The following is a 58577-nucleotide window of genomic DNA, read 5'->3' on the forward strand; positions in this document are numbered from 1 at the left end:
TTTGACTCCAAAGGAGCAACTCAAAGAGGTGCTTTTCAAAAGGACTTTTCAAAGGGCAGCCCTGCCTCACCTGCCACTCCTCCCACATTCCTGCCTTGGACAGGGGAGGGAACCCTTAATCTCTATAACCACATCACTCCCCACCTGTCTCTCTCCAAGCTTCAACCACAGGCAGAATGTTTCAAAGAGCCCCCCACTTTCTCTCCCTTCACCAGTCCAGACCTGGACTGAATTCTACTCCCACTCCAGTGCTTGTTTTGTATTGGCAACCTTCAGTCTCGAAAGACTATGGTATCGCGCTCTGAATGGTGGTTCTGGCACAGCGTCTAGTGTGGCTGAAAAGGCCAATCCGGGAGTGACAATCCCTTCCACACCGGGAGCAAGTGCAGTCTGTCCCTGGTCTGTCTCCCTGGCTATGGGCCTTCCTTCTTTGCCTCTTAGCCTCAGACTGTTGGCAAAGTGTCTCTTCAAACTGGGAAAGGCCATGCTGCACAGCCTGCCTCCAAGCGGGCCGCTCAGAGGCCAGAGTTTCCCACTTGTTGAGGTCCATCCCTAAGGCCTTCAGATCCCTCTTGCAGATGTCCTTGTATCGCAGCTGTGGTCTGCCTGTAGGGCGCTTTCCTTGCACGAGTTCTCCATAGAGGAGATCCTTTGGGATCCGGCCATCATCCATTCTCACGACATGACCAAGCCAACGCAGGCGTCTCTGTTTCAGCAGTGAATACATGCTAGGGATTCCCGCACGTTCCAGGACTGTGTTGTTTGGAACTTTGTCCTGCCAGGTGATGCCGAGGATGCGTCGGAGGCAGCGCATGTGGAAAGCGCTCAGTTTCCTCTCCTGTTGTGAGTGAAGAGTCCATGACTCGCTGCAGTACAGAAGTGTACTCAGGACGCAAGCTCTGTAGACCTGGATCTTGGTATGTTCCGTCAGCTTCTTGTTGGACCAGACTCTCTTTGTGAGTCTGGAAAACGTGGTAGCTGCTTTACCGATGCGCTTGTTTAGCTCGGTATCGAGAGAATGAGTGTCGGAGATCGTTGAGCCAAGGTACACAAAGTCATGGACAACCTCCAGTTCATGCTCAGAGATTGTAATGCAGGGAGGTGAGTCCACATCCTGAACCATGACCTGTGTTTTCTTCAGGCTGATTGTCAGTCCAAAATCTTGGCAGGCCTTGCTAAAACGATCCATGAGCTGCTGGAGATCTTTGGCAGAGTGGGTAGTGACAGCTGCATCGTCGGCAAAGAGGAAGTCACGCAGACATTTCAGCTGGACTTTGGATTTTGCTCTCAGTCTGGAGAGGTTGAAGAGCTTTCCGTCTGATCTGGTCCGGAGATAGATGCCTTCTGTTGCAGTTCCAAAGGCCTGCTTCAGCAGGACAGCAAAGAAAATCCCAAACAAGGTTGGTGCAAGAACACAGCCCTGCTTCACTCCGCTTCGGATGTCAAAAGGGTCTGATGTGGAGCCATCGAAGACAACAGTGCCCTTCATGTCCTTGTGGAAAGATCTGATGATGCTGAGGAGCCTGGGTGGACATCCAATCTTGGGGAGAATCTTGAAGAGGCCGTCTCTGCTGACCAGGTCGAAAGCCTTTGTGAGATCTATGAAGGCTATAAATAGTGCTTCATAGTGCTTGTTTATCTGCAAGTAAATCCAACGTTTTTCATAAGAACCAGTATTTAAAATAAGACATACTGCAATCCTCAGTGTGTTTGCTCAGAAGTAAAGTCCAGTCATTGGCTGCTCACAGAGGCAGCGCACAGAGGACAGCAGCCTGTGGCTGCAATTCTGTCCACACTTACCTGGGAACAAACCCCAGTGACTATAATGGGACTTGGGGCCCAATCCTATTCAACTTTTCAGCACCGATGTAGCTGTGCCAAAGAGGTGTGCACTGCAGCTTGCAGTGGGGGGGCCACTCATGGAGGCCTCCTCGGATTAAAGGAACATTTGCTCTGTTACCTCAGGGCTGTATTGAGGCTGCATCAGAGCTAGAAACTTGGATAGGATTGGGCCCTTACTCTTGAGTACACATGCATAGGATTGGGTTCAAAGGGCCCAATCCAATCCAATTTTCCAGTGCCAGTGCAGCTGTGCCAATGGGACACGCACTGCATCCTGTGGTGGGGAGGCAGTCACACGTTTGTTCTCTTACCCTGGGGCTGCATTGTGGCTGCACCGGTGCTGGAAAGCGGGATAGGATTGGGTCCTTCATCGTTTATGGTGGCTGTCGGTGAGTATAGCCTGGATTGCATGAGAGAGGTTCTCCAGGACCTCTGCTCACACAAGCCAGGCACAGATGACTGACCACAAAGTCCTGCCAACAGACCCCTCTTTTGGGCACCCACTGATGCAGTTCCCCTCTGGGCAGCTCCCTTCCCCAGCGCCAGCATTTTTCTGCACGTCTCCCTGAAGAAGTTTCCAAGGTTTTTTCCTCTGTGCTTTGGCTGCCTTCTCTGAGCCCCCACGGAGGCAGCTGCTGCGGCAGAGTTGGAGGAAGCTGACTCAAGCCTGCAGCACCCGCTGCCGCCTCACATGGGGGGTGTGTGTGTGGCAGAGACACCTGCATTCTGCCAGCCGCAGAGGGAGAGCTGCCAGGAGCAGCCATGCCTGCCTCCTGCCCTCCCTCCTTCACCAGCTGAAGGGCAAGAAAGGCGGCTGTGGACTCACCTCCTGTCCTGCTTGGAGGAAAGTGCAGCACACTGAGAATAGAAATGTCCCAGGGCTGAGATGGGGCTGAGTTTTCAAGACCTCTCAACAGGAGGGGCACCACAAGCTGGCCCCTTGCGGCACACACCACTCGCCTCCTCCCACTCCTTGGAAAGGGAAGAGTGGGGTGGGCTAGACCGAGTGCCAGGAGCAGTCCGGTCCAGCAGGTGCCTGCAGGCGGAGTCTGGCAGTGAGGGGTCCACGTAAGGGATTTTTCTCTGCTCACCTTCTGCCTGCAGAGCGGGGAGGGGGAGGGGGCGCCGAGGCACCAGTGGAGCGCCAGCCCCCTTCCTGGCCCGCAGCACCCCAGGCTCCCAAGTGTCGTCCCTGGGCAAACGCCTGGAGCCTGGACGGGGGCACCTCTCAAGCCCAGGCTGGGCACACCGTCCAGCTCGGCTCCTGGCCAGCTGCACCTGGTGCAGGGCGACGAGGGGCTCGCCTGGGGGGCTCTGCGCGGCTTCCCTGGCGGTGGCGCAGCTGGAGGGCCCCGAAGGGAGGCTCCCTGCGAGCCTCGGCGCCGCGCCCCTCTGGCCAGGTGGGCGTGGCGAGGCGCCCAGCTTTGCAGGGAGGCTGCCCGCGAGCCCCGGTGCTTCGGCGCCCGTGCCCGAGCAGGGCTCTCCGGGGTGCGCGCGGCGGGCCGGACGGGGCGGCGGCTGCTGCGGGCAGGGGGCGGCGCCTGCCCGCCCGCCTGGATAAGAGCGTGCCCGGGCGGGCGCAGCGGCGCACAGCGGCCGGGAGGAGGCGGAGGCGGAGGCGCCGTGGCGGCGGTGCCAGCGCGCCCATGTCCGGCGGCGGCGCGGCGGCCCCTGGCGGGGAGGCGCCGGGGCGGCGCGCGGGGGCGGCGGCTGGCCGGGAGGTGACGGTGGCGGCGGCGCGGCCGGGGCCGGCGGCGGAGCTGGCGGAGGCGCGGCGGCGCCTGCTGGAGGCGGAGGGGCGGCGGCGCCTGGTGTGGGAGCTGGAGCGGCGCGTGGAGCAGCTGCACCGCGTCTTCCTGGAGGCCGAGCTGCGCCTGGCCGCGCGCGCCGAGAGCCTGGGCCGCCTGGGCGCCGGCGCCGCGCAGGCCGAGCTGCGCCTGGCCGCGCACGGGCAGCGCCTCCGCAAGGGCCTCCGGCGGCCGGCCAGGGCGCTGCGCGCGCCCGCCCTGCTCGCCTCCGCCCTGCGCCTGGGCGGCTGCGTGCCCTGCGCGCCCCGCCGCGCGCGCCCGCAGCCCTAGAGCCGCCCCGGGGTCCCCCTCTGCACGGGGGTCGGGGTGCTCCGGCCCCGCTCCGCCCCAGCCGCGCGCAGGACACGTCCCCGGGCTCGGTGCGCGCTCCTCCGCAGCCAAGGAAAGGGCCGCCCGCCTCGGAAGCTCCGCTCCGCCCCGCCGCCCGGCTCCGGTGGCCTGCGCTCAGCCCCCTGCAGAAGAAGGCCTGCTTCCTCCTCCCGCCACCGCATCCGAACGCTCTGCAGGCCTGCTGTTGGCGGGAGGCAGAGCCTGGCCGGCTGCAGCCCCGAATGGCTCCTCCTCGCCTGGAGCATCTGCTCGGACCGGGAGGGGGCTGGGCATGGACACGATCGCTTGGGGTTGCCTTCTGCCCCGGGCACGTGGGGGGGGGGGGGGCTGGAAGGGCTCTTCGACCCCCCTCTGGATGCAGCAGGTGACTCTCCTGGACTTGGAAGTGGAGCATCAGCTATGGGAACCGCTGCCGGGCCCTCCCCACTGCTGTGCATGGGGCTTGTGCCAGAGCGCTGTTGTGGGGCTTGGGTGGAGAACTTGGGGGTTGGCCAACAGCCTCTGTACATTTGCTGTCCTTGGTTGCGAAGCCAGGAGCATTGCAACCCTGAAGCACACCTTTTTCTGTTCAGCTGGGCTGACATTCCCATTAGTTACATAACAGGAATACAGTCTCTAAGCAATATTGATTAAACCTGATTTTGAGTGGCAAAACCCATAGAAATTTCTTCTAGAATTTTTGAATGCCTTTGGAGGAGCCTGAGTGGTGGAGAGAGAGAGAAGCGTGCCCAAGAGCCCAATCCTAAGCATGTTTGCTTAGGATAATTGATGGATCCTACCCCCAGGAAAGTGTGGCTCGGACTGCAGCCTTAAGAGGCACTGTGGGATGCCATGGCAGAGGCATAGCTAGAGGGGGTGCAAAGCACTGAGTTTTGCTGGGAGCCTCACTGCAGCATGCAAGTGCCCCCCCCCTTCAGAGCCAGGTGAATGCCTCAGTTTTGCTCCACCCTCGGAGGGGAGGGACTGCTGGCAGACCACAGTGAGGCTCCTTGCAAAACTCAGTGCTTTGCATCTCCTCTAGCTATGCCAATGGCGTTGTGTAATGGAGAACAACAGATGGGATTGCCCAAAGACTGCATCCAACCCAGAAGCCTTTTGTATTTCAGTACTGTATTAATGTTTCAAAGTATTTAGGAGAAACCATGAGGGCTAGAAACTTTCCTGAAGTGAGAGAGCTGAGGCTTTTCAGGGCTGGAGTAATGCCACTAGACTTCCTGCTTCTTCTTCTTCATCATCATCATCATCATCATTAGTGAGGCTAGAAGGAAGTTGCCTGAATCTGTGATACACCCACTGAGATTGGGAGGGGAGAGAATTTTCAGAGGCTTTGCAAATGCATTTCTCAAGGTCTTGACACCTGAATTATGAAACTGATGTGCATAACCAAGCAAGTTAATTCTGATTTTTTCGTCTTTGCCATTACTTAAGCCATTTCTGCCCAACATTGCATGTATGCAGCAGGGATCAAATGTGTACACCTGAGGGCCAGGCAGAAATGGGTTAAATGGGGCTAGTAAGATTTTGAATTTCAGCCCTCCTCTTTTTAAAAAAAGAACACACTGTGACCTTAAGCACTGCATGTTCCACAGATTATATTTGTTCAGCATTCGGAAGCCATGTTCTTGGTGTCTTTATTGGTGACTTGGTATTTATTTGCTAGGTATCAGGTAGCCCAATCCTAAGCCCTAGTGATACCCAGAGGAGCAGTAGCGCTGAAATGGCTGCCACTGTGTTGTATGGGGCCAGGGCAGCCACCAGAGTCTCCTCAGGGGAAGGGAACATTTGTTTCCTTACCCGTGTAGAACACAGCTGGCAGCAATGGGTCTCCTCAGAGCTGTGCCAGCTGTTTAGCTGGCACAGAACCAAGGAGACATGTGTCAGACTTTCTGACTGGCGGGCATCAGATTTGGCAGCAGAGTCTGCCATCATCCCTGCCTCCCTCCTGGGCCCAATCCTCTGGCCCACCCTCCCCTGCCCAGTTCTGCCCCCTTCCCACCTTCCCCCCACCCTGAAAAGCCTCACTGCCCCAGCCAGCAGGAGAACTTACCACTGGAGCCCCTCCAGCATCGTCTTCTTGGTGCTGAGCCTCAGTGCTGGCCCAGTGGGCTTACCGCCAGCACAGGAGTGCCCTACGCACTTTTTAACCTGCGCTGCCCCAGTAAAGGATTGGTCCTTTAGAGCCCAATCCTGTCCCTCACCATACTGTCAACAGGGTGTGCACTTCATGCCATGGGCTGCTGTGGGGGATCGGACAGCCCAGGAGAAATATGTACAAAAACTTTACTTCCCTCTCTGTAGGCCAAGGGGTCTGCTTGGACATATGCCAGCTCTTCTGCTGGCAGAAGTCTGGGGAGACTCCTAAGATCTTGGCAGGCACGGCTGCTGCTAAGATTCTCCCTGTTGAGGTCCACTCCCTGCCCCAATCCTCCTCTGAAACAGCCCTGCCGCCAACCTCCCTTTTCCAGCAGAGGTCTGCTGGCAGCTAGGGGGTTACTGGCTCCTGCAAGGTAAGTAGTGAGCTGCAGAACAATGGAGTGACTGTGGAGTCAGCGGTCCTGGCTGTATGTGCACAGGATTGGGCAGTCAAATAGAGTAAGGTGGAGATTAATTTTCAAGGAAGTGGTATTGGAGCTGTTCCTATGTCTGAATTTGCACAGGACACCATGCCCACTGACTTCCCCCTCTGCTCCTACACACACAGGATGCCGCCTTTATTCCTGGCCCTGCTGTTGTGCATGTGAGTCAGAACACCAGTGCACAGCAGTGCAGCATCTGAAGCTGTCCTCCATCATTTTCCTCCTTGCCATGGAAAGTGCTACATTTCTCTCTCAGTCTTGTTTGAATGCACAGGAGCAGAGCCAGTTAAAAATCAAGTGGCAAACCCCGTGCAAATTTTGTTCTGTGCCCAAAGATGGACAGGGCTGGAGTGTGTTACGCAAGGTTAGGTTCACTGTGGGGAGTGATAGTGGTGGTTCTCTGGGAACCTGGAGAAAGGGTTCTGAACTGGCTGTCCAGCAAGGCTTCCCTACTTCCAGGGCAAACGAAAGTGGCCAAGGCAGGAGAGTTCACAGTGTGTTGATTTCCCTTTCCCAGCTCCTTTTGCAGTAGGGCCGACGTCTCTCTATTATCACTGTGCATCTGTCCATCTTTCTGACTTGTATATGCTTTTAATACTGTGCTGAAATTTCCATTTCATGCAAAGTGCTGGGACCCCCTTCCTGTGGGTGAGAGAGGCAGCTGGCCTGTTACGTAACTCTTGCCTTCCGTATGTTTCTGACTGATCCCTCTTGCTGCTGTGACACTAGAGTTCTATGGAAATGAAACTGTCTAGACTTGGCCGCAGGCACTTGCTGGAGGGTCTGCATGTCAATAAAGCCTTTTTTTCACTGCAGGTGGTATCTTGTCTTAACTGGGATGGAAGGGGGAGTCTGCCAACCTGGCCTCTACAGCCCAGCCATGGCTTACCAAGGAGCAATGGAAGGAATAAACAGAGGCTGTGCCTTCAAGTATGACCAGTGCCCTGAATAATGTCATTCAACTCCATAGTACTTCTCAAGGAGAAGTCTCAAGCTCATAACCAAAAAGGCCCCATAGCAGAGGCTGGCTATAGCTGGTGGCCCAGGACGCTTAAGAATAAGCGTAATTTTGGGCAAACTGGCAACCTGCTGTGGCTTGTTCTCCCTTTTGACTCTGACTGGCTTCAGAATCCAGCGCATACTCGTGGGGAGGGGAGGCAAAGCAGGCTGCTCCCCTCTCACTGCTGCCGTCATCTCATCCAGGGCCTCTTGGCCAAAAGCAGCCCGGAAAGGATGATTTTAATAGCAGCTTAAGGGAGCAGCAGAGGAGAGGACATACATGATCCTCCCGAGGGGTCCAATTAATGGTATGAGATGCACAGATTGGTCTTCAATCCTCCCATTGCCCTCCCCGCTGATAAGGAGCGATTATTTGCAAATCAGCTTTTGACCCTATTAAAGCAGAACCTACTTAACTGAACTGAAAGCATTTGCTGGGGGGAAATGCACTCTCACAATTAAAAGCACATGAAAGGATGCCCTTTCTCCCACATTTCCTTGTGCAAGGAAGACCCCTTCCTGAAACCTCCCTTCTCACAGTGTGCTTAGGGTTCTTGCGTGCTGTGAGGCACTGCCAGGCTCCAAGGAGATCACCAGTGCCTTGTGAACGTGCACCAATTGGTGCTCCTGGTCTCGTGATTTGTGTCAATGCTCTGCTCTCACCTCAGTGCTTCCTCTCAGGCGTGTTGCTGCTGACTCAGTGTCACCGTTGGCCCATTCGGCTCCAATGCCGAGCGCACTCAGAGTTACAAAAGCGGGGAAGTTGGAGGAATGTGGTCCCAGAGTCGGACTCCCATTGTCCCATGACCTGTCCCCACAAATGCCAGTTTAACAGCACCTTCGTGCCCTTTCACTTCTGTTCTCACCAAGAGAGGAAGCAAAGCGGGGGAGCGGCAGCACGGCCTCCTCTGTACCCAAGGAATGTTGGGGGACAGTCACAGCGCTGGTCTTTTAAGATTGGAAAATGCGGGAAGGACAAGCAGATTTGAAGACTGGGGGTTTTTATTTCCCTATTTCTTTTGCTAGCTGCTCTGTAGCTTTTTGTTGTTAATCATGGTTGAAAAGCAGAGTACAGTCAGTTCTCTTCTTCCAGGGTCAGGTTCCTGAAAACCCCCGTAGATACCAAATCCACAAATGGCGAACCATTGCTTCCCACGACCATTTTAAAGGGCTCCTCACTGGTTCATGGGTGTCATTTTGAAGCGCTCTGCTACTTTTTAAAGGTCTCTGCTGCATTCAGGAAACTAGCAGAGACCACAGGTAGCTGAGAACACCTCACGAATTGCTGCCTGTGGATCAGAGGATCCGTGGATAGTGGGAACTGACTATAGAAAGATTCCAAAGAAGATCAACTATCAGGCAGGCCTCCAGGCTTACACCCAGCCTGGCTGATGGCAAAGTGCTGGAAGAGGGGACTGCCTTTGAGGAGTTGGCCCAGAATACAGCAGCTAGATCGGATGTGGAAGCAGCAGGGAGCATGGCCTGGCTGTGGACTGGCTGAGAGATGGAACCCACAGGAACTCAGAAGTTGCTGTCCCTGCCCCAGTCCATACTTGTGCACAGAGAGCACAATGCGTGCGAATGGAGCTTGTGTGTTTTGAGGGTGGCTTAAAATGGTGCTAGGAAAGGGAGTTGCTGGAGCTGCCACTCATATGAGCCACTCCTTTCTGAGGACCCAAGAAGTTGAATCCCTCTGAGGCTGCAATCCTGTCTTCACTTACCTGGGTGTAAGCCCTATTGACTATAATGGGACTGACATCTAAGTAGACATGCGTAGGATTGGGCTCTGAGTGAGCAATGGACACCGCTTGTTCCGTGACGAGCACATGAGCACTACAGCCTTGCTTTCAGGGTCCAGACATCTTCCCAAGCTTCAGCAGCTCCCTTGGACAATTTGGGACTAGGTCAAGCCAGGAAGGACTCCCGGAGGAAAGCACTTACCCTTCCTCCCAGAACTGGCCCATTTTATGCCTTATTACTCCAAAATAATGTTTTTAGCTTACCATTTCCCCAAAGCCTTTTATTCTCTTGCCTCCCCCCTCCCATTTTTCTGCCCACCACACTGTTTCCTGGGCTGAACCTTCAATCTCTCTGCCTTGCGGCAGAACTCCTTTGGGCAACCCATTTTCCAGCACAAAAATCTACGCGACATGCAACGCAACACACCACAGAGGGGGAATGGGTGCGTTCCTAGGCAGTCCTTTGTAGACCTTTGCGCAGATCCTGACCCTGAAGAGTGCAGGCCGGGTGTCTCCTGAAAGAGGACTCCACAGGAAAGAATGCAGCCATGCAAATGAGGTGGGTTTATGACATGTGCCAGCCCAGCTCTGGCTGTGGCGCTTGCCAGGAAGAGCTGCCGGGAGAGGAGGGGCCATTTCGTAGGTGTCAATCTCCGTGAACCTGGTCCAATGAAGGGTCTGGGCGGGTGGCTGAGCAGAAGGAGTTGGGCTTTTGGATCCTCAGTGTGGGTGCTGCTGAAGGCACTTCTGCTGCTGCGGCTGCTGCCCTCCCCACTGTCGGCAGAGAAAGTCCCTAACGAGACGGTCATCATAGGCATGAGGCTGGAGCACACCACCAAGCGGGTGAATGCCAACTTGAAAAAGGGCGTCATCCAAGTGGTGGAGGGGAGCGACATCCAGCTCCGGATCTTCGGGCAGGGCTTCCGCTCACGCACCTGGGAGATCATCTACTTTGCAATGGTGCCTGCCTCCGGCACCAGGGACATGGAGGCCACCTGCCTCGAAGAGACCAATGATTTGACGGTGGGACATTCCATTGAGGTCTTCCAGGAGACGTCTGCACTGCTGAATGTGAAGGTCGAGACCTTGAGGAAGAAAACCCACCTCAAGGACTATGTGATGTGTCTTAAGGATGACTTGGGTCAGCCGCGGCAGCAGCAGTTCAGGGAAAATGACCTGCTCATTGAAGTGATTGGGGAGTCGTTTTCCCTGCCTCTGTGGCTGATGATCACCTCCATTTTCGCCCTCTTGGCACTCTCAGGCATGTTCAGTGGCCTCACCCTGGGCCTGATGGCTCTGGACCTGACGGAGCTGCGCATTGTGCAGCACTGTGGCACAGCGAAGGAGAGGAAGTACGCCACCAAGATCGAGCCCCTCCGCAGGAAGGGCAACTACTTGCTGTGCTCTTTGCTGATAGGCAACGTCTTGGTCAATGCCTCCCTCACCACCCTAGTGGATAGACTATTTGGTGAAAACTACATGGCCATCGTGGCATCCACCGTCAGCATTGTCCTCTTTGGGGAGATCCTCCCGCAGGCTTTGTGCTCTCGTCACGGTCTGGCAGTGGGTGCCAACACCATCTTCATCACCAGGATAGTGATGCTGCTGACTTTCCCGCTCGCTTACCCCGTTAGCAAGTTCCTGGATTGCCTGCTTGGGCAGGAAATGCGCACCATCTACAACCGGGAGAAGCTGGTGGAGATGCTCAAGCTAACAGATCATGACCTGATGAAGGAAGAACTGAATATTATCCAGGGCGCCCTGGAGCTGAGGACAAAGACAGTGGAGTGCGTCATGACCCCGTTGCCTGACTGTTTCCTGATCAACAGCAAAGCTATCCTGGACTTTGACACCATGACGGAGATCATGGACAGTGGCTACACCCGCATCCCCATCTATGAGAAGGAGAGGGCCAACATTGTTGATATGCTGTACGTCAAGGACCTGGCCTTCGTAGACCCCGACGACTGCACCCCACTCAAGACCATAGCAAAGTTCTACAATCACCCTGTCCACTTTGTCTCCCACAACACCACGCTAGACGCTGTGCTCGAAGAATTCAAGAAAGGTAAGAAGCCAAAGGCAGGCCCCAGGCATTTTCTTCTGCTCCCTTTGCAAACTTGCTTGGGAAAAGACGCAGGCACCCACCCCCCACGATTGCTAGAAGAGGGGGGAAGGGCCCATCATACCCAGAGCAAGTGGGAATGAAGACAGAGAGCATGTGTGAGGGACGGCAGGTAGCCTGTGCTGTTGCTCCCCTGTTTGACAATGCACCTGTTTTCCAAGCTGGGAGGAGCTTTGCCCAAGAACAAGAAAAGCTTCTGTAGATCTTTGGAGGGGCCAGGCGGAACCGGGGGCAGGTTCCAGCATTCAAATGGCCGAGGGTGTTGAATAGTGGACCTTCCTCCTGTCCCAAGAATGTTGCCCCCCCCAACAAGGTCTCCCGTGTTTGTCATCTATGATCACTGAGGACGAACTTACAGGAGGTGATCCTAGGCCAGGCGTGTCAAACATAAAGCCTGCAGGCCAAATGCAGCCCCCAGAAGCAATTTGTCCAGCCCCCATTACAGCTGGGCTCTCCCAGTATGTTACATGTTGAAATTACGAACAAGTTTTGCACATTTTCTCTTTTGCAGCTAATGAGTTTCTAAGTGAGAAGAAAGTGCTTCTTTCTGGCCACCATCTGCTTAATGATGTCACTTCCTATTTAATGATGCCACTTCTGACCCTCAGCAGGTGCCATGAATGCTATCAGCCCACTATATGAAATGTTTGACACCCCTGTCCTACGCAGCTGTCTAGCACAGCACAATGGAAGGGATGATAGGGTGACCAGCACCATCAGTCATTCTCTCGGTGCCTCACCTACCTCACAGGGTTGTTGTGAGGCCCAAGGAACCATGTACACCACCCTGAGCTCCTTGGATGAAGGGAGGGATAAAAATGTGAAAAATAAATGTAAATATAGTAGATGGCGGAACAACATTTTTGCTGAGTGCTGGTGGGGAATATGCATTTGTTGCTTCGGCTGGGGGCAGGGTGGGGGGGAGGAGGAAGCATGGTTAGATGCAAGGCTTGGGCAGACTTTATGAAGCGTGGGGGCCCAGGGGACTGTGAGACAGGCTTGCTCTGATGGATACTGGTGTTGCAGCGATCTCAGAAGAACCTCCAGCCGTCAGGCTGGTGATGTAGCGGTGACTCTGGTGTGCACTGTCACCCGTGGCTTCCTCTGGCCTGAGAAGAGAGTGGCCACAGACCACTCGTCAGTCCAAAGAAAACACAGGGTAGCAAGGCTGTAGGGCTGCTCTTTGTCTTGCCTTTTGCAGCTCAGACCAGCCTGCTGTGATGACGACTGAGCTGTCTTTAAGGATGTGATGCAAATCGTCATTGTATACATTTGAAAGTGGCTGTTGTAATTTTAGCTTAATGTAGGCTAAAAATAATCAAAATCAAATCAAATCAAATGTGTCATAAGGGAGAGTTGTTTTTTTTAAAAGAGATCTACCCACAATAGAACTTAGCTCATTTTATTTTTCCTGCTGAGTGTACAGGATTGGGAGCCAGTGGAGGAAATCTGGGCTGGGAGTTGTACCCATGTTCAAAATGGCAGCAAGGACTTTGTCCACGTGGCATCAGATAATCTATTATTGGATGATATTGTAGTAGTTGGCAACCTTCAGTCTCGAAAGACTCTGGTATCGCGCTCTGAAAGGTGGTTCTGGAACAGCGTCTAGTGTGGCTGAAAAGGCCGATTTGGGAGTGACAATCCCTTCCACATCGGGAGCAAGTGCAGTCTGTCCCTGGTCTGTCTCCCTGGCTATGGGCCTTCTTTCTTTGCCTCTTAGCCTCAGACTGTTGGCCAAGTGTCTCTTCAAACTGGGAAAGGCCATGCTGCACAGCCTGCCTCCAAGCGGGCCGCTCAGAGGCCAGGGTTTCCCACTTGTTGAGGTCCACTCCTAAGGCCTTCAGATCCCTCTTGCAGATGTCCTTGTATCGCAGCTGTGGTCTACCTGTAGGGCGCTTTCCTTGCACGAGTTCTCCATAGAGGAGATCCTTTGGGATCCGGCCATCATCCATTCTCACGACATGACCGAGCCAACGCAGGCGTCTCTGTTTCAGTAGTGCATACATGCTAGGGATTCCAGCACGTTCCAGGACTGTGTTGTTTGGAACTTTGTCCTGCCAGGTGATGCCGAGAATGCGTCGGAGGCAGCGCATGTGGAAAGCGTTCAGTTTCCTCTCCTGTTGTGAGCGAAGAGTCCATGACTCGCTGCAGTACAGAAGTGTACTCAGGACGCAAGCTCTGTAGACCTGGATCTTGGTATGTTCCATCAGCTTCTTGTTGGACCAGACTCTCTTTGTGAGTCTGGAAAACGTGGTAGCTGCTTTACCAATGCGTTTGTTTAGTTCGGTATCGAGAGAAAGAGTGTCGGAGATCGTTGAGCCAAGGTACACAAAGTCATGGACAACCTCCAGTTCATGTGCAGAGATTGTAATGCAGGGAGGTGAGTCCATGTCCTGAACCATGACCTGTGTTTTCTTCAGGCTGATCGTCAGTCCAAAATCTTGGCAGGCCTTGCTAAAACGATCCATGAGCTGCTGGAGATCTTTGGCAGAGTGGGTAGTGATAGCTGCATCGTCGACAAAGAGGAAGTCACGCAGACATTTCAGCTGGACTTTGGACTTTGCTCTCAGTCTAGAGAGGTTGAAGAGCTTTCCATCTGATCTGGTCCGGAGATAGATGCCTTCTGTTGCAGTTCCAAAGGCATGCTTTGGATGATATTATAACAAGACAAAACATCCCCCTACTGAAACCATGGAAATATGTTCAGCACTGGAAATAACCCTTTAGGTTTTATGAAAATAGCATTTAACAACTTTTTTCCCCACTTCTGGTATGTCCCTTGCCAAAGTAATATGACCCAAATCTCTCCCACAGGTAAATCTCACCTGGCCATTGTCCAAAAGGAGAAGGAGGGTGAACAGGAGCCCATCAATGAGGTTGTGGGTGTGGTGACCCTGGAGGATGTCATTGAAGAGATCATCAACTCAGAGATCCTGGATGAATCAGATATCTACAGTTAGGTTCCTTCCCTGGTCTTCCTCTTCTTAGAAAATAGCACTATATGTGGGTCCCTTCCAACTTTACATTTTCAGGTGCCGCAAGACAAGAGTTTATACCAGTGATTTTCAATATTTTTCACTTCACGGGCACATTGAGAAGGCGCTAACAGGACCAAGGCATACCATCAGTTTCTTGACAATTGACTGCATTGCCAGAGGGGGGCTCACATACCCCAATGGCCCTACTAATAAATGACCCTCCCCCAAATCCCCACAGCACACCTGCAGACCTTTCACAGCAGACCAATGAACCACAGCACACTGGTTGAAAATGCACTGTGCCAAACCAGGTCAGCTATAGTACAGCCCATGCCTGTATCCCAAAGCCACCCTGGGAATACCTATTGTAGGGTGTTGTAGGGTGGAGCATAAATCTGTGCAAAAAAGAAAGAAAGTTCAGCCTTGGCAGAAGCAGCTCTCCCAGCCAGGCTTAGATGAGATCTGAGGAGGGGGTCAAAACAGAGAGCCTCCCGTCATTTTTAAACAGTGGCATCTCTAAAAAGTTTGAGAGCTAAGAACAACCATTTTGTTTTAATTGTTAACAACTGTTAATTGTTAATTATTAACAATTAAAAAGCAAAATTGTTGTTATTCTTTACTATATAACAAAACGGTTATATTATTATGTTGTCGTTTAATTGTTTTTTTTCGTGAGTCCCATACCCTGTCTTTTGGTTCCCCTTCCCCCAAGGGGTCTGGCTTTGCCTGCAGAACAATCCCTGCTCTAGACTTTGAATGCATTTTTCTGGCTAAGGGTAGTTCATTCCAGTTGCAGTACTTGGAGCACTGAAGAATTTGAAAATTAGGATTCTTGTCAAAGTTCAGAGAACGATGGGGAATAGGGAGGAAAGTGGGGGAGCAGCTTTGCAGATAGGACAGTGATGTATGGAAACAAGCGCCACCTTCTGGCCGCCAGAAGCATTGCACCAGAAGCACCAGAAGCCTGGGTTTCTAAACCATCAGTAGAACCACCACAGATTTTCAAACTTGCCTCAAGTGTTATGAAGGCAGATATTCACCTGTGATTCTTTCTGCTTCAGACAACGCACCCCACAGGGCCCAGCCAGCCCTTCCTAGTTGCAGCCAGGTCTGGGGGATCTGCATTTATGTGCATTGTAGCCTTCGCTCAATGCCTGCAGCAGTGGCAGAGAAGGGCTGCTGGCTTGCTCCCTCAAGACCTGGGGCAGAGTGCAGAGCCCTGGTAGAGCGGATCAGGTTCCCTGACCTGTGACGCCTGTGCCACAGTGGAAGCTGCTCCTCCATTTTCAACCACCGTGCCATGGCACATTGGTGTGCTGCAAACGGTCCACAGGTGTGCCGTGGGAATTTGGGGGGAGCGTCACTTATTAGTAGGGCCATTGGGGGGTGTGAGCCCTCCACTAGCAGTGTGGTGTGCCTTGTCACTATCACGAATATCACCTGCACTCAATCAGAGCAGCGAGTGACAGGCCCCAGATCTCTCTGCAGCTGGGTGTGAGCAGGGCAGGATTGGAACCCATGGCCAGCCATCCTGGTGGTGCTGGAGCTGCCACCCTGAGAGGCAGATGCAGAATCTGCAGGGCCTGCTGTGGAGCAGAGCATTTTCTGGGGACCCTGCAAGGCCTGCCCCCTCCATTTCCCTAATGCAGTCCCTGCTTGCTTCCTTTGCAGCCGACAACCGCACCAAGAGAAGAGTCAACAGCCCGCGGAAGTGGGACTTCTCTGTTTTCAAGGACAAGGACAGTGACGTCAGAGCCAAGATCACCCCACAGCTCCTCCTGGCTGCCCACCGCTTTCTCTCCACAGGTCTGAGCTCTGGGCAATTATCTCTATTATTGGGGAGGGCATCCAAAGCCAGCCCCTCCATGAGGCCAGCTACAATAGTCCCCACACTGCTGGGGGCACTCAGTGCTTGCCTCCACCCACCCACCATACTGCTCCTTCTTCAGCTCCTGAATTTGAAAAAGAAGAGGAGAATGGAACAGGGTGGAGGAGAGGAGAGCAGGTAGCTACCGCCTCCAGTGGAAGAGGGAACATGGAGAGAAGAGTGCTGGGCTCACACTTCCTCTTCTGCTCAATTCCCCTTTCCTTTTCAAATCCAGAGAGCACATGGAAGCATCAGTTGCCATGGCGTGGGTAAGGGGAGAGTGAGTAGGTTGCATGGCAAAGTGCTTGAGAAGTCCTGCTGCCACGGCTGTGTGCACTGGGTCCTGCAGAGCTGTCATGGGCTGGTGGGAAGGATCCCAACACCTGCACTTCTCCCTGCACTTCTAGTCTTGTTCCTCTTCTAGTTTAGCCTCTTAATATCATTTATCTGTCATATCATATCCTGTATAATGTATATCATGTATACAATATATTCATCTAAATGCCCTATCTCATACATCTACAACTTCATTTTCAACCAAGCATAAAATAGTCTCCATTGCGCTATCTGTGTCGGTTTGCGCTATTGATCCAAAATCTCTGTAAGCCTATCCATTTCCGCCACATTCATTATTTTCTCTATTAATGCATTGGAATTTTAATATCTTTCCAGTATCTAACATATAAAATCCTTGCAGCAGTTAATATCATAATAACTAAATACACATAATTTTCTTTATCTATAATATCTAAGGTAATATTAAGCAAAATTAACTCTGGTTTCAGCGATATCGTAAATCCAACAATCTCTTGTATTGGATCCCTTACCATTTTCCAATATACTTGCATTTTTTTTGCATGTCCACCACATATGATAAGATGTCCCTTCTACACATTTACACTTCCAACAATTTTTTGATATGTTCTGATTCATTTTTACCAGTTTTACTGGTGTCATGTACCATCTATAAAACATTTTATATACATTTTCTTTAAAATTTGTTGTTCTAGTAAATCTTATATTATATTTCCAAATCTATTCCCATTGTTCTAATACAGTGGTGCCTCGCAAGACGAATGCCTCGCACACCGAAAAACTCACAAGACGAAAGCGTTTTTGCGATTTTTTCTGGTGACTCGCAAGACAAATTTTTCTATGCCGTGCTTCGCAAGACGAATTTTTTCTATGGCTGTGCTTCGCAAGATGAATTTTTAAAATTAAAAAGTTGAAGTTTTGTGCTTGAAATTTTTGAAATCCTCTGTACAGTATGTATGCCTTTAAAGAGCACTTAATAAACACTTTGTAAACCAAATTTGACTTTGTTCTGACTTTTTTTGCCCATAGGAACGCATTAATTAAATTTCAATGCATTCCTATGGGAAACCGCGCTTCGCAAGACGAAATTTTCGCAAGACGAAACGACTTGCGGAACGAATTAATTTTGTGTCTTGCGAGGCACCACTGTATTATGACCTATCCATATTTAACTTTTACAATTGAAGGAAGACTTTCTTTCATTTTTGAGGTGAATTTAAGCCATTTATGTTGACAGAGTAAATACTCCATCCCCCCTTTACCATCATGTTTCTTTATACTATTCACCTTCTCTTTTTGTCTTCTTCTTGTTGCTGTCAGTGAATGCCTCCTGGCCCCTCTAGTTTCTTCCTTTTCTGATTCCTCAGTTATCTCTGAATGATCTGATTTCTTTTCTTCCAGCTCCATTTCTACACTTTCTAGTTCTTCTCAGTTCCTCTTCCTCAGTTTCTTCATTTCTCATCTCACCTTTCATCACTGTACTCAAAAAATTTTCTGCTTTCACTGTTGAATTTATATTATATCTCTGTGACAGGAATTGAAAAAACATACCTTCCGGGAGAAAGCCATCTATATGGTATTTGCTTTCCTCTTAAGAATTTTGCTAGCTCTTCATATTTTTTTCTCTTTTTTCTCACTCTTCATGGGATATGTCTCAGAATTTTCACTTTGCTATCCTCCACCATCCATTCCTTTTCCTGTGAGTTCTTCAATATTTTAGCTCTGTAAAAGGTTCTGATGAGTTTCACATGGATTTCTCTTGGTAGTTCATGTTTTCTTAGATAAAAAGTGCTCACTCTTCTCGCTGAATCCAGATCCATGAGTATCTCCTTGGTTGGCGTGTCGATCCACTCTGATATTAAATCACCAATCAGACGTCGTGTATCTTCCCCTTTCTGTTCTGGTACATTTTGTATTCTCACCACTTGAGCTGCACTCTTCATCTGAATTTCCATTAAAGTTGCCTCTCCATCATATTAGTTCTGTTCTATCTCCAGTATTCTAGATTGATCTTTTGTTGTCTTTTCTTCTAATTTCCTAATCTTTTGTGTATTCTCATCTGCTTGGCCTTTAATAGCTTTCAGTTGCACACTAAGATCATTTAGTTGTGTAGTTAAAACATCCAGACTAGCTTGAACCTGCAGAAATTGATTTGTGTGCTGCTGTCCCATCGCCACTAATTTTTCTATATTGTCTTGTATTGTCTGCTTCCAATCTTTCCCTTTTGGTTCCTCTTGTGTTAGTTTTCCCAAGCTTGACTCCAGGGCAGGAGAGCCCCTAACTTTCGCTCCTTTTCCTGTCATCCTTTTTCTTCCTTCTTATGTCTTCTTTCCTGTAAAACTCAAATATCTGTTATCACATGTATCACTATCAGTTACCCATATATCACATCACATCATCAAGAAATCAACTGTTCACCCATAAAAACCAACACAAGGAAATTTTAAGTCAAATAAACCTTTGCCTTGCAATATTTTTAATGCCACTAGGTGTCCTCAGCATATCGTCCTCCTTACTTCACTTGTCAAGTCCTGTTCTTGTCCTTGCAATGTCTTTTTAACTCCACTAGATGTCCCTGATGTTCTATTCTTCTTATTCTGTTGTTTTGTTTCTATTGCTTACATTTGTTGCTATATCAACCACATTTAGTTCCAGGAGATAGTGAGAGGAATTCAAAACAATAAACCACTATTGCAAAACAAAGAAATATAAACAAAATATAAATATAAACATTTTGGAATATAAACTCTGCTTTGGAACGCTTACTTTTGTTTTCCCATGGAGATCTTGGAGTGCCTGTGGAGAGGGCTGGAGAAGAAGGAAATCTCTGGCAAGCAATATGGTAACACTGAGCTGTCCATGGGGCAACATGGAACTGTCTCATGGAGCAACCAAGTAGGGGGAGCAGCAGACAAAACCTTGGCCACCGGTCTGCCGCTTCCTCCAGACTGCCACCCTGGCTGGTGGGCTGAACCTCTGCCAGCTTGCGGAGAACAAGTTGGAAGAGGACTGTGGCAATGGCACCCCCCTCCCACTTCCAGTGTGCTGGAAGGAGCTGTCATGGCTTCAGATTGCCTCTCCTGTCCACCTGGTGCTTACCAAGCTCCAAGTGGGCAGGAACCAGCAATCCCACCCCTTCCCTGGAGCTCAGTGTGCAGCTTCCCTTCTCCCTCCTTGAATTGGAGTGGAGTACGCACCAACCTTCATTCTGCACCAACTTTGTCCACCTGTAGCCACAAGCCCTTCTCTAAACACATGGAAATGACAACAGAATGTTGTCTGTAAGACAACATTGTTCTGACATTGTCAGACAACAGAATTACCCCTGCTAATTGGGTAAGAGGCACTTTTTCAAGTGGGTGCTCCTTTTTTTTTAGCAGGGGGAGAGTAACTGGCCCACCTCACCCCAGCACTGTCTGTTCTAGTGGCTGCCTGCTGGTGTTCTTTTTGCATCTTTTTAGATTGTGAGCCCTTTTGGGACAGGGAGCCATTTAGTTATTTGATTTTTCTCTGTAAACTGCTTTGTGAACTTTTAGTTGAAAAGCAGTATATAAATACTGTTAATAATAATAATAATAATAATAATAATAATAATAATAATAATAATAATAATAATAATAATAATAATAACGTGCAGTAAAGAACACTACCTCTGAACTTGGACAGAACACCTTCCCCCGCCTTACTGAACTGGGCCCATTTCATTGAAATGAGCCAGATTCTCTGGTTGTAGATTTTCCCCTCGCCGTGGCCGCCTGCCCCCTTGACCTCTGGGGAGCCCTCTGCCTCCAGGTTGGCTGGCTTTTGGGGGGAGGGAAGGGGAGATCCCCCTCTGCTTAGCGTTCTCTGTCAATGACTCACTGGCCCCTCTGCTCCCCCTTTTGTGCAGAGGTGTTGCAGTTCTTCCCAGTTCTGATCTCTGAGAAATACCTTCTGCGCCTCCTCAAACTCCGCGGCGTCATCTGTGAGTTGAAATTTGACAGCGCAAACAAGAACTCCCCTGACCACTACCTGTATCAGAGGAACAAGCCGGCCGACTACTTCATTCTCATCTTGCAGGTAGCTGCTCCAGGCCCCTTGTGCCCCGTCCAGCAGGGAAAACAGCCAGAGGCAGGGCATGGGCCCATGCCTGGGGCTTGGCCATTTGACCTGCCAGCTGTGGAAGGCCAGTTCAAGTAGCCCGGCTTCTAATGGAGGCTATGATGAACCCTTCTCAGGAGTGGTGGTTTGGGCCACTGTGCTGCCCCAGGGCCAGCCTAGAAGTGCCCCCCGCCTTCTATGGAGGGTCTTAAAATGTCACTTCTGGTTTTTGGTGGGAGGGAACTGTTCAGCTTTGACCCCTGCACCATGTTCCCATTGAAAATCACACTCCTGCAGTGGCTGTCGAACCCTGAAAGTGCTGCTGTCACAAATGCACCGAAAATGGCCTTCCTGCTGAAGTCTCCCTTGACCATGTTTGAAGCATGGCAGTAAATCCCTATCTGCATAGTGATGGGGTTGACGTCACCATGAAGACTGGCTCTTGAAGCAGTGTCAGATCCTGCTCTGCCGTGAGCAAGCACACCTTTTGCTCCGTGGCAATCATTGTGTATTTGTCATCCAACTCTGCTGGGACCTTCCAGCATGTGCACAGACTATCGCACTCGAAATAATTTGTAAGGTGTAAAAAATGGGATCTCACTGCTACAGAGGCTGGGTGTGGGGAGATGACAAGCCTGCACTATTTGGTTCAGCTGTACTGCAGCATGCTCACACTGGGCTCAAAGAGCCACTGAGACACCCCCCCCCAGTGGCTCAGGGGCTCCAGGAGGCACCCACTGAGCCTGCCTCTTTGTTACAGGGGAAGGTGGAAGTGGAAGCTTGCAAAGAAAATATGAAGTTTGAGAACGGACCCTTCTCTTACTACGGGGTGATGGCTCTGGGCCAATCTCTCCCAACAGGTAATCTGCAACCCTTCCCCCTCTGAACCACACAGTCCTCTTGCCTGAGAACCCCTAGGAGCCCCAAACTACCAGGAGGAGGGCAGCACCTGGGAAGGGGCTCAGGCTGGGCCTGAGGGGCATTTTGGGGAGAGGCAGCTCTTGAATTCTTTGCATAGTCCCAAGTGTGTTTGCTCTTGCAACACTGGTCGCCGTCAGACCAGAGGATCCCAAAGGGTCCTGAGTCATGGGGAGTGTAGACTGTGTGCCCCCGCCCTACAGCTCACACCCCATCTCCTCTCAGTGTCATCTGTCTGCAAACAGCAAGTCGCTATCCTACCACATCTCCTTCCTTGCCTGTGCATCTCCCCTTTCCGAGCTCAGCAGCGGACCAAAGGGAGGCGGTGAAGAATGCTGGGTCCAGAAACACAGATTGCTGCAGGGCCCAGTTGGAAACATTTTTGCAGGACCCCAAATATAAAACATTTTTTATTGGAATATGTACTTAAAATTACATGAGAATTAATGTGGTGCTTTCCAAACTTTTTAGCACGAGGGTCCACTTTTAAAAATGACTGTTGGGACCCACCGAGCTTTAAAGCTGCTCTATTTTTATCCTCTTTACTATGGTGGGAGGCCCTGCCTTCTGGTGCATTCGCTGAGCTCCACATTCATTGGATTGGCACCATTCTGGTGGCTTTAGGTACCCTGGCTTTGGACAGGAGCTGAGGCGTGTTAGCCTACTCACAAGTAAATGCACATGTTCATCTCAGTTTTGTGTTCCTCCCCAGATTGCAGCTTGCTACTGTAATGTTCTGGTGCTCTTTAAAGCCAGTGTTTTTTTCCCCAGAGAGGCCTCACAGCAGTTCATTGGGCTTTGACCACTTTGTCAAATTGGGCACCTTTGTCCACTGGTGAAGGGGTGTGCTTTGCTTAAGTGGAGGAAGTTGGAGCCTGGGTGGGAGGGTGGGTGAAGCTGGGAGCAAAGAGGAAGGGAAGGGGGTGGCGGGACCTTGCCTGCCTCATTCATTGTGCCCCCCTCTAGTTTTAGAAGGCTCCTTCGCTCGCCTCTCCTCCAGTAGTCACCAGGATACCCTGGTACCGATCTTCAGCAGTATTGCCAGCATCAATCAGGTTCTTCCCAGTACCAGCCTGCAGTATATGGCGGACTTCACGGTCCGTGCCCTCACTGATCTCCTGTATGTCAAGGTGAGGCCTGGGTGGGTGACTTTGCTCGAGGCTAGGGATTCTGGGAGAAGTGAAGGGGAGGCTGTGTAACCCTTTCCTCGATTCACGTGAAATTACCCCAGGTGCTTTCCCACCCATGGGAGAAGAGGTATGAGGCCCCTTCCAGTGGGGGAACCAGTGGCGTCACTAGGGTTTGCATCACCCATTGTGGGAAGCCAGCATGTCACCCCTACGATGGACCTCCTCCTACACAGTGGGCGGGGCAACGCTGGGGCAGTTGGCTTGGTGATGTACCATCACCCCACCCTGCTTGATTTTGTGCTATAACTTTTAATAGAATAGGTGTATTTTAATGTGGTTTGTGTCATTGCATTCTGCATGAAATTACACATCAATTGGTATATAAGATGATGGTATTATTTGAAAATACCAAGATTTTAAAAATTTTGGCAAATAGTGGTGTCACCACTCCCACCCAACCCCCACTCCCCCATGTGCGTCCTTAGTCCTGCCTTTACCACTAAGCTGGTTTGGAGAGCCTGAGTGCATATTTTCAATTCAGTCTCACCACTGCTGGTCTCTTTATGGCTCAGCTTCTGTGGCTTGCCCCTCTTCCAGGTGAGTGGAGCATCCTGGAGCACTGGCATCCTGGCACTTCCACTCCCCCTGCTGACCTGACCATGTTTATGTGTGCCTGGAACCACTGAAGAAACTTCTCCTGACAGCACCTGGGCTCCAGGCTGGCCATAAGTGGTGGTGGGACAGTTCTAAAAACCCTGAAATATCTTGCATGGCCATTGCAAACTGGTGACTTCCACCAGACATGGGCAAGAGATTATAGTGCCGGCTGGCTGTTGGCTGCGTGTTTTGGAATTAGTTGCATCCTTTTCTTTCCCCCTCACTGTTCTGTAATGCAGATCACCCGGAATCAGTACCAGAACTGTCTGATGGCCTCACTGGTTGAGAGCAACACCATCAATGAGAGTCATGAACAAGTGCAAGAGGAGATCCATGAAGCCAGCTCTGACCCTGCTTAAACTGTGCTCCTTGGGTACCAGGGCTCACCTAGGCAGTTCCTTCCCCAAGTAACCAAAGATGGAAAGTCTGTCTCCACTGAGGGTGGTGCTGCTCTTTTGAACAGCCCTGACTCAAAGCACGCACCTCAAAGCTTCCCCTGTTATTGCTTTGTGTCCTATGAGGAGGGGCACAACACTGGCATGCAAGAGTCTTGCTAGCCACCCCCTCCCAGTTCTCCTGCTCCACTGAAGCTGGCCAAAGCCCTGTGGGGGTTTGTCATTGCAGAAAGCACACTAGACCTGCTCAGGGGAGGTGGAGCTTGCCCAGGAGAACTTCCTACTGGACTGTGTCCGAAAGAGGGTGTCAAAATGGGGTTGTAATGATTTTCATCAGGTTTCCTGTGTCTTATTTTTTTTGTAATTTTTTTTAAGTACAGTACATGTTAAATACAAAAATCACAGAAAGGAAATACTAATGTAAAAATGTGTTGTTTCAATAAAGACCCTACAAATTCTTCTGATAAGCAATAATGCTTTATGTCTTGTTCTATACACCTTAGGGCGCAGTCCTAACCCCTTATGTCAGTGCTTTCCAGCACTGGCATCGCTGTGCCAATGGGACTTGTGCTGCAGTTGGGTGTCACTCACGGAGGCCTCCTCAAAGTAAAGGAATGTTTGTACCCTTCCCTCAGAGCTGCATTGCCCTTATGTTGGTGCTGGAAAGGGGTTAGGATTGCGCCCTCTCAGCCCAATCCTATCCACACTTTCCTGGGAGTAAGCCCCATTGACTCTGATGAGACTTACTTCTGAGTAGACATGCATAGGATTGGGCCTTCAGCCTTCTTTAAGGCCACCAGCCTGCTAATTTGGTGGAAATGCTGTTGGGGGGGGGTTCACTTCTGAAATCTGAGTTTCTGTCCAGATGGAGTTATGATCTTGCTCCCCAAACGGTGGGGCGTGTCCTGTGTCTCTGAGGGCGCAGTCCTGGCCCCTTATTACTATTATTATTTATTTATTTAATCAAAGGTAAACAGAAATTAATGCTCTGGTGCTGTCCACAGAGCAAGGGCAGGCTCTGCCCCGAAGGTCTTACAGTTAGAGACAAAGGCCAACAAAACTGAAGGGAGAATCTGATGACACTCCTGGTCGCCTGGTGGCGCTGCGCGGACAGCTGAGACTCCTCCCCACCTTGCTGGAGGAAAGGTGACCAGGGTTTGAATGACGCCAAGGCGGTGCTGGGAATTGTAGTTTTTACTTCCTGAGAGCATGCCGGGAGTTGTAGTCCGGTCTCGACTCCCGCCTCGCGCGCCGCTTTTTCCACCGGCCTTCCCAGAATGCCCCGCTCTGTCCCTCCCGCTGATTGGCTGGCGGAGGTTGGCGGCGCATGCGCAGTTTCAACTCAGGCCGGAGCTGCTTCCCTGTAGCGCTGCTGAGGCTTTCTAGGAACCGCTAAACCTTCGCTGGGCAGGGCGAGGAAGGCGGGCGCGGAGACCAGCCCCGGGCCGAGGCGGAGGAAGAGGCCGAGGCGAGTCGCCCTGTCGGGCTCCGGCGACGGCTTGGCCAGCGCGGTGGGCGCGTCATAGCTCTGGGGGTGACATCAGGACACAGTCGGTGACGTCATCGTGCAGGGAGGGGGAGAACCTGGGCGGGGGGGCTGCCTGTGGTGAAGGGGGCAGCCAGAACCCAGGAGGAGTTGGGGGTCCTGGGGTGGCTCCTGTGATGCACTTGGGGGTCTCTGTGGGCAGAGGCAGTGAAGTGGGGGTGAGGAGCCTGTTGGGGGGCAGGGAGGGGTGTGTTTGCCAGGTCAGTGCTTCTCAAACTTCTGCACTGGGACCCACTTCTTGGAATCACAATCTGTGGGGACCCACCAGAAGTGATGTCATTGACCTGTAAGTGACGTCATGGCCAGAAGTGACATCATCAAGCAAGAAAATTGTTAGCATCCTCTTATGACAAAATTGAATCCCTTCAGTAAATTAAAAGTTTGCAATAAGTTTAAAGATTTATTTAAGAAACCTCCTAACCCTCCCAAGCAGTTGCTGATCTGTTTAGAAACAAAACCCCAAAGATCCCATAGGCTGCAGTCCTATCCACACTTCCCTGGGAGTAAGCCCCATTGGCTATCATTGTTAAAAGCACATACATAGTAGCCTGTTAAAGCAGTGGTTCTCAAACTTTTAGCACCAGGACCCACTTTTTTAGAATGAGAATCTGTCAGGGCCTACCAGAAGTGATGTCATGATCGGAAGTGACATCATCAAGCAGGAGAATTTTTAACAATCCTAGGCTGCAATCCTACCCATACTTACCCAGGAGTAAGTTCTATTTACTATCATTGTTAAAGCATATGCATAGTAGCCTGTTAAAAGTACCGATCTGTAACAGTTCCCAAATGCAGTCAAATGCCATGGGAGCATCAAGTCTAATATATTAAAAATAAAATACTGAAATGAATGGGGACCCTCCTGAAATGGTCTCGTTTGAGAAACACTGTTAAAGTACAGATCTGTATTGTTTCCCCAAATGCAATCACATACCATGGTAGTAACAAGTTTCATATATTAAAAATTAAATAGATTGAAATGAATGGGGACCCACTTGAAATTGGCTCATGATTCACCTAGTGGGTCTCAGACCCACTGTCTGAGAAACACTGATTCAGAGGGAGTAACAAGGGTAGAAGGAAGTTAGCCCTCGGATGGGGACTTTGGGGGTGTCTTGCCAAATGGCATGGAATGGTGAATGAATTGAGACTTGGTGGAGAACTTGGTTGATGTTAAGTTTATTGTGTGTGGCCTAAGGACAGCAGGAGTTGTGGCTCAGAGCCTGGGGAAAAGCAAAATGTAGACAGGAATGAGGAAGAACTGGAAGGCTGTGTGTATCACTGGTTTGCATTGCGAAGACCGGGGAAGTGGTCTGGGATGTGGTAGAAGGATGCAAATAAGTTGGGGAGCTTTAAAAAAAAAAAAAAAAGCAAGGGCAGCCTGTTTTTCTTAGGGAAAAAAATTGAGGAAGAGACCTGGAGGGTCTTGGGTAGGGTGCAGTGGTGTCTTTGGAGCATGAGTTGAAAGACTTTGGAGCCAATTTGAATGCCCAGGAGGGAAATGAAGCAGGGTATAAATTTGTAAATGAATAAATTTGTTAATAAATGAATGAGAATGTTGCCTGAATCTTTGTTACTGGAGAGAAGGGTAAGGAGGAGTAGCCAGGGGTTCAACTTCCTTGAGCCTGTGGGTCATCATGTGTGTTGATAGGACTGATCATTTAGACTGTGGTGTTCTGTAGGAGTAGCGTGTCTATTGCAAGAAGGTAGGATGTATCCAATTCTGTAATGGTGAAATGTGCCACTAAACTAAGTGTTAGACTTGGCACAAGAGTAACCATAATGGGTTACAAGGGTTTCCATGGCTGTGTTGGCTTTTGTGCTTCTCCTTCTGGATGCTTAGCTTCCTTGCCTGGCTGTGAGGAGTGATTTCAGCTGAAAATCAGTTGCTTGCCTTATATTAATGGCAACCTTTGTTCCATCAGAAACTGCTGAAAGTGGCTTTAAAGAGAACGTAAGATGAAGAATCAGGATGGGGAAAGCCAAGCTGTCCTGCTTTCTGCAAGCCCTTCCAAACTGATCAGTGTCCTGGGGCTGGAGGATGGTGAAGTGGCGGAGGCTCCCATTGTGTCCACAGGAAGCAGTGAATGTCCACACCCAACTGAAATGTGCAACTCAAAACCTTTGGTGGAGGGAAGCATTGAGGCCCCAGTGAGCAAGAAAGAGGGTATGTGTGATCGTGGGGAGTGTTAGTCATGTTGTTTGAATTTGTGTTAATGCCCTCTACTATTGGCTCCAAGTTGCTTAAAGCTTTCTCCTTGAACGCCTTGTCAATACCCACAGGAACTGTTCTCCATATCCCATCTAATGCTCATATATCCAAAGAGGATTTCTTTTTAAAGTAAAAAGAAACACTGGGACTTGTAAAGACTTAAAGACTAGCCTGTTCATTTCAGCGTAAGCTGCTGTGGACTTCAGTTTTGTGTGTTGCAGCAAAAAGCAACAAACTCCAGCTATCCCTCTAGATCTCATAAAAGAACACAAAAAAAACCCTCTCTCCTGTGTTTCCTCTGAGGCAGTGTTCTTCAACCCATGGGTTGTGAAGCCTCATTTGTGGGATCGTGGTAACCTTTCAAGTCCTATGCAAGAGAGGGCCTCCATCAGTCCAGTAATGGGGCTGCCTTATCAAAACTGAGTTCTTACTATAAACCTGCGCAGCCGCTTCTCGCTGTCTTGCCCTGCAGCTCCTAAGGCCTGTCCTGCTGAGGCTGGATACAAGGTGGGGGAAATTGGAAAGGCAGGGAGTGGGTGGTGGCGGGTGGGTGGATCGGGTCCCAGAATCTGCAGGAGGTTCTCATACTGTATTTGTTGGGATTATGACACGTGAAAGGTTGAAGACCACTTCTCTGAAGGTTTCTGTGTCAGTGCATGGACTCCTTTTGCTGCTGTGTAGCATTGTGACGAGTCCTGCTGCTGCCACCGGACCTTTGCAGTGATATCATTACTGAACTTCTGGCTTGCCAAGCTCTGCACTACCTGGAGCTCAACTGGAAGGTGTGCAGCTGTGTCCCACAGAGGGACCAGTGCTCCTGTTCCCTTCTCACTTGTTCTCCACACAGGAACTTTTGGATTTAACTCCCTTAGTTTATGATCCTTTTCATCCTAGTGTTGAATAGTCTGTTAAGCTTCTGCCACCACCTTCTACCCTCAGTGTTCCTTGTGGAGAAGCCTGCATCCCAGCTGCACCAGCCTGCCAGCTGTGATGTGTCTGAGGAGCTGAGCAGGCAGCTGGAGGACATTCTGAACACATATTGCATGGACACCAACCAGGAAGGCCCCGGAGAGGACAGTGGGCAAAGTGAACCTGTGGAGCTGGATGAGGCCGAAAAGTGCCGGAGCGAGTCCCCGAGGAATGGCGAGCAGGAGCAGAATTGCCCTGAGATAAACGGGGAGAAAGAAGGCCCCAGAGGGACTAATGAGGAGGGCAGTGAGCGGGATCAGAAACGAGCTCAGGAGAAAAAGAAGGCCAAGGGACTGGGTAGGTGGTTCTTCCCTGCTAGTCATGACCTGCTAGTCTCCCCCCATTTCCTAGACCCGTCCGTTCATGCCATGATCCTAAATACAGTTGCCCTGAACAAGTGCCTGATAAAGCAATCTGTGTGTGTGGGCCTTTGGATCTCTCTTGGTGCCACTACCTGATGTCCTCTGATTGCAGAATAGGTCTCTGTTGGGCCCTTTCGTGATGCTGCCCTTTTAACCGCCACTGGTCTGACTTCTGCACATGGAGTGTTCTGGGTGGAATTGGCCCAGGTCGTGGGGTGCTTACGGGGAATGGTTAAATCCCCAGTTCCAAGGCCAATTGGCAAATATCCCATGTGAGGAAATGCCGCAGACCCCTTCTGGGTCTGTGTCCTCCATTTCCTTTTGAATTGCACCTTCCGGGGATCAGTTTGCGCCATCTCGGAGCCCGTTTTTGGCAAAGGATCGGCTGCATTGCTTGCTTATGAGGAAACGGGTACAATCTCAGGAAAATCCTGACAGTGGTTTCCCTCTTGATTTATCTTTCTCTTGCAATGCTTATAAGAACAAGTCATCATAGAAGAGTTGTGAGAATTTCTTGCCCCATGGCTGTATTTACCTGTAAAACCTGTTATGTGAACTGTCCCTGGCCTGAGAAGGTCTTCTCTTGGAGAGTTATAGAGGTGTGTGAGAGGTGCAGGTAGTAGGAGGAGGTGGAGGGGTCTCCCCATTCCTGCAAGTAGCCATGCTAAATGCAATTCACACCCTGCAAAAGACGGATTCTAGACTATGGAAACTATTCCACTGAGACCTGAAAGTGTCTCTGCTTTGCCTTTTGTATTTCAGGCAAGGAGATCACGTTGTTGATGCAGACCCTCAACACTCTCAGTACATCTGAGGAGAAGCTTGCAGCTCTCTGCAAGAAGTACGCGGAGCTGGTGAGTTCCTGGCGAGGCAAGCGGGAAGGGTGTCCGTGTGGGGGCGACAGTGTGGGAGAGAACTGGGGAGGGACACTCCTGAAATTAAGAGTGTTCCATTCTCCTCTTCCAAGAAATCTGATGGCCGAGGGGTGTGTGTGAGTGAGTGAGTGAGAGAGAGAGAGAGAGAGACTTTAAGGCTTGGTGGTTCAGGGAGGGTTGTAACAGTTTCAAAGCCAGAAACTTTGGTTAGTTTCAAAGCTAGAACTGACCAAACAGCAAAGTTTTATAGTACTTTGGGGTGTTAACTCAGAAGGAAATGGTCAGAAAACTTCCTGTTTCACATCTCCAGAGTGGAACTTCTAATTCTCAGGGTTCCATATATGGAGCTGGCCCAAGTAGAGAACAATCCAAGACCTGCTTCTCAGGATCTGGGGACACAGCTGTTGGACTGCACGAGGTTTGAACCCTGTCACCCCAAGCAGCTGTCTGAATCACTTGTGCACTTGAACTGGCCCTGCAGATGGTGCTTTTCTCTTTTGCCATCTGTACTGTTGATGGAAACCAGAACGGCCCATGCAAACTGCCCTGGGATCCCATGGTGAGCGCATGAATTTCTCAAGCTACAGCACATCTTGCACGGGGAAAGGGCCACCCCTGCCCTTATTGACAAGAAGTCTGGCTGATCCATCCCATCTCAAGAGTCTGATGAGCAGAGATACCACCTCTAAGGGCGCAATCCTAACCCCTTTATGTCAGTGCTTTCCAGCACTGACATAATTATTATTATTATTATTATTATTAACAGTATTTATATACCGCTTTTCAACTAAAAGTTCACAAAGCGGTTTACAGAGAAAAAATCAAATAACTAAATGGCTCCCTGTCCCAAAAGGGCTCACAATCTAAAAAGATGCAAATGAATACCAGCAGACTGCCACTAGAACAGACAGTGCTGGGGTGAGGTGGGCCAGTTACTCTCCCCCTGCTAAAAAAGGAGCACCCACTTGAAAAAGTGCCTCTTACCCAATTAGCAGGGGTACATTGACATAAGGTCAATGCAGCTCTGATGGAAGGTAACAAACATTCCCTTACTTTGAGGAGGCCTCTGTGAGTGACACCCAACTGCAGGATGCAGCACCCATCCCATTGGCACAGCTATGCCAGTGCTGGAAAGTACTGTACTGACATAAGGGGTTAGGATTGCGCCCTAAGATGTAATATAATAATAATAATATACAGTATTTATATACCGCCTTTCTTGGTCTTTATTCAAGACTTTATTCAAGGCGGTTTACACAGGCAGGCTTATTAAATCCACGCAGGGATTTTTACAAATTGAAAGAAGGTTCTCTCTTTCAAGAACCACCACATTCAAGATGTTACACTCCGATCTGGTTTTAACATTCTGGCCTCCATCCTCCCACGCTCCGAGCAGATGGAACAGCTCAGCTGCAGCTTGCCGGCTGCTTCAAGGTCGCACGGTGCCGGTGGCCTCGAACTGGCGACCTTGTGGATGTTAATCTTCAGGCAAATGGAGGCTCTACCCTCTAGACCAGACCTCCTGCCCTCCAGATGTCCTGAAGAGAAGGAAAGCTCATTGCTGTTCCAACGGTCTCTTCTATTTTCGATTGCTCCTTGAAGTTGTGTGTTTTGGTTTGAGTTTTTCTCCATGGAGAGAGTACCCAAACACATAACCCCATCCTGTTTGTGGCTTCAGGACAAGCATGGCCACTGACCTCTTCATGGCCGCTGTATTACTCTTTCTTCTGCCAGCTCGAAGAGCATCGGAACTCCCAGAAGCAGATGAAGATCCTGCAGAAGAAGCAGACCCAGCTGGTGCAGGAGAAGGACCACCTGCGGAGCGAGCACAGCAAGGCCGTCCTGGCACGCAGCAAGCTGGAGAGTCTGTGCCGGGAGCTCCAGAGGCACAACCGCACCCTCAAGGCAAGTGGGACATGCCCAGAGCCAGGTTGGCAGTCCCGTCACTGCCCATTTGCCTTCCCCAGTCTGAGCCCAACATAGCACACGGTTATCGCAGCTCCACCTACAGGGTGCTCCCTGATCTATCTTCAAAGGCTGCTGAGCCTTTGAGACTTCTGCCCTCCTTTTCAAGTGGGGGGAAGAGAGCATATAGCTGAGGGACAGGGATCACCAGGGATTTTTCTCTGTCCAAGAAAGGTATAATGTAGAGCAGTGGTTCTCAAATTTTTTAGCACCAGGGCCTACTTTTCAGAATGATAGTCCTGTCAGGACCCATCGGAAGTGATGTCATTAACCTGGAAGTGATGTCATGACCAGAAGTGTTTTCATGAAGCAGGAAATTTTTTAATACACCCATATGACAAAATCAAATCTAAGTAAATAAGTTAAAAGCTAACAATGAGTATAAGATTAAAGAAGCCTCCCAAACATTGCTGATCTGTTTTTTAAAAATTCCCCAAACATCCCAAAGGCTGCAGTCCTATCCACACTTAACCAGGAGTAAGGCCCATTGACTATCATTGTTAAAGCATATCAAAGTCCAGATGTGTAACATTTCCCCAAAGGCAGTCACATATCATGGTAGCATCAAATCTAATATATTAAAAATGAAATGCTCACTGAAATGAATGGGGCCCACCTGAAATTGGCTCACGACCCACCTAGTGGATCAGAAACACTGATGTGGAGACAAAAGGTCGAGCTCAACAATACCCCTCTTCCAAGGTTAGATGAACGCTAACCCAGGAGGCTGCCTTCTGCCGGGTCTGCCTGTTAGTCCATCTGGATCACTGCAGTGGACACACTGTCTGGCAGTGGCCCTCCAGCACTGCAGGCAAGAGGTTGCCAAGAGGTGAACTTAACAGGCAGAGCAGGTGTACTTCCACTAACTGTGGCAAGGCCCCCGAGTTGGGTGTAAATCCTGCCTAGGAAGGTCCCTTGTTCGTTTCCAGGGACAGCTAGAGGGGTGGTTGGCAGTGGACAGTGCTGAAAGGCGTGTTTTCCTGGATTCAAAGCAACCAGCTCCTTCGACGGAGTTCCAGCTGCTCCAGTGTCCACTGCTCCGATAGTTGGTTCAAGGACAGGAGATCCCAGAGAACCCTGTTGGACTTTCCCTTGGCTGTGGTCAGTTGTGTGCTCGTGGCCCGTAGCTGGGTGTGGAGAGGGTGCTGGCTGGTTCCTGCCTGGCCCTTTGTCTTGCCTTGCCAAAGCCAGACTACCTGACCCTGCAGCTAACAGGGTCAGGGCAGAGTTGCTGCTCCGGTGGACTTGGGCCAGTCAGCACCAAGTCTCTCTCGCTCACGTTTTGTACTAGGTGACAAGACCCTGTTTAGCACAAAGGACTTGCACATTTTTACTGACTTGTTCCTAATCCATCTCTAGAAGCAACAAAATAGGTGGGTTTCTGGCTATGGCTACAGATGGCTCCAGCTGTCCTAGACTTGAAGCAAAAGCCCACCAGGAAGCAGCAGGTAGCAGGTGACAATTCCAGGGGGGTGGCAGTGGTGGCACAGGTTTAAGAATGGCCCTGGCTGCCGCCGCCGCCTCTCGTTTCAGCAGCTCTGAGTGGCAGCAAGAGCTGATGGAGAGGGGAGAAGGGATGAGGTGGTACCAGTCTTTACTCCAGCTCTCCTGGTGGCTGCTGGTTTTCAAGGCAGGTCTGATGTTGATGGCCTCTGGAAAGAAACTGGCAGCAGGGGGCACGGCTTCTCCTCCACTGGACCTCGGGGGTAAAACAGCAGCTGAGTAACAAATTGGCAGCAGTTCTGCAGGGCTCAGGCGGTGAGGGGCTCTCCCAGCCTTGTGCCTTGATCCTTCTGACAAAGACTGGTGGATCAGGACTGAGGCATTTGCTGGGCAAGCTAGGTAGGCTCTGCTGCTGGACTGTGACAGCTCCTCTGACCTTGAGAATCTCGCCTCTCTAGGAGGAGGGTGTCCAGCGAGCCCGCGAGGAAGAGGAGAAGCGGAAGGAGGTGACATCCCACTTCCAGGTGACGCTGAATGACATCCAGCTACAGATGGAGCAGCACAACGAGCGCAACTCAAAGCTGCGCCAGGAGAACATGGAGCTGGCTGAGCGGCTGAAGAAGCTGATTGAGCAGTACGAGCTACGGGAGGAGGTGGGCAGCCCACGGTGGGGGTTGGGGCAAGTGGCCTTGCTGGGGAGGCTGAAATGCCCGGGGCGGGGCAGTGGCACTCTGAAGATCTGCAGAGCCTTTGTCACTGAGCAGATGCAATGCTCTGATTCCCCCAGCAGAATTGCCATGGAAGCTTCTAGTAGGCCGGGGGTTGGCAATCTGCTGGCTGACAATGAGTTGTGAACGTGCCAAGTTGTATGCCAGATATCAAATCCTGCACTTGTGTTACACAGTTATGGATGTGCCCCCAAACACCCAGCCCTAATTATTGCACAAGAACGAAAGAGGTGTGTCTGTAGAGATGCATTCGGTAAAAATTGGTGTTTTATGGCTTCTCATTTAGTGTCTTAGTTTGTCTCTCTTTTAATTTTCTGGGATTCTCTTCCTTTTGTCAGTTTATTTTTCCCAGTTGGCTGGGATGTTTCATGTAAAAACCAGGCAGTGTTAGCCTAAGAAATGGCTTGTTTTCTATGTTTGCATGTCAGCAACACCCTGATCTGTTCTGTGCTTGTGCATGAATGTTAATGCCTTTACATTCTGAAAAATACTGCAGCCTCTTTCCAGTTCGGGAGAAGCAACATCCATCTCTGAAGACCAACTTCCTTTGCAAATGTCATTTATGAAATATGGTCTGATACTTGTGTCCTGAGCAGTGCTTGTGACTTCCAGGTTTTTCCAGCAGTTGCTGTGGTCTGAGAGCCTGTTTGTTTTTTTCCCTGTGCAGCACATTGACAAGGTCTTCAAACACAAGGATTTGCAGCAGCAGCTGGTGGACGCCAAACTCCAGCAGGCCCAGGAGATGCTGAAGGAGGCTGAAGAAAGGCACCAGCGAGAGAAGGATTTTGTGAGTCTTGCATTACATGATTGCAGAAGCCCAATTCTGGCTGCTGCCTGAGACAGCACATGTGTCCTTGCTCTGCAAAACCTTCAGGGAGCTTGCTGAGGACTCTGGAAATCTTTTGGGATGGATTCTGGAGTTGTAGGGACTGGGCCCTGTAGCTGGAGATGGGGAAGGAACTTGCAGTTTCTAGGTTGGGAAGGTTTGTCTACAATATATTTGGGCAAGATGTGGCCATGTTTGTGAATATTTTGGACTACTTGGACCGAACCTGTTGAAATCTGTAAAAAAGATGCGGGGAAAGGTCGGGGGCTGCTGTTTCTGGGTATCGTGGTCCTTGTGACTGCCTTGCCATGTCCATGCCATGCTACCTTGTAGGAATAGAATTGGAGCCCAGATTGGAAAGTCTTGTCTGCTCCATTGGGTTGCTGATGTTGCTGCAGCCAAGATGAATCCAGCTCTGTTTATCTCCTGAATAGTTCTCAGAATGTTGCTTGGTGTGGGAGAAGAGAGTGAGTCTGGATTGCCTGGTCTCCAGGGCTGATGAATTAATAACTAAGAACCTTGCTATTCCTTCCAAATCCTTCTAGCTGCTGAAAGAGGCTGTGGAGTCCCAGAGAATGTGTGAACTGATGAAGCAACAGGAGATGCATCTCAAGCAGCAGGTAGAGTAGCACATCTCCCCTTCCACTGTGGCCCTGGCTCAGTTTCCATGTCTGGTGAAAAGAACAAAATTCAATTCTTAGAAGGGGAGGGGATGGGACAGTGGTATTTGGGGGGGGGGCTGGTTCAGTAATCAAACTTGCTAGAAATTTTTCTGCTCTGTGTTTTTTGAGGAAAAAATTCACTTCTCAGAATACATCATTTTCTAAAATTAATTTGTAATATAATATTTCTGATATGTATCTTTTTCAGAGGACCAAAGCATGCATGTATACATAGATAATGTCTGCACAGCCCAGAGCACAATGCATTTATTAGTATGTTATTCGTTTCTACACTTTCATATAATTTTTTCAAAACTTAAAGCGACTTAAGTATTATACATAGAATGAAATTGTCCTATATCTTAAGTATTCCAATTAAAATAACTGAGTGTGTGAATCCTTAACAAACATATTTAACCACATCAAGTTCGTTAATAAAGTTTGGCCTTTTTTTTGAATTTTCAGAGAATTCTGAAAGTTCTTTCAGAGAATTAAAAGTTTTTGGCTGTTGGGTTTGTTTAAATTTGCTGTACGTGCTGCATGTAAAATTGCTGGGTGGTTGTTTTAGCTTTCTTTAATAGATACAAGTCAAACACAGTGGATTAGATACCAGTTGATTTAGGACCAGGAACCGTTTTGATTCAAAATTTTCCAGTAACCCTCATTACTGGAAGGAGGCCTTTCCCTGCCTGCCGGCAGGATCACTCAACAGTAGCAGATGTGTGGCTAAGGGAGCAGTCTTGTTTAGGTCATATGTATAGCAGCTTCAGCTACCTGGCTCCCCTCAGGCCAGGAGGTGGAAGGAGATGCGAGCTTCCAGTGCTTTCACTGACAATTCAGCCCAGTGAAAGAGGAAAATCTATTCCCCTTTCTCTTACCCAGACTTAGTGGGATACCTTGCCTGATCTCTTCTTCCTCTTTCCAGCTGGCCCTTTATACTGAGAAGTTTGAAGAGTTTCAGAACACGCTTTCCAAAAGCAGTGAGGTCTTCACCACCTTCAAGCAGGAAATGGAGAAGGTATGGTTTAGCCCAGGGCAGGAGCTGCTGCTTGTGTGCTGAGGATGGAGGTTGCTGTGTCTCTGAAACTCCCTGCAGAGTTGAATTCTTTGGAGCCTGTTGGCTGCTGCCTTGGGAATGGGGGCGGGGGGGACATCATCTGTGCCACACTCTTTGCTGCTTGCGGTGTCTGCTGATGTCCCAGACCTCCTGCCACATTTTTATGGTATTGCTGAGAACAGCCAAGAGCAGGGGAGAAAAAATGATGGCGGAGAATTGTGGGGAGAAACTCGGCAGGTTTCCTGTGGCTCCCACAGTGCCGGTCTTTTGCAACAGGGTTGGAGGCATTGCTGCCCTCTTGGAGCCTTTTCAGATTCACTCAGGCTTGGCACATCTTGCTTGTGAAGATACGTAGCTGCCTTTTAGACAAAGGAATAACTTGGTCATGTAGATAGTCCTCATTCCTGCAACCCTTTAACTAGGAATGAAGTTCGGACATTCATGCAAAGCATCTACTGTGTGGTGCCAAGCAACATGCCCTCCTCATGCCCTTTAAAGAGGTACAACCACCAAGTTTGTCTCTTCTCCCCGCCCCCATGATGTTGTAATGTGGTAATAGAATCCAGAGCTGAGAGGATCCACTCTAAACACAAAGACTCTGCTCAGTTCCACCAAGGCAGATTACGTCCACCAGAGACTCAGTAGATCTGCCTGGAACTGCAAAAGGATGGGGGCGAGGGGAGAAAAGAGAAAGATGGAGAAGTCAGGCATGGCTACCATGTTCTGCAAGCCCAATCAGCATACGCCGCAACGCAACGCCCATTTTAGAAATGGGTTATGTCAGAATGCTAGATGCAAGGGAGGGCACCAGGATGAGGTCTCTTGTTATCTGGTGTGCTCCCTGGGGCATTTGCTGGGCTGCTGTGATACACAGGAAGCTGGACTAGATGGGCCCATGGCCTGATCCAGTGGGGCTGTTCTTATGTTCTTATGCCAGTCCTTGACTACAGCATCCACATAAGGAGGGCAGGCTGCAAACCCTTTAAGGTGCTGTAGTAGCTGGCTGGCCCAGGCCAATGTGTCTTTTTGTTTCCAACTTTGTAGATGACCAAGAAGATCAAGAAGCTGGAGAAGGAGACCACGATGTACAGGTCCCGCTGGGAGAGCAGCAACAAGGCCCTTTTAGAAATGGCAGAAGAGGTAATGTGGCACCCTGTAGTAGAACAAAGCTGTGAGGGAAGGGGGCACAACAAGCAGATACACCTAAATTCCACCCTTTGTGCACGTCATGTGCCTTCTGATGAGGGGCTGGAACTTTGCGTTTCTTTCACAGAATCTGAAACTCTCAAGATTCTAAATTGTATTTACAGTCTGGTTTGCTGTCACTGCATCTTTATTTTTCCTTCACTTGGTCCTGATGGACCTAATCAATATTTGCAAGTCTAGAGCAAGTTACTAGTCCCCCTTAACAATAGAGAGCTTGCCAATGCTGAGCAGTCTTTTGCTGAAGTATCACACTGAAAAGAGGTGGTGGATCCAGTGCGTCCCAGTCTGTGGTGGGATTTTCAGTCCTGAGGGGTTCCCTTCACACACTTACATCTTTGCAAAAGCCCCAATTCTAGCCAACAAAATCAGCTTTGCTAATGCGTGGCCTGTTCAGCTTTTGCAAACTTCATTACAACAACAACAACATCATACAACAAACCTTTATTAGGCATATAACAAACTTCATTCTGCCAGTTGATTTAGAATTCACTACAGACTTTGGATTTTTGCTATTGCTGACCAAGTACCTACAAGCCACCACTCAGTCCCTGCCCCCCAAGTATTGGGCAGGTGGAGAGACTGCCAGAAGGGATGCCTTTTCCTTAGGGCCAGAGGCCCTAAGCCAGAGGCCTGTTCAGTTGGGGGCACACAGGCACTGCCACCCATGTACTTCTTGCTCTAGGGAGGTTAGGCCCAGGCCCCTGTGTGGAAGTTGTGGGCTTGAGTTGACCCACAAGGCACTGGTTTCTCAGCCACTGACTGGCAGCTGCTTTTCTGGCTAGAAACAGTTCCCCTGGAGATGGGAGAGTAACTTGCCAACTTTCTTTTTGGTTGTCTGTAGTTGGTTCTTTTCAGCTGTCTTGGCAGGCAAACAACCTAGCCCTGAAATTATTTCCTTGCAGAAAACCCTGAGGGACAAAGAACTAGAAGGGCTTCAGGTGAAAATCCAGCGCCTGGAGAAACTGTGCCGGGCCCTGCAGACAGAGCGGAACGACCTGAACAAGAAGGTGCAGGACCTGTATGCCCTGGCGCCACCAGTGGCCTGTGGGGAAGTTCTGGAACCTCCCAAGGACCAACCCCAGGGCAGTTCAGAAGAGCTGGGGCCGCAGGGCCCTCCAGTAGAAGTGTGCCTTGCTTTGGGACAGGCAGGGTGCTGCACAGGACCTGTGGAGAGCCTTGGTGAACTGAGCATAGGAGCACCCCCTCAAGAGGAGACTGAGGACACTGCTGACTCTGCTGAGTAAAGGTGGAGGAAGGGAGGGCGGCCAGCAGGCTTCTTCAGAGACTGGTTCAGTCCCCTTTCTTGTCCCCAGGGCTGGGGGTGAGAGCTCAGTCCTCCTGGGACTCCGAGATGCTCTAGTTACATGTTGAAGGCTCTTCCTCCTTCTGCTTTTTCTAAGACCTTATATACATACATATATCCAGTACACACACGCACAAATATGACATGACATTGTGCAGGGCAATACCCACTTTTATATATAGCTAATCTATAGATTGATCCATGTCCCTGCGTGTCATGTGACTGAGTGCGTTTCCGTTTTCACCAAAAGACCTTGTCAAGGCTGGGGATGGGTAAGACCTGCCCCCCATCCCCACCCGTCTCGCATTGGTGGCGTCCAGCTGGCCACTGCAGCTCACCGTGGGTGCTATGCTACACGCACTACAATTAAAGCAAAAGGCCAGCCCCAGAGGGCTCTGAGGAATTGTTCTCATTCTTCCTGAAGGGCGAATGTGTGCGTGTGGGTGGTGTTTTGTAATTGGCCCCAGAGGTTTCAAACCAGTACAGGAGACTCAGGAGTTTGCCACACTGTGGGTGATTGTTCGGTTTTTAACCTGCAGGTTTTTTTCCTTTCCTGGAAAGGGGAGAATGAAATAAATGTGGTTTTGTTTAATGGGAACAAGAGATACAGAGGCCGCAGGCCTGTGGGTTGGGGGGGGGTCTCCTCTCCAGGACTCTGCTACTTCCAGAATCTGTGTCTCAGTAGCCTTATGACTTCACAGTTGCCTCTCTGCTTCTATGCACACACGCACAAGTGTATGTATTAAAGATTTAACCCAAAGGTTGTACTTCCTTGTTTTGCACATGAGCCCCCACGCACCTGTTTGTGTGTGGGGAAGCCTTGCCAGGTGGGGAGAGCATGTCGGTTTCTGTGTTGCTGTCACCTACTGTGTCATATTCCGTGCTCTGGACCTTGGTGCTCTGCCAGAGACAGATCTCGAGGGTTGGGGTGAAGAAGCCTCCTCTCCCCTTCCAGGCACAAGTCCAGCACTTCAGCCTGGCACAGACCTGCTGCTGCTGCCTGGAGCTTGTCAGCAGTGCCTGGACCGCCACACCCTGCTCTCCCCAGCACTCTGGATGGGCTGCCTTCTCCCAAGACCCCATGGAGGCGAGAAGGCGGTGTCCCGTCCAGTCTGCAGTAGTGCTCCCTTAGTCTGGACTCTCCTCTGTCAGGGGGTCCATATTTAATGTTCATGGTTTTTTCGCTTGTGCTGCTTTCTAGTCTTTAAAACCAGCTGCGACATGTTTTGCCGCTCCTGTGTATTTGGAAAACTTGATATCCTGCCAGACCCATTTTTAACCTCGCTCTAACTTCTGGGCCTGTCTGCTCTCCAGGTCTGCATTGCAGGGTAAGCCGTTGCGAGTCAAGCATGTGGAAGCAACCAAAGGGAGGCACACCCTGTTGTGAAAAGCGCTGTTGAGAGATAGAACCAGGCTTCAGGATGCAGAATTTGGGATACTTTTTGTACGACATGTAACCTCTTGCTCAAGTCGGTAGCTCTCCTTCCCCATTTTTATTTTTTAGGGGGCGAGGATTGGTTTGGTTTTCCTGAACCCCTCAGTGGAGGTGGTTACTGCATCACAGCGTCCCCACCCAGCAGAGTGGTGGAAAAAGGCAAGAGAATGTAAACGGGGGCCACAGTTCTTTTCTCTTGGGGGAGGGGTGACTGAGCAACCATCTTTGGTCTAATGTTTCTGCATCTGCTGTTTTGAGACAACCTTCTGATCTATATTTTTTAAACTGTGGTATGAATAGGCTATATGCAGATCTGTTGTGTATCTTTGTATCCAGTAGAAATGAGCATAAACTTTGATGATGGCATCTCTCTCTGCGCTTGTCTTTTTTCCTTCTCTTCCTCCACCATTTTGAACAGTGAGGCAGTCTGTTGTGCCTCTCACAAAATAGCTATTTCTAGACTCTCCTGACAGGTTCATGGTGGGTGGATGTGTTTGTGGTCTGTGTCTGTTAGCAGAATCTGGAAACGGGGTGGGTCTTCCAATTGCCAGCCTCTTGAGGTGTGTGGCCAGTCATGTGGGAACGGCTGAGAAATTTCACAGGCATAAGACCAAGATCAAATTCTTTAGACTGCAGGAGCAAAGCCTGTGATCTGTAGCAGGAGTGGTGTCAGGACTGGAGCAGGGAGGTGCACACCACATCACCCCTCCATCATGCACCTCTGTCTAGTCTGCAGCCACTGTAATGACAAGCATTTGCTGGTAACTTGATAATCTGTTTCAGGCAGGTCTTTCTTTCTTTCTATGCTTCTGCTCAGCTAAAGCCCATCTCCTTCAGGCGTGCTAACAGTAGCTCTTCCACCCCACTGTTGTGACCCTGGGGTAGGTGGAACAAAGGAGGTACTGTAATGTTGGCAACATGAAGCACTGAAAGCACTTGCCAGCCAGCTGCGGCTGACTTTGCTGACTGGGGTGGGGGGGATTCATGGGGGTTCCTGAACTAGGCTTGAACTTGAATTCTCCATTGCACACTCCTAGTCTGTTCTGTGCATACTGACTGTGCCACAGTTGCTCCGCCTGCAACTTTGGGCAAAGGAAGCCCTTGGCACAGTCCATGTTGGCATCCTTCACTCTCGGAAGACTATGGTATCGCACTCTGAATAGTGGTTCTGGAACAGAGTGTCCTCTCCAGTGTGCGAAGCCTGGGTAAAGTAGGTATGGAGGATAGGCTGTTACCCATGCAGCAAATCCCCCCTCTCCACATCGCTGAAATGGTCCAGTGGAAAGGCAGAGGCCAATACGGTTGGTTCCAGCGGCGTTGCAGGAGTTGCCAGAACGTGACTGTGTTCAGCCATGAACTGCCTCAGGGATTTTGCCTCGAGGTTGACTCCTCAAGCCTTTTCTGTAACTGGATGTAGCCACAAGGCAGTGGAGGTTTGGGGTCAGAGTTTTCCTTCTCTCAGATGAGCCGCCTTCCCAGGCTGACGAGTCCCATCTACCCGGTGGCTGTTTAGTCGCCTCTTACGACAAGTGCAGTTGAACTGAGGGCTGATTCTTGCCCCCAGGGGAAGTACTTGGCACAGGACTTGGTTCATAAGGAGCTGGACTTTTCAACCCCAGAAGTACTGCCGGTTTGCCCTTAGTTTGCATCTCTGGCTCTGGGCAGTTTGCTTGGCATCCTGTTTGGCCCATCCTGCTAAACGGCAGCCTGAGCAGTCTGCTTAGTCAGCCCTGCCTGCTACGCAGGAGCTTTTGCAGCTGCAGCTTTGCCAACCCCAACAAAGCTGGAAGAGTGGGGGAGGGGGTGGCGGCGGCTGGGTGCAGCTGCAGGGGGTGGGCAGGTCAGAGATGCAGGCCTTAGGAAGTGCACTCTGTGCATGCCCAGAGGTCCTCTGGTGTTCCAGGGCCAGCTGTGCCTTAACATCCTGAGCTCCAGCTTCAGACTGAAAGCAACTTGCTGGGGGGGGGGTGTTGCTGCAAGAAGGGGGGACGCGTAGCCGGGGCAAATGCTGGGCATCCCGCGCGCTTTGCAGAAGGTGCCACGGAGTGCCGCGCGCTGGGCACAGCGATGGGGAGGGGGTTGGGGTGGGAGCCGTGCCGCCCCCGCCCCCGCCCCCGCCCCCGCCCCGCTGCAGAAGGAGCCGGGCTTCCCTCTGCCATTGGTCCCGGCGCCCTTGCGCGGAGGGCGGGAGGGGCGGACTCCTGCAGCCCCAGCTGCCGCCGGTGGGTCGCGTGGACCGCGCAGGCTGCCGGCCCTTCCGCGCAGAGGTCAGTCCATTGGGAACGCCGAGGCCCGGCTTGGAACGGAGGCTCGGGCGCGGCGCGCCGCCTTCGGGTCCAGGGCTGTCGGGGGGGGGGGTCGGTGCAGCAGCGCAGCCCCTCCCCGACGCGCCTCCCCTCCGGCAGCCCCCCGGCTTGTCCTCCGCCTGGGCTCCCCTCCAGCACCTCGGGCGCCCCCTCCGCTGCCCCCTGCACGACCAGAGGGAGAGGAGAGCGGGGGGGGGCGAGAGCGCCCCCTCAGACCTTCTCCTCTGCATGGCAGCAGCGGGAGCGCTGCTGGGCAAGGGGGCATTGGGGGCCTGCCGGGCCTGGGCAGAGATCCGGGCATTCTCCTGCCTCCTCTCCTGGTTAACTTGTGGCCCGCCTAAGGGAATGGCACGAAATCAGAGGTTCCCAAACTTTTAAACTGGCCTGCTGGGCCGTGGCCCACGGCTCCCCGTAAGGCTGCCATCCCATACGTTGTATAGGGTGGCACGTATTCCGTGGCTCCCCTGATTGGTTTCCACTCCTTCCCAGCTCACTGCGCTGAACTCTAAGCAGCCACTGCGGGGGCAGCTGGCCTTGGCCTGAACTCCCTGCAGTGCAGGTGTCCAAGCCATAGGGTGGTGGGAATTGGGGGTGTGTGTATGTTTGTATAGTGCCATCTCTGGGCACAGCACTTCACTTGATGAAGTATTCGTAGTCGGGCCCCAAGGGCTTCCTTTGCCCAAAGTTGCAGGGGGAGCAACTGTGGCGCAGTCAGCATGCCCAGAACAGACTAGGAGTGTGCAATGGAGGATTCAAGTCTAGGTTCAAGCCTAGTTCAGAACCCCCAAAAATCCCGCCCCCCCCCATCAGCAAAGGCAGACGCTCTAGCCTACCACTCTGGTCTCCACCACATCTCCTGTTCCCCTCTTCTATTCTGAGTCCAGTGAGCAAGAGGAGGTGGAGCAATTGAGGCAGCTGGATGGAGCACCCCCCCCCCCAGTCCACTGCCTGAAAGGACCCACCTAAGTCAGCCTCATGGACAGAAGAGATACATATGCTGAGGTGGAAAGAGTTGAATCCTGTGCTGGCCGGTCCTGATGGCCTGCAGCTCTACTGCAGAGACGTCCAGAGTCCTATGGCAGTGCAGCCAGGCCGGCCTGCAGGGAGGCTGTGATCACTCGCACCCCTCTGGCATCTGGCATTCAGAGATATACTGCCCCTGGACGTGGAGGGTCCAAGGCTAAGAGCCCTTCATTGACCATTGTTCTTTGTACCTTTTAAGTGCTGCAGGTCTTCAGGCCTGCTCTTGCTGAGAAGGACAACCAGGTGAGAGATGGAAGAGAAGAAGAAGAAGAGGAGCCCCAAGGCTCCCCTGGCTCAACCTGCACCCCCCAACACCCTGCGGAAGCTGCCTGTCCCTGCCAGCAAGAGCACCTCTTTTGCTCTGGGAATGCCTCACCTGCCTTCGCCGAAGCAAAGGGCCAAGTTCAAGAGGTCAGTCCAGGGCTGGGGAGGAACTCCTTAATCATTTCCTCTGAAGGCAGTTCACACCTGGAATCTCTTAAGGAGTGTTGGCCACTGACCAGGAGGTGGTCTTCCTTCCTAGCCATCTGCCAGAACAGGAAAAAGAAAGGGGGGAGGTGTGTTTGGTATTTTTTGTGTGTCTTTTCCTTGCTTTCAGGGGTACTCTCCAGAACCAGACACTCTGCACATGCTCAGAAACACTTTGATCTTTCTGCTGATATTTTAAAAGTGTTTTTCATCAGAAAAGGGCACTTTGCATGTTATCCAGAGGCCCTTAGGTACATTTTATAGAAACTGCTTCCAATAACAAAGGGGGTGGGGTAGTATTTGCACATACAGTTGTTTCTTGTTATCCACTGGGGTTAGGTTCTTGGAAAACCAGTGGACACCCAATCAGCAGACACCAAATCATTACCGCCTTGGGATTGATGGGTTTAGATGAAGGGGTAGCTCACCTGGTCAGGAATGCCTGCCGCAGATAGCTTCAGCTTGGCCTCAGATGCAGCAAACAGAATGTCTGTGAATAGCTTCAAAGTGGCCACCATGGGTACAGAATGGCCACTGCAAATAATTTCAGGGTGGCTGTGGATGGACAGCCTAGAACAGGCAGCGGATGGTAGGACATAATGTTCTTGTTCCCACAGATAAGTGACTGCAGGAATGGAGTGAGTGGATAGCAAGAACTGACTGTACAGCCCACCCTATTTATCCATCTGTTCCAGGACACCCTGTGCCTACACCAGTGTTTCTCAACGTTTGTCCTTTGCCATACCATTTCACATGGTCCACCTATTCTAAGTACCACTGGAAGTAACTGGCGTTACTTCACACCTGGAATTACATCTGGAATTGCCAGTTTCTTCTGGGTAGGGAGGCCAGATGTGCTGTGACAAACACCAGTAAGAGTCTCAAGGATGGAAGAGAGGGCTTTTTAGAGCACAGAAAAGTATGCCTTCAGAGCTCTGCCTGCCAAGCCAAGCCTCCCATTGCTCTCTGTTGTGTTGTGTTCCTGGTCTCGCTGCTGCGTGGCAGGTGTCCAAGGGTCCTGCGAGTACCACCAGACATCCTCTCAAGTACCACTGGTTGAGAAACACTGGTCTGCGTGAATCAGTGGTTGCTTCCGGTTTGATGAACAAACCAGCTTTTCCACAGCATCCACAGTGAGTCAAACCTGCAGATTCATGGATACTGAAGGTTCACTGTACTTTGAAGGTGCTGAGCTCTGGGTGCCAGATTATTTGCAACTAAATCTTGCCTTCCCTGCTGTTGACAGGACTATCTGACTCTTGCCATTTTATTCTGGTGTCTGTTGTTTTCTGGTGTCTGCACTTGAAACTCGAACATCAGTTGGCCACTGGCCACAAGTGAGGGGTGCAGTGTCTGCCACAGGAGGCTGGATTCTTCTGAAGTCCCCTGATTGGGGAGACTGCCTCGATTCCTGTTCAGAACCTTCTTGCCTTGGGGAGGGTGGGACAAGAATGGTGGTGGAAGGAATGCCTCTTCCAGGTCAGATTGCCTGGTGACTGTCTGCAGGTAGGGAGGTGTCCTGTGGATGTAGCTTGGCTCACTTGCTCGAATTGACTAAGCATGCAAGCGTTGCATTCTGCGTGTGTCTTGGCACAGTGCAACACCTTCATTTCTGCTTCACAAGCCAGACCCCCTTCTGTTCTGGATTGCTTCAGTTGATCTGGGGCAGGAGGAAACACACGGAAGAGCCTGCTCATCACTTCCCATGACTGTCCCACTGGCCACTTAGTGCGAGGAAGCTGTTTTTGCCTAGCCAGGTCCAGCTGGCAAAATTCCCTGGACCTGAGAGAGGAGAAGGGGAAGTGAGGCTGCCACTGAGAGACTCGGAGACTCTCCCTGGCTTTGTCTTTGGAGAGAAGCTGATTTCCTGCCCAGCCCTGGACTGAGTGGCGTCTTCTGGCTTTTGTCTGTTGCAGGGCAAATAAGGAGAAACCGCGAGCCCCCCAACCCGGAGGTGGCACTGGGCCAGTGGTGGGCACCCCACTCCAGCACTCGTTCCTGACAGACGTTTCGGATGTGTACGAAATGGAAGGGGGCCTCTTGAGCCTGCTGAACGACTTCCATTCCGGGAAGCTGCAGGCGTTTGGTGAGTTCCTTAAGGCCAATGGGACCAGTGGACAAGTCTCAAAAGATCCCCCCCCTTTGGAGGGGGCAGGAGGGAGAGAAACTCATTACTGAAATAGTTATTTCTAGCCAGAGTATGGATCATGAACTAGGGACTAGTTTAGAAATGGAGGCATAGATCTGAATCGGATCGGTTATGAAGCTTGCTGAATAGATCTGTGTCAGTTTTTTCCCCTCAACCTGTCCTACCTCACAGAGCTGTTGTGAGGAATAATCAGGATAACCTTTCCATATGCCACTCAGACTTCCTTGGAGGAAGAGAAATATTTGGTGGGGGCTCCGAGTGATTTGGCTCCAAGTATTTTGCCACTGCGGCCATCGCCCACTCCCTGGATTCAAAAGGGAAGAGTAGAAAAGCAAGTGTGGAGGAGAGGTGAGGAATGGACTGTAGGGTCTCTGATGCTGTAGCCCAGCACTGTCCTCCACACTTCCTCTCCTGCTCTGTCCCCCCCTTCCTGTTTCAGGGAACGAGTGGTAGAAGGGGTGGGCATACACAACGCATGGGAAGTAAGCAGCAATTTAAACAAAAAAAGTGACAGAGGCCAGCCAGGGCTGACCCTTCCAGGAGGCCAGTTGAGACAGTTGCCACTGTTGGACTTGCCACCCCAGTTCTTCATTTGCAAAAACGCTCAGAGAGTGATGAGGTCTGTAGTTAGGACCAAGCTACACGTGACAAGGAATGTGTGAGCTGGCCATTTAAGAATGTGTTAAAAATAGCGGGTTTGGGGAAGGGTGGCCATCTGGAGCTTTATGGTCATGTGCCCCTGGTGGTCAACAGGTCCCAAACAGGTCAAAGGGAAAATCTCTTCAGTCCATGCAAATTCCTTTAGGGAACTCATTGCCACCGGCTTAGGTGGCTTTAATTAGACAATGGGGGGGGGTAACCTATCAACAAGTAGTAGTATTCATGACAGCAGGTGGAACCCCCATGTTCAGAAGCAGTCTACCTCTGCATGTCAGCTGCTCCGTGGCCACAACTGGAGAAGGGTCTTGTGCTCTGCCTCTGACGTCAGACTCCATCAGTGAAAGGAGCAGTTGGGGGGAGTGTTTCTTGCGGGGTCTCCCAAAGGCTCCCTTCTAGGAGTGGTGCCTGTGACCCCCTCCTGACTTGTGCAGGGAAGGAATGTTCCTTTGAGCAACTGGAGCACGTCAGGGAAATGCAGGAGAAGTTGGCGCGCCTGCACTTCAGTCTGGACGTGTACGTGGAGGAGCTCTCGGAGGACCAGAAGAAGGCAGTGGCTGACCGGAATCTGGAGCAGCTGCTGACAAACGTGAGTGCCGTGGGGAGCCCTGGGATCGCCCTCTCCAGCCACAAGCTCTTTTTCTCCACCCACTTCCTGGAACTAGCACATACTTTATCCAAGGCTGCTTCCATGCTGGGGCAGCCCAAGACCTCACCTGGTATCTCCTCACCCAGTGATGTGCCAGCCTCTGCCCCTCCCACCCTCCGGTGTGCCAGCTCAGCGTTCCCCTCCCCTCGCTTCCTTTTCCAGTGTAGGGCATGTTAGGAGAAGGAGGGAGCGTTGGGGGCAAGTTGGCAGACCAAGGTGGGCACCCCACCAATTTGCTCCCTGAGGCGACTGCTTCAGTTGTCCTTATGGAAGGGCCAGCCCTGCTCCAGGCCTGCCTTGATATCTCAGAGCATCCAGACAACACCATTGTCAAATCATTGCATGCCAGTGTTTTCCGTGCGGTCCTCTTCTCTTTCTCAGAGTGGCTTTGGGGTCCTCTCTCTCTGCACTGACAATGTCACCGTCCAGACCTGCTGAGCCTTGGCTTATCCCCAGCTCCCCGCCCTCCATTTCCACTTCCGGTTTGTCACCACATCGCATCTCTTTTGTTCTCTGGGAACATCACAGAAATATGGCCCATCCTTTCTGCCCCCTTAGCAAAAACTCCCATTCGTGCCACCCGTGTCACAGAAATGATGTCACGATGTCATGTGACATCACTGCCTCTGGTGCCAAGGCAGTGAATTACGCCTCTGATCTGGCCTCACTTTGTGCCTCTGCTCTTACATCCCATATTACTTGGGACCTTCTCTCCTCTATTCAATCACCTTCAACCATGCAAAGGTCGCCCCCCCCCAGTGATTCTACCCTTTCTCCCTTTGCCATCCTCCTAACTGGAACTTCTACCCAGATCATCTGCATGATGCCTTTCCTTCAGGTCCCTCCTTTAAACCTGCCTTTTCCATGAAGCCTTTGGCAGAACTCCCTGGCACATGGGGACGCACGACTCTCTTGTGCCAACTCACTGACTTCCACCTTCCTTCTCAATGTCAACCACTTCAATGCAAATAACCCCCGAGGTCCTTGTTCTCTGGGCACTGGTAACAGCAGCTTGTGCTAATGAGTGGCTGTCTTTCCCTTTGCAGCTGGAAGAACTCAGCAACTCCATGTATCCTTGGTGTGGGACCCAGTTTTTGAAAGTGCAGGTCACTGCCTGGGGAGGATGGGGCAAGGAGACAAGGAGGCAGAGAGGGAAAGGATGTGAGGTGCCAGCACACAGGTCAGAAGACATCCGAGTGACCCGTCTCATTGTCTGGGCAGAGAACTTCCAGATACACAGTGGCACCCAAGGTTTTGGTGTCTCACTTCACCAAAAATAAACAGCAGCTTTGGGGAGGATTTTCAGCAGGAAAATGGTTGGCAACCTTCAGTCTTGAAAGACTATGGCATAAGCCTACAGCACCCAGTATTCCCAGGCGGTCTCCCATCCAAGTACTAACCAGGCCTGACCCTGCTTAGCTTCCAAGATCAGACGATATCAGAAATGGGACAAGGGGAAACTGCCTCTCTGCATTCCATGGTCCCCATTAGAATTGGTCCCCCCATATCTAGTTTCGCTAAAAGAAGCCCTCTCAGTTGGAAGCACGACTCTTTAAAATGCCTGCAGGTCCAGGGTCTAGGCTGCAGTCACTCTTAGCTTCTAATGCCAGATAGCTGTTTCCCCCCCTTCTAGCACACCACGCTAGCTGTTTTTCCTTTGAGCCTGAAGCTGTGAAAGGTGGCAGCCTCCATACACTTGAATTCTACTGGCAGAAACATGGTGGCCAACATACATTCTGCTAAAAACATGGCAGCCTCAGTGCAGTTGAGTTCCATGACTTGATGCCATTTTGTTGTTTTTTACTGAGCTACAAGCATGCTAGAGGCAGGCTAGCAACATCGCTTCCTGCTGTTTTCTAGTTGAAAAAACACACACAGTCCTAGTTTGATCCTGGGCCCTTTCATGGATAGCAGGAGTTCAGGAAGAGGGGTGTGTGCTCCCTTATCAAGAGAAGAGTATACGCTTGCTCCCTCCTCTCTCCATAAGCAGAGTGCAAGAAATAGTCAGAAGACTTACTGGAAACTTTAACTGGAGTGCAAAACATGTTAAAGTGTTCAGTAGCTGAGTTAAGAGTCCAGGTGGATTTGGTATCCTCAGTTAGGTCTGCTTCATGACTTGATGGCTCCTTGTTTGTCCTTAACCCAGTACCTCAGCCAAAAGCTCCACTTGGCAGAAAACCCAGACCTGGAGGATGTATCTACTGCCTAGAGGGGTCATGGAGGCTGCCCGAGGCTGCTCTGGACACTTTTCCTTGATGATCCTTGCGGCCCAGGGAAGAAGAGCCGTCAGCTGGAGGCTGCCTCTAAATTGTACAGTGCAAGGAAGCTGCAAAAAGTTGGGACGCTGCCCAAACCGCCCAAGCAGGGATTGGAGGAAGGGACCAGCAGCCAGACCATTGGCAGTCAAAGGAGGCAACTGTGCTGGAGCCGCTACTGGAAGCCGGAGACAGCAGTGAACAAAACAGACACGCACTGTGGGGAACTGAGCACCTTCTGCTTCAGAATTGCAGCTAAGCTGAAAATTGTGCACAAATGTCCAGTGTGCTGCGGCAAGAGAAGCCAAGATGCTCCTGTTAGACCACCCAGTGCGGCAACGTGTCTTATGCCATCTGGGAAAGATGCACTTTTGAAAATCAGGCTTTCTGCAGATGCTCCTTCAATTTAGGTCTGGGCTCTTTTCCTTCCTCCTGTGGCTCCAGCCTGGATTCTCCACACCTTCAAGCTCATCAGACTGACGGATTGGCCAGCAGACTAGAGCGGTCTTCTCCCACTTCTTGCCCTTCAAGCAGGCCGCGAGTCTCCAATTCTCTTTCTTTCTTTCTTTCTTTCTTTCTTTCTTTCTTTCTTTCTTTCTTTCTTTCTTTCTTTCTTTCTTTCTTTCTTTCTTTCTTTCTTTCTTTCTTTCTTTCTTTCTTTCTTTCTTTCTTTCTTTCTTTCTTGTTACAGCATAGCATGTTTATTTATCTGGATGTTCAAATCATTTGCTAGCCTCATTGTTATGTAATGAGCTGAGTGTTGGGGGGGAGTGGTCTTGTGGTGGCACAGGGGTCAGCCAATCATTGCTTTGCATGGCTTGAGTTCAGCAGCAAAACAGGAAGGTTGCCCCTTAGCCAGCCTTGAGATTCAGACAGCATGCCTGTACAAAGTATGCTTTTCCATATAAATTTGGCTGTACGTGGCCTTCATCGCATGGTATGTCAAAAGGCACCAGCGAGGTGCCGAGTCGAGTGGGTCCCCTGGGAATTTAAGCAGTTGGCTTTAACAAAACTGGGTGGCTTCCATTGCCGTATCTGCTGTTTGGGTGTGCAGGGCTGGCCAGTCCATGAGGTTGCACCTCTCCTACTCACTAGTTTTGGAAAAGAAGAGGGGAAATGTGGAGGAGAGGAGAGTGACAGGCTAGAGCAGCGCTTCTCAAACCGTGGGTCTGGGAGCCGCTGGTCGGTCATGACTCAATTTTTGGTGCTTCACAAAACTTTCATAGCAGATTAGGTGATGTGTATCAAGGGTGAAACAAGCTGCTACTGTGGGGGGGGGAGCACTGCTGCCCAATCACTATTATAGCCACCCCCCCTTGGTGTTTCTAAATCAGGCAGCTGCCTCTGGACCCCTGTGAAGTTTGGGAACCCCTGGGCTAGAGCACCGGAGACACTCTAGTCCAGGGATGTCAAACACATTTCATACTGCAGGTCAAGTAGCATTCATGGTGCCGACTGCGGGACGAATGTGATGTCACAAAGCAGGTCATAACCAGAAATAAGCACTTTTTCCTCACTTTGGAACTTTAGTTGCAAATGACAACTGCTGATGTGACTTTGATCTGCTCCCTGTTGTTGTGTTATATTTTGGTGATTTAGACTGCACATGTACCTGGCTGTAAGCTCCATTGAACATGATGATTCTGCACAGGCACCTGGCATTTTTTGGTGCAGCATTGGAACTTGGCGACACCCTTTGAACCCAAAATGTCAGTGGAAGATTTTCTTAAAGCAGAAGACTGAACTCGAATGCTGTTGACATCCATGTCGCATAGCGATGGCACCCCAGCTCTCCAGATCCTTCTGGTTTCACAACACACAGTCGGCAGGAACAGCCCCACAGTTGCTAATTGCAGCCTGATAATTGCTCGACTGGGTGATTTTGCACCTGCGACCACTGAAGACAAAACAATGAAACAAGTACAAGAACCCATTAAATTACTTTCCTTAAGAGGGATGGTTTTATTAACCGCAGTTAGCATTTTGTCAAAATAAAGTTATGACACTGGCTTGTGGTTCGGTTCCTCTGCTTTGATGCTTCTCTACATACCAGGAATGGCAGCTGGCTTCAGTAGCAAGCGAGGGAGGCGTTGCTCGGGAGTATATGCTCAAGGTTCAGTGTCCAGCTAGGACAGGGAAAAAAATCTCCCAAGAGCCCTCATCAGCACTGACAGCCCATCCACGAGGCCACTGCTGCAGGTTGCACTGGGTTTCATGGCAGCATCCGAAGAGCACCATAGGAGCGGAATGATCTGCTTCTCCTTCACTCCATTGCAGCTTGTACTGCCAGGAGATTGGAGAGAGTCAGCAGCAGCAGGCTCAGGCTGAGAAGCACCAAATGGACACAGTAGATTAAAAAAATAATTTATCATAATTGGCCACATATTCAAAGGGCGTTTTGACAGGACAGACGGGTTTGAGACCCCCCTCATTTGTCTTACACTAAGGGATGATTGAGAAAATGTGAGGAGGAAGGATGGAAAGAAGACATAATGCAGGGACAGGGAAACACTGAATGCCACCTGATGCTGTCTCTGGTCTGCCACCTCTACGCCAACCCTTACCGTGCTCCCGTGAAACCTGCAGTCTGCACTTCCAGGTTTTGTGGCAGCACACAAGGAGCGTTGAAAGGAAGGGGCCGCTTGCTCTGTGCGTGGAGCAGTGCAGCTTGCATTGGCCTCAGGTGGGAGAGAAGCAATGGCAGCAGATTTGGGGTGAAAAAAGCACCCCAAGTCTGTTGCCCCATCAGAACCCTTGCCAGGGGCTCTGAGAGGAATTTTATCAGCCTGTACGAAGTTTAGTTTGGGCCCCTTTTGAGGAGTACAAAGTTTCTTTTGGGCCCCTTTGCTATTGGATTTTAGTTTCTAAGAATTAGGATATATAAGACAAGGATCTCCTCTATGGAGAACTCGTGCAAGGAAAGCGCCCTACAGGTAGACCACAGCTGCGATACAAGGACATCTGCAAGAGGGATCTGAAGGCCTTAGGAGTAGACCTCAACAGGTGGGAAACCCTGGCCTCTGAGCAGCCCGCTTGGAGGCAGGCTGTGCAGCATAGCCTTTCCCAGTTTGAAGAGACGCTTGGCCAACAGACCGAGGCAAGGAGGTAAAGGGGGAAGGCCCATAGCCAGGGAGACAGACCAGGGACAGACTGCACTTGCTCCCAGTGTGGAAGGGATTGTCGCTCCTGAATCGGCCTGTTCAGCCACACTAGACACTTCCAGAACCACCATTCAGAGCGCGACACCAGAGTCTGAAGGATGCCAACTTTGAGTCTTGCACCACACATGAATGCCTGCTGTTCATGCAATAGATGCATTCTTTTTCTGAGAGCCCAGGAAGTTTCCAGTCCCCTCCTTTGGCTCCCAGGCCCCCCCTTCTACCATGGACCAGGGTACAGTGTGCCCCCTGCACTCCTTTCTCATGGGCCCTGTTGCAGTTGGAAGATGTGTGATCTCGGAATTTTTGGCCCCCTCCTTGGTGCCCAGGGCCCCTTTCGATGCAGGACAGGAACGGCCCTCCTGCCCCCTGCAATCTGCTGCTGCAACCCTCTGCATCAGGCAGGTGCCTGGACAGCATTAAAGACCAGCATTGTAGGATTCGACCGTTTCCGCCCTGCCCACTGCTGCACGTATGATCCCTGCTTCATGTGCAGTGCCCGGCGAGTGGCTTTGAACTGAGGCTGCAGTCCCTGCGCCACTTCCTGGGAGTGAGCCCAGCGGGCAGGTGGACGTGCAGAGGAGCTGGGCTGGCAGTGCAGGACAAGCAGTGGCAGGGAAACCATGCTGCACGTGTGCATCTAGACACGTATGTGTGTGTGTGCAAGTTTGTGTGTGTGTATACTTATGTATGTATATGTGTGTGTCACTATGTTTGTATACACATGTGTGTGTGTATACATATGCATATACTGTGTATGTCTCTGTAGATCTTCTGCTCAGAACCCAAAGGCGGCTCTTCGGCGCCACCCGCCGACGAGCCGCGGAACTGCAGGGACAGCTGGAGCAACCTGCGGGAGTGGCGCTCCTTGATGACGTCAGCAGGAGGCGCGGGCGGTTGTAGTCCTGCTGCTGTGGAGGATGGGAGGCAGCGTGGAGGGAGAGGCGCTGCGGGGGCTGCTGCGGAGGGTGGTGCTGCTGCAGGTGGGGGAGCGAGGGGTGTGTGTGTGAAGGCGCTAGTCCTCAAGGCCTGGCCCCTCAGTGTCTCCCCTCCTCTTCCTCCTCCCCCTCCAGGTCTCCATGGAGACGAGCAGCGTCTCGGGGTGGGGCGGGGGCCCTTCAGGGCCAGGCTGGACCAGCACCTGCAGCCCCCACCTGCTGGGCCCTTCCCCACGTGCTCCTCAGCCAGTGTGGGGTCCCCCAGCGGTGCCTGAGGCGGGCTGGTGGTGTGCGTGGCACCCCTGGGCACCTCTGCCCGGCAGTGAGACCAGGACCAGGACCGTGACCCCCCAGCAGCAGCAGGAGGCCCGGCGGCAGGCAGCGCTCCGCACTCGAGGCCCCCCGTCCATCCCGACCTGCTCGCTTCAGGCCTCCCGATGCGAAGGAACTGGCAGTGACACGACCCCCGTCGCCTTCCGGTGGTGCTTCCAGCAGGGCCACGCGGAGCGGCAGGACGCGACACAAGCGCTGCTCTAGATCAGCGTTTCGCAAGCAGTAGCAGGTGCCACCAGCGGCACTTGAGGTGGTATCTGGTGGCCTCCTACCGCACAACAGCGCTCAGCTGGGCAGGCAGAGCTCCAGAGCCTGCTTCTCCACGCCTGAAAAGCCCTCCCAGCCACCCTGAGCCTCTTACTGATGCTTGTCGGGTCACATCTGGCCTCCCAGCCCAGAAGTCACTGGCAATGACGTCACTGCCAGTCACTTCCAGTGGTACTTTAAATAGGTGGGCCATGTGGAGGGGTATGGAGGTTGACAAACATTGAGCAACACTTGGACAGATATTTATTTGATTGATGGGTCATTCCATGTCAAATCATCACAGTAATATTTTTTCTACCTCATGTTCTTAGATCTTGGTGGAACGTGTCGTACTTAATGATCCTGTGTACAGTCAGTTCTCTTTATAGGCAAATTTGCTTATCCGTGTGGGGCAGAACTGCCACCTTCCTCCCATTATCTGAGACTCTGTTCTTGTTATCTGTTAATACTGTGCTGGGGCTGCATCAAACAGGCCCGTGAAGAATAATTGATCAGCTTCCAGACTTGCCCCACCATCTTGGGCACTATCTCCACTCTAGCTGAACCTTCACAGCCCTGGTGATGATCAGAGGCCGCTGAAGAGAGGTCTCTGGAAGGCTTCCTGAGGGCCTTAATAAAATACAAAGCCAACCAGCAGCAAATAGCAGCATAAAAAAAATCATTAATCATAAAACATTAAATTAGTTATTAAAAAGTGTGAGCCAGTCTGCAGCCATCATACCCTAAGATCCTACTGGGTATCAAAGGCTTTTTGGTATGAAAATGCCTTTAGGCCTCGCCGGAAGATTAATAATGAAAGCTGCTCTCAGCTGAAAGCTGAACTTCATAGTGCAGGCACCACCACCAAGAAGGCCCTATTTCTGGCCTCCACCCCCCTGACCTCTTAATGGCAGCACAACCAAAAGGGCCTTCGCAGGTGACTGAAGGTTATAGGATGGACTTTATGGAAGAAGGTGGTCTCTCAAATCTGCTGGTCCCAAGCTCTAAAGGGCTTTAAAGGGCAAAGCTAGTACCTTGAATTGGGCCCGGAAGCAAACTGGCAGCCACAGAGTCAAACTGCTGTTAGTGTAGACGCTGTCCTTTTATTTGTTCTCTAACCTCTTTCTGTCTTTTGTTTGATAATATTTTGATGCCAAAAGATTCACTCTTTCTTTCTAGGCGAACGTGAAAGGTCATCTTGTCAGGAAGAGGTTTCAGAGATTAAAGGAGGAATATGAGAGCATCGTAAAGGAGGTTGAAGGGAGTCTGGATCTCCTGCAATGGAATGCATGTTTCATACCAAGGCCAGTGTTCTCCCCAAAGGTACAAGTTGCTCTCAACTAAGTCTGGCAATGTTTGTTCTCAGGTTATTGCACTAGAAGGGCAGGGCTGGCACGAGACTGATGATGGCAGTTCCCTCAGGCAGTGGACTGGCAAGAGATGTTTGCTGCTTCTGCTCTTCTTCTTCCTCTTTGGATTCAGAAACAAATGGAAGAAGAAGTGGGAGAAGAGGGGACTGGTGGGATGGTGTATCTCTGCCAGAATCACCTGCCTCCAGTAGAGGTGGCAAGTCTAGGAATCATACAGAGTGAGAGCGGGCAGCATCCTCTGTGGATGGATGCTTTGAGATTTGGGGAGCTTTTAATTAACTTATTTTTCTGGCTGCCTTGGTGCCATTCTTTCGTGGCATGTTGCTTGGGAATGAGTGGATTAAACAGCAATGAGTCTATTTTGATAGTGGGAATTGTGAGGGGCTTTAAGCAGGTAAATTCTGGGAAGGGAGAACCAAACTGGTCTGTTGTTACATAAACAGCACACTTTGTCAGGTGATGCTGCATTGCACCTGATGTTGTAGTCTCTTGCCCCACAAAGACTGATCCTGCAGTATATTTCTTGGTCTTTGAAATGTTACAAGCATCTTTCCTACTGCCTTTTCTGCACTTATACATAATTAAATGCAACTTTCACCTTCTGAAGGGATCTTGTGGTGTGTAGGAATATCTGCCTGCCTGTCCTAGCCTATAAGTGCTCTTCTTCTTGTATGATATTTTAAATACAGTCTTTCCAAAAACCGGTGAAAGTAAAGGAATTGGGTCCTCTGGAGGCAGGATCTGGCAAGAACCACATACAGCAAAAAGAGGAAGCACTTTCTTGTCCAGTTGAGTTACAGCCTGAAATGCAGCTCCCCAGCCAACTTCCTGTGGAAGTGAGGCAGAATCCAGACCATCCTGTGGATAAGCCGTCTGCCTGGCCCCTGTCAGAGGAGAGTGAGGAGGGCCAGGACTGCAGCAACATATCGTCTGTCTGGAGCAGTGCGGTCCTAGAGGTGGAATCTCCTGGACCAAGACAGGGTGAGGCACATGGAAGTCAGGTAGATGTAATCTCTCAGGTCTCAGACCCCTTCCCTTTGTGTGCAGACTGTGTGATGGCTCTTCAGCGTCATCAAGTTACATCAGTTTGCTTTGTTTAAATAAAAAGATGGGGCTCTGCCCCAGGGAGCTTATAGTCCAAACATCGGCAGTCAGAGGAGACGATAGAGCAGTGACTGTCAACCTTTTCCAGCTCATGGCACACTGACAAGGCACTAAAATATTCAAACTGCACCACCAGGTTTTTGACAATTGACAAGGCACACCATGCTGCCAGTGGGGGCTCCCATCTCCCATTGACCCTATTAATAAACGACTTTCCCCCAAATTCCTGTGGCACACCTCTGGAACACTCACGGCACACCAGTGTGCCACGGCACTAGTGGTCCCTTTAGTGCTGCGCTAGAAGGACAGGATGGAAGAGGCAAGGCAAGGATAACGAGGGATGGCTGCTTTGTCCTCTTCTTGTGCAGATCTCCGTTTCCAGAGAGGAAGGGAGATGCCCCAAACGGTGCCTGACCTTCAGCGCTACCGAAAGCACCTGACCATGGAGCTGCTGTGGCTGCAGCAAGCGATCGCCAGTCGGAAGAACGTAAGAGCCACCTCCCCAGGAGCCATTTGATTATGGGGGTTCCCATAAACATCCAGAGCTAATCCAGGAGTGGTCTGGGTCTTGTTTGCTCTTTTGAAAGGAGAAGGTCTTTCAGTGTCGTCCTCCAGTTGAGCAAGGAGCCAGTGGGCTGGGGGTGCATCCCCTGCTGGTGTGCCTTTTAAAACCTGAGTATTTCCTCAGCCACTAGTGGTTTGCATTGGGCGCTTTGGAAGCAGCAGAGGGTGGTGTAGGGGGGAGCATCTCTGTTGTGGGCGTCTAGTGTTGTGTGTTGCTGGTTATTATATGTGTTTTGCAACACACGGTGTGCTAATCCCTGTACAAAACATGCAACTGGACTGACTTCCTTTCCTTTTTCCTCCTCTCCCACCCACCACCCTGCTCCCAGTATTTGGTCTTGAAACAGAGGTTGGGGAATCCGGAGTGAGTGACTGAGTGAGGAGCGTCTTTGGGCAAGAGCTGTGATCCTGTTTACACAGAATTGGAAGTGCGCCCCCTGCTGTTGCCCCAGGCACTGGGAGAAAGAAAGCATCAGGAAACAATGTTCAGGCAAGCACTTCTTATTTCTTGAAGTTGACCACTTCACAACCTCCCTACCCACCCACCCAAGGATCCTGACTGTGCTGAGCTTTTGATAACGTGTGAAAAACAACAGTGGAGATGGAAGATTCTCTTCAGATCCACCTGTTGTAGGGTGCTGTTTTTTCGTTTTTTGTTTTAAACAGCAACTGAAAAACAAGCAGGATGTATTGCTCAGGGCTCAGTCGCTGTCTTTGCAACTCTGGGAGGCAAAATTCAAGTTTGACAATTTGGGATGCAATGTGTAGTCTCTGCAGAACTGTCTGATACTGAGCCTGCTGTGTGTTCTGTTGTTAAGCTTTGCTGCCTGTGGGTGATCTGACAGAAGTAGGCTCTGTTGGTCTCTGGTCGCACGTGGAACCATGTGACTACAAAACCCCCGACTCTGGAGTTGTTATTCAAAGCTCTGAAACATCACTGCGTGTTCCTCTAAGAGGATCCAGAAGTACTCTCCTGGGCCTTTTATGAGTGTGGAAGCTCTCTTCTCTT

General features: G+C 50.9%; 4 protein-coding genes across 5 annotated transcripts; all 4 read left to right on the plus strand.

Annotated features, from left to right (window-relative positions):
• Positions 1 to 9861: 9861 nt before the first annotated feature.
• Positions 9862 to 23723, plus strand: LOC136661449 (metal transporter CNNM4-like). The gene is made up of 7 exons (XM_066638708.1): positions 9862 to 11362; positions 14234 to 14374; positions 16069 to 16203; positions 20469 to 20638; positions 21420 to 21519; positions 22544 to 22707; positions 23604 to 23723. The coding sequence occupies exons 1-7, from the start codon at positions 9862 to 9864 to the stop codon at positions 23721 to 23723; spliced, it is 2331 nt and encodes a 776-aa protein (XP_066494805.1).
• A 1355-nt stretch (positions 23724 to 25078) lies between these two features.
• TXLNA (taxilin alpha) lies at positions 25079 to 40714 on the plus strand. 2 transcript variants are annotated; one of them, XM_066638349.1, is made up of 11 exons: positions 25079 to 25227; positions 27231 to 27472; positions 28457 to 28783; positions 29611 to 29702; positions 31458 to 31628; positions 33590 to 33784; positions 34527 to 34646; positions 35231 to 35305; positions 36273 to 36365; positions 37449 to 37544; positions 38513 to 40714. In XM_066638349.1, the coding sequence occupies exons 2-11, from the start codon at positions 27265 to 27267 to the stop codon at positions 38852 to 38854; spliced, it is 1719 nt and encodes a 572-aa protein (XP_066494446.1). In that variant the 5' UTR covers positions 25079 to 25227; positions 27231 to 27264; the 3' UTR covers positions 38855 to 40714. The 2 variants fall into 2 exon arrangements, with proteins under 2 accessions (XP_066494446.1, XP_066494447.1); XM_066638350.1 differs by having other exon boundaries at positions 25226 to 25313.
• Positions 40715 to 42484: 1770 nt separating this feature from the next.
• CCDC28B (coiled-coil domain containing 28B) lies at positions 42485 to 51864 on the plus strand. The gene is made up of 6 exons (XM_066638351.1): positions 42485 to 42615; positions 43877 to 44088; positions 46062 to 46231; positions 47386 to 47540; positions 48647 to 48669; positions 49755 to 51864. The coding sequence occupies exons 2-6, from the start codon at positions 43928 to 43930 to the stop codon at positions 49807 to 49809; spliced, it is 564 nt and encodes a 187-aa protein (XP_066494448.1). The 5' UTR covers positions 42485 to 42615; positions 43877 to 43927; the 3' UTR covers positions 49810 to 51864.
• Positions 51865 to 53921: 2057 nt separating this feature from the next.
• IQCC (IQ motif containing C) lies at positions 53922 to 58111 on the plus strand. The gene is made up of 5 exons (XM_066639067.1): positions 53922 to 53996; positions 55710 to 55853; positions 56590 to 56881; positions 57373 to 57491; positions 57898 to 58111. The coding sequence occupies exons 1-5, from the start codon at positions 53934 to 53936 to the stop codon at positions 57934 to 57936; spliced, it is 657 nt and encodes a 218-aa protein (XP_066495164.1). The 5' UTR covers positions 53922 to 53933; the 3' UTR covers positions 57937 to 58111.
• The last annotated feature ends 466 nt before the right edge of the window (positions 58112 to 58577 follow it).

This window comes from Tiliqua scincoides, chromosome 10, assembly GCF_035046505.1.
Source record: "Tiliqua scincoides isolate rTilSci1 chromosome 10, rTilSci1.hap2, whole genome shotgun sequence".
Lineage (NCBI taxonomy): Eukaryota > Metazoa > Chordata > Lepidosauria > Squamata > Scincidae > Tiliqua > Tiliqua scincoides.

Coding starts and splice junctions, on each gene's coding strand:
- LOC136661449 (XM_066638708.1), top strand. CDS start 9,862: ATGACATGTGCCAGCCCAGCTCTGGCTGTGGCGCTTGCCAGGAAGAGC. Junction 21,520..22,543: donor GGGCCAATCTCTCCCAACAG/GTAATCTGCAAC, acceptor GCCCCCCTCTAG/TTTTAGAAGGCTCCTTCGCT. Junction 22,708..23,603: donor CTGATCTCCTGTATGTCAAG/GTGAGGCCTGGG, acceptor TCTGTAATGCAG/ATCACCCGGAATCAGTACCA.
- TXLNA (XM_066638349.1), top strand. CDS start 27,265: ATGAAGAATCAGGATGGGGAAAGCCAAGCTGTCCTGCTTTCTGCAAGC. Junction 29,703..31,457: donor GCAAGAAGTACGCGGAGCTG/GTGAGTTCCTGG, acceptor TTCTTCTGCCAG/CTCGAAGAGCATCGGAACTC. Junction 33,785..34,526: donor AGTACGAGCTACGGGAGGAG/GTGGGCAGCCCA, acceptor TTCCCTGTGCAG/CACATTGACAAGGTCTTCAA.
- CCDC28B (XM_066638351.1), top strand. CDS start 43,928: ATGGAAGAGAAGAAGAAGAAGAGGAGCCCCAAGGCTCCCCTGGCTCAA. Junction 44,089..46,061: donor CAAAGGGCCAAGTTCAAGAG/GTCAGTCCAGGG, acceptor TGTCTGTTGCAG/GGCAAATAAGGAGAAACCGC. Junction 47,541..48,646: donor TGGAGCAGCTGCTGACAAAC/GTGAGTGCCGTG, acceptor TTCCCTTTGCAG/CTGGAAGAACTCAGCAACTC.
- IQCC (XM_066639067.1), top strand. CDS start 53,934: ATGGGAGGCAGCGTGGAGGGAGAGGCGCTGCGGGGGCTGCTGCGGAGG. Junction 53,997..55,709: donor GGAGGGTGGTGCTGCTGCAG/GTGGGGGAGCGA, acceptor CTTTCTTTCTAG/GCGAACGTGAAAGGTCATCT. Junction 55,854..56,589: donor GGCCAGTGTTCTCCCCAAAG/GTACAAGTTGCT, acceptor TTTTAAATACAG/TCTTTCCAAAAACCGGTGAA.